We start from the raw sequence: 60948 nt of genomic DNA on the forward strand, positions 1-60948 counted from the left end.
GAGAAAATGACTCGCTTAAGCAAGCCTTCCATGTGATGTTTAGGGAGCTCTTTGTCTATCTCTCTTAGGTAACAAAGTGGTTCGCTCAAAGTAAGGTTCCCAAAAATTAGTCATTCTTCACTTCTTAAATATCTTGGTTCTTTTCATTAATTTATTTTTTCTCATGCTTTTCTTGTATCTAAAAGCATTAAAAACATCAATAATATCTAAAAATGAAATTAATGCATATAAAATTACTTATTCTAACTTTTGTTAATTATTTTAGGTAAAACACGATTCAGAAACATATATAAGACATGTTCAATAAGGGCCTAATATAACTTAGAACTATATACAAATCACAACCAATTTACCAATATAAGATACTTTCAAAGGTCAAATAAGCCCAAAATAATATACAAAAGAATTATTAAATATGCTCAACCACACACATCACATGCTAAAAGTTTTTTTTTCTTCCAACAGCTCAAGGAATCATATTGCACATCATGGTGTCCATATTAGATTCATAGTCAAGGTGTAAAAAGAAATTTCACAGAAGCTAACAAACATGGCAATCAAAATATATGAATTTCTAATAGACTTTCTTTCCTCACCAATTAACATAATTTCAAGCATAAATAAGGATAAGTGTTTCACTTAGATACATATATACATTAAAATCATTCAATTTATCCATGTTCTTTATCTTTACTTGATTGAACAGTCATACAATCACAAAAGTATGTAAGGATCATTAAGGACTTTTAGGCTTGTAATGTGGTTAAAATCAAGGAATTCATTATTTTTTTGGATTTTCGAAAGACATCTAAGACTAAGAGAGTAATTTATCATGACATTATGACATCATTTTCTTCACATACTCATACTCACAAATGCTAAGGAGTAAAAGAATACAATTTGAATAAAAAGTTATTTGAAATAAATAATAATTCATAAAATGTGCTAAGGATAGATGATTCACATTTGATTCATAACAACCAAGTTCAAAATATAAATATTTCCAAAATAGTTACTAGACCATAATGGTCTTCCAAAATCAATACATAGAACCAAAGACTAACAATGTTCCAAAACAAGATAAAATAAACCAAATAAACAAAATAACAAATCCTAAGCTATGAATCCCAATGTCACATCCTATATCAATGCATATCCTAACCATAGCCAAGGCATCATGCTTCATCATCGACATCATCATAACCCTCATCTACAAAACACACAACAAAGATGATGGAGGAAGCCCATGGGCCAAGGGCCCAACTACTAGGGCTATGGCAAGAAGGATTCATGAAGAGTGGGCCCAAGCCCAAGGGAAGCCCATTACTTTGTTTTGTTGGGCTTTGGCTCAAGCCCAAGTAGATTAGGGTTAGTGTAAGATTGAGCCTTGGTGCCTTGTAATTCTTTTTGGGCCTTGTATTTCCGGCCATGTAGCTTAGGATTTACATTTAAAGGTCATTTGCATTTAGGGTTATTTAGGTTACATGTTAGATTTCATTAGCATGTAATTAAAATCACATTTGATGTGCATTTCGGCCATGTGCAACACATGCACATGGTGTGATCCGAAATGCAACTCAAATGGATTGCTAATTACATGCCAAATGAATAAGCACATGGGTGGTCCGGGTTTTAGGCACCAAAATTTGAATTTGAATTCAAATTTTGGGCGCCTAAGGTTAAGTGAACCTTACCTTGGTTCCACTTAACCTTAGGCTAACCCAAGGTCACCTTAACCTAATGTATTCCTATAAATCCTTGTGGCCGAGACTTGTAAGCTCACTTTGGATTATATTGATGAGTTCTATTCTCTCTAGAATTCATCCCTCCGAAGTCACCAATTTCCTAACTCTACCCTCCTTGAGTGCTTCTCTTTGTAGAGCTAGGAACCCTAATCTTCTTTGGACTTAGCTTGTATGCAAGCTTAGGTCACATTGAGTCTTCGTGGAACCTCCATACTTGAAGCTTCTTCCAAGGACATCCGTGAAGACTTGAAGCATCCATGTGCATTCCAAGTGGAAGCACATCAAGTGGTATCAAGATCATCCAATTTTCTTCAAGAGATAAGTCTTGATCCTTGTCTTTTGATGTTGTGATTCGTGGTTCATTGTTCAATTTTTGTTCATCTTGTTTTGAGTTCTTGTCACATGAGAGTTTCTTCATTCCTAGATCTAATTTTAGCCTTAAAATTTGATGGATCTAGTTTCTTGTTTGCTTGAATGATTCATTATGCTTTTAAGATAATATGCTTCCATGAATCATGCTCAACTCTTGTGCCTTTTAGGAATTTTCTGCCTATGAACTTTTTAATTTCTTTGAGTCATATTTGAAATCTTTTTCGGTCATTAATTGTTTGAGTCTTGTTGCTTTATTTTTGAATCCATGTCTAGTAGGTTTGTGTAGCTCTTTGTATGTTCATCATTCTTAGCATGGCTTGTTGATCCGTTTGAATTTTTTTTTAGTAAAACTTGAATCATTTTCTGGATTTGGCCGAGATCCATAATCATTTGGTATAAGCTCATAATTTTGTTTTGATTGAGTTCATGAACTACTATTAGATCATTAGTAGTTTTCTTAGAAAATTTTGTAGGTTTCCAAAATTTGAAAATGTCTTAAAATTTTTCTTCAATCCGTGAGTGTTTTGATCTTGAATTCTTAAAGGAGTGCTGAAAATTGTGTTTTTGATTCAAATTTGAATTTGAATTTTGGAGCCTAAAACCGTGCATGTGCCATATAAATTTACAAGCATAAAAAGCATGACTCATTTGACTTGAATTTGAAACTTATTTGCTTGTCATTTGGCACTTCATTTTTGAATTCGGTTTTAGTGTTCCTAAGGTGACCGAGACTCATATGATTCATCAATTTTGGACAGTAAAAGGCAACTCCTAAAGATTAAAAAAAAAATTAGAAGAAAAAAAAATCAAAAAGAAAATTCAAAACAAATTGATTAAAAAAAATGCTAAACCTAATTTGAAAAGCAAAAGCCAATTAAGGAGTTTGGTTAATCCTTTGTTTCTTCTCGGTTTATACTTGTTCTTGAATTATAATATTTTCAGCTCACATATATTTGAGTGTTTTTTGGTTTTGTGCATCCATTCTAGAACTATTCTTAGGTCAACTCCTTCTTGTTCTAGTCAACTACTTGATTGTGTCATCTAAAATTGTCATCTCCTACTCTATTCTTATGTTCCTTAATTCTTCAATTCTCTTTGCTGTTATTATCCTTGATTAAACTCAAGTGTGGCCTAAGTTTGACCTAGCCTATCTTCCTATAAGCTAGTTCTACAAGGGTCATCAAAAGAAGCCTAAGGAAAGAAGGAGGAAAGGACATAGGTGGCTCTCGGATTTGGCTACTTCAAAAACAAACACCATAAACACTCTTGGCTGAAAACTGTGATTTTTGGACTGGATCAGTCGTGAAGACTAGTGGAGATTTAAATTTGAATTGTACTTGAATTCTAATATATATATATATATATATATATATATATATATATATATATATATATATATATATATATAAGTATTAGTGACGGATTTTAGAGACCAAATTTTTCCTTACTAGTTTGAAAATTTTGTTGCCAATTTGGTCACTAGTCCATCACTAATTCTTGGTGGCTGTTTTCCTAACTCTTTTAAGCCACTTGTTCTTTGTTGTTTACCTTTGTATCAACCTTGTAATTGGCCATTTAAAGGAGTGTCTTGGGTGTGTCATTGGTACACAACCATCTCTCCTTAGGTTTTCAATTTTCGTTAGTACTTGGTGGGAGTGGTCCTTGATTGATCTTTGGTATCTCTCAAGCTCTCACCCTAGGACATGTTTAGGTAGTTTAAATTCTTGCTTAATACTTGTCTTTAATTGCTTTCATACGTCTAGTATAACATAGTTCATAAAACATCAAAAATAATTTTCATTGAAAAGAATTTGGTAGAGATTAACTACAAAGGGGATTAGTAATTTTTACTTGAAGAGGCTTGGTTTTTAAGTGGCTCTTAGTAGCTCACCTCCCTCCAAAGTTCAATTTGTATACATAATCCTCCAAGTACTTAGTCTTAACCTTGCATTAAAAAAATTGCTTTTCAAACTTCTTTCTTCAAAAAGAATCTTTCACCTATAATGGAAGAATTTTCTACTCCTCATAGTGATACTAATTCAAGTGATAACAATGATCTTGCTAAGTTATCACGTGAATTAAGATCACTAAAGCTATGGAAAGAGCAAGAATCACAACAAAGAATTCGAGAAAAAATTGAAAGAGAAGCTCAAATTGCTCTTATAGAGGAGGAAATTCGTCTATTAAAGGAAAAAGAAAAAAAGAAACATCATAGTAGACATAGTTCATACGCCAATAGTTCCATCTTAGGAGAGTCAATGCATGATAATAGCCTAGCTTTAGGAGATCATTATCAACAACCTCCTAGAAGAGTCCATAGGATCCCCAAGTCAAGGGAACCTAGGGTAGATCTCCCTTATTTTCATGGCAAGGATGATGTGGAGGGGTACCTAGATTGGGAGATGAAGGTGGAACAAATCTTCACTTGCCACCAAGTGAGTGAAGAAAGAAAAGTCTCTTTAGCCACTCTAAGCTTCCAAGGCCACGCCATGTATTGGTGGACTTCTCTTGTGAGAGATAGGCGTCTCCATAATGATCCTCCAATTCAATATTGGAATGAATTAAGGAGTGCCTTGAGGAGGAGGCATATTCCCTCTTATTACACTAGGGATCTTATCAACAAGCTCCAAAGACTCCATCAAAAAAATATGACTGTGGAAGAATATAGGCAAACGATGGAGTTATATTTGATGAGGGCTGGTATTAGGGAAGAAGAAAACCATTGCTAGGTTTTTGAGTGGTTTAACTTTTGAGATAAGAGATAAGGTTAAGCTTCTCCCTTATAGGGATTTGAATGATTTGGTTCAACTTTGCATCAAGGTTGAACAACAAAATTTGAGAAAAGGTTTTAAAACAAGCTCATACTCATCTTCTTACTCTAAGGTTGACTACAAGAGGGAGGGTAAGAAAAATGATTTTGAAAAGAAAAATACTTTCCCCTCCAAAAATCTAGACAAAGGTAAAGACAAAGAAAAAGATAAAAAAACAAACACCTCACACACTAGCACTAAGTCTAGTGATATAAAATGCTTCAAGTGTCTTGGGAGAGGCCACATTGCTTCTTAGTGCCCTAACAAGAAAGTAATGATTTTAAGGGGCCAAGACATTTATAGTAGCCATGATGAAGTTACTACTTCTTCATCTTCAAGTGAGGATGAAGAAGAAGCAAGTGAGGGAGAGTCATGTGAGGTCACTTATCCTTACAATGGGGAACTTCTTATGATGAGAAGGGTCCTCAACAACCAACCTAGTGATACACAATCCCAAAGAGAGAACATCTTTCATACAAGATGTAACATTTCAAACAAAACATGTTCTCTCATAGTGGATAGTGGATCTTGGTGCAATTGTTGTAGCACTAGGATGGTTGAAAAGTTGGGCTTGACTACCACACCCCACCCTAAACCTTATCAACTTCATTGGCTTAATGATGATGGGGATATGGTGGTCAACCAACAAGTGGAAGTAGAGTTTTCTATTGGGAACTATCAAGATAAAGTTAAATGTGATGTAGTTCCCATGGAGGCTTGTCATATTTTCTTAGGTAGGCCATGGCAATTTGATAAACAAACTCATCATGATGGCCTAACTAATAAAATAACTTTCACTCATAAGGGTAAGAAGTTTGTGCTTCATCCTCTATCACCTTCACAAGTGATGGAAGATCAAGTACAAATGAAGACCAAACGTGAGCAAGAAAAAGAAAAGAAAAAAAAATTGAAAAAAAAAAGTTCTAAAAATTAGTGAAAAAGAGGATTCTAGAGAGACTAGTGTTCCCTCTCTAGAGAAAGTTCAAGAAGAGACTCTTGTTTCAAAACCTTTACACAAAACTTCTCTCTTTCTTGAACCATCATCTCATCTCCTCATATGTAGAGGAACACTAACTTGCACTGCCACATCTTCTTTAGAAACTTCTCTACCTCTTGAGGTGAAAAATCTTTTGAAAGACTTTGGTGATGTATTCCCTAGTGAAGGCCCAATTGGACTTCCACCTTTTAGGGGAATAGAGCATCAAATAGATCTTGTGCCTAGGGCTAGTCTTCCAAATAGGCCAGCCTATAGGACTAATCCACAAGAGACTAAAGAGATAGAGAAGCAAGTACAAGAGTTGTTGGATAAAGGTTGAATTCAAAAGAGTCTAAGCCCTTGTGCTGTACCAGTAATTTTGGTGCCAAAAAAAGATGGAAAATGGAGGATGTGTTGTGACTGTAGAGCCATCAACAACATCACCATAAAATATAGGCACCCAATCCCTAGGCTTGATGACATGCTTGATGAATTGTATGGGTCATCCATATTTTCCAAAATAGATCTTAAAAGTGGATATCACCAAATTAGAATCAAGGAAGGTGATGAGTGGAAAACTGCTTTTAAGACTAAGTTTGGTCTATATGAATGGTTGGTAATGCCTTTTGGACTTACTAATGCACCTAGTACATTCATGAGGCTAATGAATCATACTCTTAGGGATTGCATTGGTAGGTTTGTAGTTGTTTATTTTGACGATATTTTAATCTATAGCAAAAGTCTAAGTGATCATGTGGATCACCTAAGACAAGTCTTACTTGTTCTTAGAGACAATCACTTGTTTGCTAATGTAGACAAGTGCACTTTTTGTGTGGATAATGTTATTTTTTTAGGATTTGTGGTAAGCAAAAATGGGGTTCATGTGGACCCCGAGAAAATCAAAGCCATCCAAGAATGGCCTATTCCTACTAATGTTAGTGAAGTTAGGAGCTTCCATGGTTTGTCAAGCTTTTATAGAAGATTTGTTCCTAACTTCTCTACATTAGGCTAACCCAAGGTCACCTTAACCTAATGTATTCCTATAAATCCTTGTGGCCGAGACTTGTAAGCTCACTTTAGATTATATTGATGAGTTCTATTCTCTCTAGAATTCATCCCTCCGAAGTCACCAATTTCCTAACTCTACCCTCCTTGAGTGCTTCTCTTTGTAGAGCTAGGAACCCTAATCTTCTTTGGACTTAGCTTGTATGCAAGCTTAGGTCACATTGAGTCTTCGTGGAACCTCCATCCTTGAAGCTTCTTCCAAGGACATCCGTGAAGACTTGAAGCATCCATGTGCATTCCAAGTGGAAGCACATCAAAAAATAGTCACCACAAAACAAGGGAGTTAGATACGTCTCACTCTAACTCTCGGTGTTAGATGAGTCCAAACAACTACACACATAAACACATACTAAGGGATATAATATCAATTACGTAATTAAAGCAACAATATTTTAAACAATACTCACTCATATATCAAGCACATTCATTCACATTCACATGTCATACAACATACACAAATGATTTTAAGAATGTAAGCAACACAACAAAATTATAAACAATCACAACTCATACACTTGATGCAATAGACATAAACTTATCTAGATCTACATACATGTGATGCCAGTAAAACTCATGTATAATTGTTTGAAGGCTAATACTTATGTACAATTGCCTAAAGGCCAATTGTTTAAGGTAAAATCTCTTCATTTTTTTCTTCAATATTGACCATTTCCAAAGCACATTAGATTCATGAAAAAGTAAAATATTTTTCTAACATATTTTTATTGTTATTTTTTTGCACACTTTCAAATCAAAAAATGATTCTAAAAGAGACATCTCTCTTGATGTATCCATTTTTTAATCCTTAATAATTACATTACCGACAACAGGGCTCAAACCTAGGACCCCATGTATATTACCCCAACCCTCAATGTATCTTTGAATACCAATTTAATGAACAAATAAAAGGAAACACACAAGAACAGGTTTAATTGTGTGTTTTAAAAACAAACAACTTTTTAAAAAATACTTAAAGATCATCTAAAGAAAAACATAATTAAAAAAATAGATAGTACACAAAGCTTTTATATTGGTTCAATCTATAACTTAGAACAATGTTTATTTTCTTCACCTCTAAAGGATTTTTCACTAATTCAACAATAGTACTCAAATGTATACTTATATTTTAAATATCATATTATACGTTAAAATAAAGTGATGTGATGAACTCCAAATAATTATGGAATTGTATGAATTTTGTATACTTGATCTAGTGATTAAATTTATATTCTATAAAAACTCATTGAAGGTATAATTTCACTAATTTTGACAACTCAAATGCTGTCAACGAATCTTAACCTTTTAATTTTTTATCCATTAAAATAATTACAATGATGACACTAGGATTCAAACCTAAGACCTTTTGCTTTTAATTTTTTAATTCATTGAAAATACAATGATGACACTAAGATTCGAATCTAAGACTTTGTGCATTAATTCTATTCTAAACTCCTCCCCTCCCCCCCTTCACCACTAGGTTGACCTTAGTGGTTCAGCCTAACCCTTTATTGATAATATATATATATAATCTTTTATTTAATAATAAATAATATATGTACTTTAATTCCATTTAAAGTCTATATATTATAATTAAGGGTGAAAATAGGTTAGATAGCTTATCAAGAGCAGACAATTATCTTATTTATTAAAAATATCAAGCTTAGAATTTTTAACTTAAAAAAAGTTAAGGCTTTAGTTTCTTAAAACTAGTCATTTTTCAACCTAATTGTAACTTTTATTTATTTATGAAAGAAACCATTACATCACTAGTTTAGTGTTGTTGGGATCTGGGGTTAGTTTTTCAACTCCACCAAATTCGTTGCATATTGAAATAATGTTTTGAACTCTCACCTGTTAATGTATGGACTTCACCTTTTAAAATTTTAAAGTGAGAAGTAAAAATTTAAAAATATTTCCAAAATTCTCAAAAATTATAGATAGAAGGAGGAAAACATTAAAATATTAGTCCAAATAATAACAAATTATATATTAACATTTATGGCTCACAAAGATGAGAATATAATTTTTTTTTTTAAAAAAAAGGGAGGTAGTATAATTCAAACATCTCAAACAAGTTAATAAAGATATATATGATTATTCAACTATTAAATTTGAAATAAACATATGTGTGGAAGATTGTATGTAAAGGATTTTGATGATGCCAAAGAAGTTGTAGAAAACAAGAAGTCAAGTTAAAGAAAGGTGATCAAGAAACAAAAATCTCAAAGGGTTTTAGATAAGTCTTGTCAACCTAGCTTAATATGTAAAAAGAAATCTTTAGAAATATTGCATAAGATTCTTGGCCATTTAAAATAAAGAATTTCAAAGAAAACCCAAATATAATTTTTTATATATAAATAAGGTTTTGAAAATAGAAGTTTTCTATATTAAGTTTTAAATGAGGTAATTATTGTTTTAAGAGTCTGGTAATTGATTACCATTACATGTAATCGATTACCAGAGGATGAAACTCATATATTCAAATTTTGCTTTATTAAAACTTGCTCTAGTAATCGATTACCCATCCTTGTAATCGATTACCAGAAGATAAAAAATTAAAATTTGAATTTAAACTTTACAACGTTCCAATCATTTTGAAATTAAACCGTTGTAATCGATTACCAAGTCTTGTAATCGATTACTAGAGCCTATTTTCTAAAAAAATTTAGAAAGACACAACTCTTCATGAAAAGTCATGACCTATGAAACAATCATCTATAAATACCAATAATTTTTCAGAAAAAGGTTACGAACTCAATTGTGAAAAATTATCTTTACAATCACTTGGCCAAAATCATTTGCAAATATTATCTAAAGAGTTCTACTAGATCAACAAGTGTAAAATCCACTCTTCAAAGAGAGTTGTTCTACTTCATTCATCTCATCTATTGATTTGTAAAGGAGAAAGTGTTGTTCTCCTTGGTGGTCTGTGATTCTCAACACGAGGAAAGGGAATTCCTAGGTGTTGGAGAATTTGAGTCTTGTAAAGGTTACAAGCATAGTGAAAAATCTCAAGTGGGAGACTTGAGGACTGGATGTAGGCAAGGTTGGCCGAACCAGTATAAAATCAAGTTTGCAATTCTCTTTCCCTATACTTTTAATTTTGTTGTGAAGTTTTTGCATCATTACATACAATTTGTTTATGATATTGCTTTTATAAGAAAGAAGTTAGAAAAACTTATAAAGAGAAGAAAAATTAGATAACTTAATTCACTCCCCCTCTTAAGTTACACGAGGCTACTTGACTAACAATATGAAATGAATGTTAATGCAAATTTTTTTTAAATTGATAATATAACAAAAGTTTTATTATTTATAAGCACATTAAACTGTTGAATAGAATAAAAACAAAAGTTCATGTTGATTGATAAACCATTGGCACAAAAGGAATATAGTTTATGCATCTTTATCCTTCCTTAATGGTATTTGATACATTTGCATACTAAGTTACAAAATATAACTAACTTCCCACATGATAGGGGCCAAAACTATATGTAGTAACACCTTCTGATATCCTTTTCCTTTCCATCCTTTGTATCATCGTTAGCATTGGATGGACAAATTTTAACCTAACTAGCAGCTTTGTAACTCTCAAAAATTAGGTTGCTAAAATCCTTTATGATTCAAATGGCTTACATCACCCCACATTTTTAAGGTCCATTGATCCTCACCATACAAATGAAAAATAGCGATGGATGCATTGTCTATTTTCCCTGCATAACTTCCATTTGCACCTGCCCACTTGTAAAGTGTTTCAATGGATGCCCCATGAGTCACAACAACAACTCGCTCCCCTAACCAATGCAAATAAAATACAAAATGGTTTAAATAACAAAATTTTAAAAAAATATTACTTATTTTGTTAAAAAGAAATTTTAAAACAAACTTAACAAACATGCATTTTACACGTTTTGTTAAAAAAATCTTAAATTATGAGTGTAAGCTTAACTTAATCTTATAGAATTAACTTATAATATGATAATTGTTTCCACTTATATACTCTATCTTTACTTCATCTCTAATTGGTATAAGATCTCCAACAAAAATAAAAATGAACTTATTTTTTTAGGACAAATAGAAAGGCAGTACTAGAAGGATATCTTAATTCATATGGAAGGCATGTTACTAATAGCCTTTATATACCTTTATGTTTTCTTCCGATTCTCAACAATGCAGATTTGCAACGTTCAAATAGTTGAACGAAACTTTCTCCACCACCCTGCATGTATGAATAATCAAGTTCTAAATGACATGTAATGCAAACTCAAAGATTTGCTAGATTTGTCTAACAAATCATTCTTAGCATTTTAGTGTTCTCCAAATGGGTCATGATTATTTAATTGATCTTAAAAAAACATAGTTTTGAATTATCTAATCAAACATATCTCATTTCATATTTTAATAAAATAATATACTAATACGAACTAGGGGTTTTATATGTTAGCCATATCTATTGTACTTACAGGGAGTTCTTGATCACCATTATTAGACACCAAAGCCTCATAACCCATGGGATTAGTCTTTGCTAATTCATGATAAACAAGTCCTTGAAGATTCCCCATGTGTCTTTCTCGTAGGTCCAAATCCTTGACAACCTATAATTTCAATCAAAGAAAAATATTAATAAAACATAGATAGGTGGTAGCTAGAACACTCAAAATATCATCAAACTAGAATTAAAATAAACCAAATTATTGTAAACATAACATTAACGAGGAAGATATGCTTTAAATTAATTTTGCAAAAAAAATGGCTCTAAATATTCTCAAGAGAAATTGACAATGTTTTGTTACCATCCAAGGGAAAAAAAGATTCATCAGTGCCTGTTTTATAAGTATTTAGAAACAAAAAGATTACAATATGCATGGCCAAGTGTAATCCATTCAAGATCAAAAGGCCATAAGTGTTGGAATATCAACAAATTGAATAACTCAAGCATTAACATTAAAATGGAAATCATGAATGATTAAGATATTATCAATATGACAATTAAATAAATAAAATGCTACATTTGAATGATTGATTATTTGTACAAACCTTTAGCCCTCCACATTTGGTTGCAATTATTTGTGCTGTTTCAAAAGCTCGCTGCAAGTCTGAAGAATATATAATAGAGATCTTTGGTTCATTGTATAGTCTATTAGCCACCTATATTGTAAAATTTACATTAATTAGGATCACAAAGTCATAAGAAAACAAAGACATAAGTTAAGTTCTATTTTTGGTTTTTGTATGAAGAAATGAAAGAATCCATAAAGACGACTTACTGCAATTGCTTGTTGTCTTCCGGTTTCATTTAATTCAACATCCACTTGTCCCTATTTACATATACAAGTATTGGTGTTAAATTTTAACTTTGTCAAAGCAAGGAAACTAAAAGGTTCAACAAAAAATAATGAACAAGAAGAGAAATATTTTCAAATGCAAACACATAGGTTTTACGTTTCATGTTGTAGTACAAGGACCGGAAAAAAAAAAAAAAAAGTTAAGACTTGTAGAAAGCATTTTTTCATGAGCATGCATGAACAAAATAAACAATATTACTAATCCCGTATAATATTAATCGATAAAATATTTGTATCTTTATATATCACACTCAAAATTTGTCAAAAGTTGCAAAATATTGATGTTTACATTAAACTATTTGTAAAAATATTTTTAAAAGTGCATAAATTTCCTTGTTACTTTCAAAAGAAAAAAATTGTAACTTTTGGAGATAACAATATTAAGTTTGTTCTTATGAGGAAGTAACAAAAGTTAAATACCTTTCAAATAAAAAAATAACACAACTTTTGTACGAAACATCAAAACTTGTTTAGTGAATGTTGTAAATGATATACCAATATACCATTTCACAGTAATGGTTTAATTTGGATTTGTTGTGTCCATATTGTAGATACTCACAATAGGAAAAGTGTTTGGACTTGTTTGATTTGCTAGGATTTGGCTACCAATAAGAAACAAGAGGTTAAAAACTTGTATAATTGTTCTCCTAATATTGGCTTTTTGGCCATTATAAATTAAAAAAAATTAAAATTACTAAAATAAATTAATAAAAAACAATTTATCAAAATAAATACTTTCGGCCATGTAGGAAAGAGAGAGAGAGAGAAGAAAACGTGAGTACTGGAGATGAATTTCAAAAAATGTCAACAAAAGTAACAAAAACTTCAACAATTGTGACGTTTTCCAATTTAACAAAAACGTCAATGTTGGAGACATTTTCCAATTCAACCAAAACGTCAACACTTGAGATGTTTTCCAAACACTTGGGCCATTTTCCAATTCAAGGTCACATGAAGACACATTTCGTCCCATGTGCCACGTTGCCAAGTCTTGATGAAGACACGGGTAAGATGAAGGTGTCACACAATGTGACGAGAATTGTTTCAAAGCTGAAGACGTCAGCCTTTTGGACAACTTGCTCGCTCCCTTTTCACGCATAATAATTTTAATTGTGTGTATTATTCATGTAAAATTACCATTTTCCTAATATTATACTACCAATGACAGCATTATCATATTTTTAATTAATGTATTAAATATAACTAGTTATGTTTAATATATTAATTAAAAGTATCATAAATTACAAAATCTATTATTTATCAATATTTATTACTAATACATAATTAATTTCTATTTTTATTAAAAAAAATAAATATATTGAAGTATAAATTGAATATAATATGAATAATAGGTAGTTTGAATAATAATAAAATATAATTTATAATGTTCAGATTGATAATTGTTTGTGTTTGGAAAGTTTTTACAAGTACAAATAGAGAAAATGGCAAAAAATTTAAATAGATTTACTTATTTAAAAAAATCAAATTATAATAATAACAACAATATATCTTAAAGTAATAGAAAACTATTCTTTCATAATATAAATAATAATAATAATAATAATAATAAATGAAATTAGAGCCTGGCTGAGGAGTTGTCCAAGGATGGATTTAATTAATTTCAGGTCAAATTTTTTTAGGTTATCTCATGTTCGGAGTTTTTTACATCAGGCAAGTAAATTTTTCCAAAACTTTTTGAAATGGATAATTTTTCCAAAACTTTTTGAGATGGATAATTTTTCCATTCATTATAGCTTCTACATAAAATGTCAATGCACTTGATGTTTTCTAGCCAATACGGGTTCTACAAAAAACGTCAATACCCTTGACGTTTTCCATTCATTATGGCTTCTATAGAAAACGTCAATACCCTTGACGTTTCCCATTCATTCTGCACAAAACGTCACTGAGGATGACGTTGTGTTCCCACGTATGCATGTGTGTTTCTCTCTCCTATCTTACGTGGCTAAAAGTGTTTATTTTGATAAAATTTTTTTATTAATTTATTTTAGCAATTTTAATTTTTTTTTAATTTATAATGGGCAAAAAACCCTTGATATTTATAGCTAGAAGCTTATAAAGTTGAGCCCAAATCACAAATCTAAATTGGTTCATGATATATACACTTTTTTTTTAAGTACACCTCCTTTTTAAAAAAAATAATTAAAATTTAAAAATATTCTTAATTTTTTATTTGTAAGTTTTTTAATTTTACACCCACAATATTTAATTTAGTACTTTTTTTTCACATATCTTCTCTCTTTTTTTTTTTTTTTTTTCAATTTTCACATGCATCCCCTTAGCTTTCCTTCACTCCCACCTATTTTGGTAGGTAACTTTAATTTTTTTAGTTTTACATTACTTTCTTCCCCTCTCCTCTTTCAATTTCCTTACTATTATCTCCTCTTTCCTCGCTTTTAGTTTTCACACATACAAAATGTAGAACTAATTTTCAAAAATATTATAGGAGTGTGTGTGGCTTTCTCCACAATGACAATTGTGTTTTTTTACATATTATTTTGGAAAGTACTTTCTAAAAATATGTAAAAAATACAATAGGAAGATTTTTCTAGAACACTAATTTCAATATCTCGCACAGTACTCTGTAATAGTAAAAATATTTTTTTCATAACGCTAAACTCAATATTAAGGTTTTTAGAAGAGTGAAAGAAGAGGAAGTGTTGGAAGAAAAAAAATGTGTCTAGTTCGGTAAAATCTGTCGAGGAAGTCGCATATACTTACAATGTTGTCACGTACCAATTCTACGGTCTGGGTACATATCAAAAAGTGAAAGAGGTGAGGTAGGAATAAAATAATGTAAAAATTAATAGAGCTAAAATTACCTACTAAAATAGGTGAGAAATTGGGAAGAAAAAAAAACAAGATAATGCATGTGAAAATTGAAAGAGAAAAAAAAGGTGTGAAAAAGAAAAAGAAAGTAGCAAATTAAAAGTTGGAGGTGTAAAATTAAAAAATTAAAAAAAGAACTACAAATATTTTATAATTTTTTTTTTTTTAAAAAAAGAGGTGTACTTAAAAAAAAAAAAAAAAAGAGGTATATATAATGAGCCTCTAAATTTTATCTAACAGTGAGGCATTGCAACACATATAGATCCAAGGCCCATGGGCTTGCCCATGCCATGAACCCAAGCATGCCCAAAAAGATACAAAGTGGGGGTCTTTTGGGGCTTAAGGTAAACTAGGAGGGAAAGCAAGACCATCAAATACATTAAACAATCAATTTGAATCCTTAACATTGAAACTTCCTTGAACTTCTGTCACTATTCAACTTCAATCCTTGTCATGCAATTCAATAATTAATAAATTAATTAATTTACAGCAAATCAATGAAAAATTCTTAATACAATGTTATTTTATTTTTAAAAATAAAATAAACCTAAAGTGTTTGTCATTTTCTTTTCTATTATTAATGTAAAGCTATTATTATCAATAAATGTTAATGAGTATTGTTGAAACTTAGACTATTATAATAAATTTAATTTAAACTAGTGTATATACTTTAAATGTTAAAAATAATAAATTTATTTTTATTTTTGGTTTTATTATATAAAATTTGATGATATTGTATTTTTTAATATTATTTTTTGTATTATTATTTTATTAATATATATGAATTCAACTACAATTAAATTATTAGACTTTATATGGGTATTTTGATCGCTTCAACAATCAATTTGATTTTAAAAACATCGAATATAACACTGGACCAATTCCACAACCAATCAACCCTATCATGGCTGGAGAATAGTTCCACACTTTATCATTAAAATTCAACAATTCGGTTTAATTTATCGAGAACCTAAAATTTTAGCCTTTTCTTTTAAAAAAATCAAATAGCAAACACTTTTTTAAGTTAAAATATCATTTGATCCTTGAAAGTGTATGTGAGCGATACTTTGGTTCTGGAAAGCAAATATATTTTAAATGAATTCTCAAAAAGTTTCTGTTAAACTTAAAGGGCAGGCTTTTGTTTCCCTTAAAAGTAAAAAAAGGCTTAGATGTAGTTCTTTGAATATTCTTATGTTATTTTGAATTAAAAATAATTTTTTCACATTGATCATTCGTGTCATGTTTTTATTAGGTGAATTATTAATATAAAATTTAATTCTGATTAAATAACAATATACATATAAATATATATATATATATATATATATATATATATATATATATATAAATTTAAGTTTTGTGAAATCTATAATTCTTTTAAAATTCATATATGGATGGATTTTAATTTTATATAAAATATAATTTAGTAAATTACTAATTTAATTTTAAAAATATATTTTGTTATACTAAATCTAAATATCTTATATAACTTTCAAGAGTTAATTAAATATTTTTCTCCATATAATCTTTTTCGGTGTATGTTATCACTTATCTAGCATCTCCATTTTTTTTATTTTATCGAATACCATTTATTAAATTTTGTCAACCCACAGCAATTTTTTTTTTCACAACGTGACACACATTTTATAATGATATTACTTATCACTAAAAATTACTTTTACTTATAATATATGCTGATATATTATTAAAATAATATAAATATAATTTATAGTAACACATAATATATGTTAAATTTTATTTAAAATTAATACTAAAATTGTGTGTAATTATATGTTAAATAGATTTATTCTTACACATATTATATTTATAATGACATTTCTTATATGTCACTGTATGTAACATTTTTTTGTAGTGATTATAATTTATCTAATTGTTAATACTAACAAATTTCTTTATGTATAAATTTTCAATTCATAATTTTAAATTTTGACACAGTATATTAATTTAGTAGTTGATTGACATAATTCATTTTAAAAAATTGTTGTTCAAATTTAAAGTTTTTATTTTAATTTAATGTATTTTTACACTATAAAATAAAGTATTCCTTATTAACAATGAGGACAGATCTTATTATGTTTCATTCTTTAATGATTCAAAAATGGTGATATTCTTAAAAAAATATTTTATATGTTATTTTATAAGTCCAATGAAATTATTAATTCTAGAAACAAACTTAGCACAAGCCATGCCAAAGTTAAATAACAATGAATGCATAATAAATGCAATTTTAATTTTATTTTTTAATTTTAAGTTTAATTAATTTAAAAATACCTAAAAAATTCACAAAAAAATGTTCATGCATATTAAAATTTTTATTCAATTATTGACTCCTTTTTCAACTCCTCCACTTATAATTTCATGTTAGTTCAAAATTTGAGTAAAGGCTAAGGATTGTGTTAGACAGTCAAAAGTCAGCATAAAACTTATATATATATATATATATATATATATTAGTATCTTAGTGTAATGTATAAACTAAATATTTATTAAATGAAATTAAAATTTGTAATAAATTATTTATAAATATAAATATTATGTTTGAATATGTTATAATCATATTTAAAAATTTTATAAATAAATATTTTTAAACATATAAATTATATTTTAAATTTATGATAAATAATTTATATTATAGTACAATATTATTTTGATTTACTGATAATTTATTTTAAAATATTAAAATTTAATTTATAAACAATTATGATAAATAAAAGTTGAATTATATAAAAAAGTTAAATATTTATTTAATATATAGGAATAATATGGTCATGCAACGCGTGTAGATGAGTCGTATGATAAGATATAATCAAAACAAATTCATATGGCCGCGACAGAAAAAGAAAACCTGAACTCTTCCCTCAGAATTCCATGATGTTTTCCCATGACGCACCACCACAATCTCAGCATAATCTGCATGAGAATTGCTACAACAGCAACATCTTACCAATTATTATCATGAGCCATATATGATCATGAGGATGACTGATAAGGAAATAGAGGAAAGAGAGAGGGAAGGAACCTGGGAAGGGAATCGGTGATGGAAGACTCGGCCATTAATTCTGAGTCACAAAGCTTTTAAAATTTGAAACACAAAGATAATGGTAACACGAGCAAAAATAATGAGTTATATATGTAACGTTTATGTCATTATTCATTAATGTTCTTCACACTCATACTGTGTTTTCCTCGTTGCTTCGCTTATGCCATTGCTAATACTTTAATTTCCTCGTGTTTCACTGCATATAATATGCTACTTTTCTTGGGTTGACGCCTCACTAATATGACCTGGTTTTTGTTTTCATATCATATTTTCTTTTTCAGTTCCTCGTTGTTTCGCTTCAGTTGTTGCTTAGTGTTCCACTTATTTCTCTGTAATATACTATTATTTTTTAGTTGACGTTCCTTCCACTATAATCTATATACAGATATTATACAACAATTCTTGGGGTTAGTTAGTTGGAGTAGGTAGTTCGATGAATATTATTTCTTGATTGGTCATTACTCATTAGATATAATTAAAACTCATTTATTTCTTCGTACCAGTGTTATGCTAATTTTTATGAGAGAGAAAATGTTGTTGTATATATTGAGATATTTTAAAAAGGTTAATTTATTTGTGAAATTATTTTAAATTTAAAATAATTATTTTAATTAATATTAATTTCAATGAGATATTATAACCATAGTTTTAAAAACCGGACCGGTCATCGAACCGGTTAAGGTACTGGGTCAGTGGGTCAAAGGTTGAACCGGTGGGTCACTAGTTGAACCGCATGACTCGATTTTTATTTATTTTTATTAAAAAAATATTCATATTAAATATATTTTATACTTATAAATTTTAATAAATTCATATCTTATTTTAAATTTCAATTTTTCTATCTTATTTAAAATTATTTTTATTTTTATTTTGTAAAAAAATACATAAAAAAATTACATGTTAAACGGTATATTAATACAAATTAAAAATATAAATAATATGTACATATATAATATACTTGCAATTAATATCACAAAATAATATATGTAATATTTACATAGATATTGCATTATTAAATATATAATTTAAAATTAATAATATACTATAAAAGTTATTTAAGTTGTATATATTGCAAACAAATATATTAGAACAAGTAGTCATTGTTATATTTAATAAGACTCCTTGCTTTTTCATTAAGAGATTCAATTTTCATTATTATTTTTGTGATTTATGGTCCCTTAAAAAAAATTTTAAAAAAAAAAGAAAAAAAAGTGGTTGAACCGGTTTGACCCACCGGTTCACCGGTTGAACCGGAAAATTGACCGGTTCAATCCGGTTTGAAATGGGTCGACTGCATAACCGATCCAACTTCAGATTCGGACCGGCTGGACCACCGGTTCCCGGTCCAACCGGTCCGACCGGCCGGGTCGGTCCGGGTTTTAAAACACTGATTATAACTTAATCATTATAGTTTTAATTAATTTTAATTATCAAACACTTTAAAAATTAATTAATTTTAATTATTAAATATTTTAAAAATTAATTAATTTTAATTATTATGATTAATTATAATACATCCGTCAATATCATCTTTTATAAATAGTGTCCTTATCCATTATTTCCATTTAAACAAGAATCTTAGGATATGTTTAAGATTTTAAACAAGAAAACAACATTTTTATTTTTAAATGCAAGTGTATAAATCTATGCAAACAAGTAAAATATTAAGACAATAAATTTATAAAAACAATACTACCACGCAACGTGACTGCCACAACCTTCCTTAACCTACGTTAAATCTTGAAGTATCTTTTCTTGTGTAAAACTGCTCTTGGCTAGAAAGACACTCACGCCGAACTTATTCAGACAGCATAATAAATAACCAAGTATGTACAAACATTCAAGGCCAAGGAAAGCCGTCCGTTATAAACAACATATTTCATAGTTATCTCACATGAACATGCAACGTACCAACATTCGTCTTAGGAAATCTCAAATGACTGCTGTTTCAACACGTAATTGTCGCCGCATTATATCTAAACACTCACTAGTCACTACACCACACTATATCTAAATGGATAACGCAGAAAGTTTGAACAACATGCCTATCCAAGGCATCATCAAACTGAACGAGGAAACATTAGAAAGGGTCATGTACAAAGAAACAGAAGTGGAAGGGGACGACAGAGTTATTCTGGAAGCTGCAAAAGCAGAACTAGCCAAGGTAAAGGAAGAGATCAATAGAGCTAGAGAGAGTTCCATGCAATCCTGGCTTGACTCCGAGCCTCTCATAGATGAACTTGAAAAGAAGAAATCCAATCTTGCCAATGCTCAACAAAGTTCAAATGCATCAAATTCCATTGCAGAGTTGGAATCCCTGCTAGAGATCATCCACAAGAACATCAAAGACAAAAGAGACAACCAACTCGAGACAGAATCGATGATCAACAGAATCCAACAAGATTTGGATCAAACACGCAGTGACATGGAAAGACTCGAACTTGAGAAAACAAAAGAAAAGCAAACACTAGCAAAATTGAGGCAAACCCTGCATCTAAGGAAGCTGACAGGTCAAACCTTGCAGCTCACTCTTCAAGCTGTACTTCTGGAATCAGATGCTGTGGAAGAATCTTCTGCCAAAGCTCTTCAACAGATCAAGCTTTCAGAAAATTACAGAGATGCTGTCCAGCTTACTCATGAAAAGTACCATGTCCTAACAAGAAGAGCCAGAGAAAAGATTTCACAGGCAAATTCACGTGTTTCTGTTTCAATGGAGCAAAAACTTGCAGCTGAGGCTACGCGTGAGTTGGCCTTATCAAGATTGAACAAGATTTACTCCAGTGATTCATGGAGTATGAACAAGAGAAACATAATGGGGCAACGGTACACAGATAGGAATGCAAGCAGTCAAGACACGATTGTTGAAGAGGAAGTGGCAGCTAAAATAAAAAGTGCTTCGCCCAAATCCTCTGCTGAAGAATCATTACCCAAGTCCAAACGGGGAAAACTACAACAGTCCAGAAAATCAGGCACCAATATGAAAGCCAAAAAGGAAAAGTCGTCCATTTTGCATAAAATGAGACACTGTTTTTATTGAAGTAAAGGAAATCAGGTGGAAAACTCCAAATGAATCATTAAAGAAACAATCGTGTTGCAGACAGCAGGATGCAGTGTTTAAATTTTAATAAAACTTGTATCAATTAAATTCACATAAACAAAAGTTTAAGTTTTACTGATTTGTTCTGTCTTGACTGACTTACTGTTAGAAATACTTCTGATTGACCAAATACCATTGGAGAATAAAAGCAAAGAAAAACAAGACAAACGAGTTGTGAAGTCTCATTCCATGATATGTCTCAATCTGCCTATCTCTTTTACAAAAAATCACCGGTTAACGGTTGATGCTCAAAGAGTTTGACAGGAGAAAAAAGTATGATGATATGAATAGCTCTATCACAACTTCACAATCTAGAAAGCATAAATTCAAAAACATACACTATATCTGATATTTTGACCAAGAAAAATCAGACATTGTTGACTATGTATGTAATTGACATGGCCCCCACAAATATCTGACTTTTCAGCCACAAGCACCATTACTGCAAGAGCTCTATTTGAACATTTTAGAATAAGCTTTTTTCTCTTGATCACGTCTATCAGCAACCTGTATCAAAAAAAAAAAAAAGCAATCAGAAAAATTATTTTGTCATGATGAAATAAATGGCTGGAAAATGATAGAAGAGAACAGAAGACAAAATGACTAACCTTCCTCCTGGCAGTGGCATACTCTTTTTTAATCCCTCCTGAAGAACAGAGCAGTAAGTGGGTTAAGCTTAAGAAATATCATTGGTTAACTTTTCAACACCAATAAAATTTAAACATCAAAGAGTCATGGTCTAATGATTAATAGGATATCTATATACCTACTTCTGTTTCAAACTGTAAAACACCATGGATAATCATATTTTTTTTAAAAGCTAACATTAAACATTAATTCATTCACACCAATAAGATATTGTTACTTTCCTTTCAAGAGGTTTCAGAATTCAGACTCATGTTATTGCAGAAAGCATGTGATTTGGAGGATTCATTTGTCAAACAGGACAACTTTATAATACTAAAAACTAGAAGGGATTAAAGACGAGCGTCATGAAATGGAAAGAGAATTTTCTTAGCCAGAATATAAGTTACACCATGGTGTCATTTCAGCATTTTGTCTATCATGGACTACTTCAGCCCAGGTAAGACAAGAACCCAGGACGTTCACTCCTCAACAACACCTTCCCCCATTAAGAAAAAGATAGCCATTTATTAAAGAAAAGTAATTTCTAAAAGCATGCATGACATGAATGCAAGCCATGAATGAAATAAAAACTTAGAATTAAAATAGCCAAATACCATCATTCGGCTCCAACTCCAATGCTTTCTTGAAGCTTTCAACAGCAGAATCTAGGTCGTTGAGAAACATATATGCCTGAGATTAAGAAGACCAAAACATAAACAACAAATTACCAGATAAGATACATGACAATGGTAGCATAAAAATTAGAATTTTAGGAAGTGGGAAGCACTATCCTAAATTCAAAGGCACAAACACAATGATATTACAACAGCTATCCAGTATCAAGCACTTTCATCATTATCCTACTTTCTTCATCGAAAGATGCTAACCTGGCCTTTGCGAAACAGAGCTTTTGCATTATCTCCATCATGCATTGCAAAGTCTGAATCCAGTAAGGCTCCTTGTAGATCGCCTAATTTCAATTTACAAGCCTAAAAATTCAAACAACAGTATTCGGGTCATTAGATACCTGATCAAAGAAACTGAAGAATGTAAGTATATCTGTATATGACATGACATATAACACAAAAGTCCTCCAAATTGATTTTATCCCACCCAGTCATAGGAGGACAATAATTAAAACAGTTTAATGGTCATATCTCGCATCTCCATTCCCGTTATCATCCCCACTCTAAACCTGGCCATGAGCATAAGTTTTCAAGTAGAACTCATGCAAGCCATAATAAAAATGACCATTCACAACGTGGTGGCCTGATGCTGAAGTTCACAATCAATCATCATGTCAGCTTGTTATAAAGGAACCTACATCATGAACGATTCTCTAAAAGATGTATAATCACCCAAATCCTAGAGAAATAAAATTACAACCATTCCGGGCCTCTACCTATACAATTCAAGCTCCTTGACAATAAATAACAATGTTTAGCCTTAGTAACACATGGCAAAAGTATTGGTTACTCACAGAACTGTTGGTAAAGATTTGAGATTTCGTCTTCCTCAAAGCAGCACTCTTCTCTGCTAACTCAAAAAGTAAAACCAGAAGATATGAGATAGTAAATAAGAAGCAAAGCAGTAAGAAATAAAGATAGAAAGTAAAGAGGTTGACCTTGGTCAATGTCGTCCTTCTCCCAACAAACATCCAAATAGCGCAACGCTTTGCGATACTTTCTGAGAGCCATCTTATAATCTTGCTTCTGTTTCATAGAAAACAGACAAACAAATAAGAGTAAAACACACCCTACAATACCATATATGACAAAAATTACAAGCTTAATAAAAATGAGTGTAATTATCTTATCTTTTTAATCTTTATAATTTCATAAATTTTATCTTTTAATCTTTATAAATAAATAAAAATATTACATTTTAATCTTTTTTAGTTCGAGTATTTTATTTGAGATAAAGTTTATGAAATTAAATTATTAAAAATAAAAAAGAATTATATATATATATAAAAACTAAACAAAATATTTTTAATTAAATTAAATATATTTTTATTCTCTCAAATTTATCTGATAAATGTTGTCCACAAATTTAAAATTGATACTTTTTAGTGTCTAAAGTTTCAAAAATTCTTATTTTATTCTCTTGGGATCACGCGTCAACATAACTGTTTGAGATGATTTTGTGATAAATTTGGTAATTTACCTATATACTAAAAACATATTTAAAGTTTCTTAAGCCAATAGGCAAAAGGGTAATTAAACAAATAAAAATAAAAAAAGGTTGAACCTTATACTGTTCATTTCCGAGGGCTTTGATGGCGTCGACAGCACTCATCCACCAAGAAAGTTCATCGGGTTTGACATCAAGATCCATGGGCCAATCAGGATAGGTGTCACCATCCTTAAAGAAGTTAACAACGCCATCGTCCTCCCCTTCGGGAATTTCGCCGCAATCCACAACGAGGACGTCTTGAATAGGACGGTCGTTATCTCCCGTAACGACGTGTTCGACGGAGCGAACGACGCCCATGCCCTTGAGGACTCTCCCGAAGACGACGTGCTTGCCGTCGAGGTGAGGCGTGCGCGTGGTGGTGATAAAGAACTGGGAGGAGTTGGTGTTGGGGCCCGCATTGGCCATGGAGAGCATGCCCTTGCGCTCGTGCTTCAGGTCGAGGCTCTCGTCGTCGAAGGCGGGGCCGTAGATGGACTCGCCGCCGGTGCCGTCGCCGGCGGTGATGTCGCCGCCCTGGATCATGAAGCCCTTGATGACGCGGTGGAAGCGGACGCCCTTGAAGTGGAGGGGGACGGCGGAGGTGGCGGAGAGGCCCTTTTCGCCGGTGCAGAGGGCGCGGAAATTCTCTGCTGTCTTGGGGACGACGTCGCGGAAGAGCTCGACGAAGATCCTGCCTTCGAGGTCGCCGGCGATGGAGACGTCGAGGAAGCACTTTGGGTTTGCCATTTGGGGAAGGCGAAGAGAAGAGAGAAGGAGAGTTGAGTGCGAAACCCTAATCCCGCTTTTTAATTTCAAACAAACTCCTTTGCGACAAAACTTCTACGGTTACCCACCACACGTGTCACTCACTAATCCCGCCAATAAATGATGCTCTCGCTCAACTTAACAAATCATGCTCACTGTTCTAAACTCTTCCACTCCCAAATTCAGTTCAGTAGGTAGTATAATTCCTTATGTATTGTGTTCCACCAAATCAATAATTCACTACCTGTTTGTATTCTTCTGTTTTAATAATTAATTATTAATTCTGAGTTTAACGATGAGAAAAATACTAGCTGATGCTGGAACCTAATATGATTATCAATTTGTTCTAATCAATTTTTAAATTCTAACTTAGTTTTACATTAGTAAGAACTCGATAATTTATTCATTAAATAAGATTTTAGCTTATTTAAATCATATGATTTCATCAATGGAAATTAAGTTTCATGATCACAAATTAATTTTTTAATAATAACTTCAATTAGATTTGATAGATTTAGAGGAAAGAAATAATAACTTAAAAGGTTAACAATTTTTTTTAATTATGAGTTATTTAAGGGATGTTTAAAATAATTTTTACAAAATTTATTTAATATTATAAAAATAACCTCTAATTTAATAAAATTTTAAATTTATTTTAATCAAATTTATATAAAATTGTCAGATATTTTTATATATTATTCTTTTAATCAATTCCTTATATATTAAACATAAATAACTATATTATATAAGAATATTTTTAAGGATTTTCTTTCAACAAAAAAGTTTTTAAAGATTTTTTAATTTTTATTTAATTTAATTTTTTGTTTATCATATTATTTATGAATTAATTGTTAATATTTTAAAATAAATTATTAATAAATAAAAATAATTTTATTCTACAATATAAATTATTTATCATAAGTACAAGTATAATTTATATGTTCAAAAATTATATTTGTATAAATTTAAAATATAATTTATAAATTCAAATATAATATTTATTTTTATATAATTTATTATAAATTATAATTATATAATAATATTTAACTTGTACATTACACGAACTAAAATGTTAATAAATATTTAATTTAAATGTTTATCAAAACATATCTTTCAGTTATAAAATAAAAACACAATATATACTAATTATATAAAAAAAATTACATGGACATTTAATTACAAATTATCATATATATAATAAATTTATTATCTCATATCTCGTATAATTATAATTCGAAAATTCATATCAGAATTAATTTCTAATTAATTAGTAACATGTAACTTTTTACATATTTTTTTATATAATATTTTATATTAATAGTGTATATCCGTATAAAATAAATTAATATTTCCTTATAAAAAAAATAAAGGGGATATTTTAAACTCAAATTTTCCTATCTAGAGATTTGTCAGATTTTCTGTGGACTGTGGCCACTCCACTGACCAGCATAGCTGTTCCACGAGTCTAAGTCTGATTGAGTGAATAGGAACAGACTTATCTTAGAACCATTGAATGCAATCAATGACATAACATATTATCTACTGTACTAACTACTTGCTTTAAATGTTATCAAAAACATAATTATTTGCTTTAAAATGGGTGATATATAGGATCCATCATTTCATTTTCATGTTTCATCAACTGTCCTTTTATTTCAGACTTTTTAAAAATAAAAAAAAAATAGTTCTTATCTCTGTTTATATTAGAACTAAAATTAGAATGAATAATTTTTTTTATCAGAATTAGTTTTGATGTTTTAATGCAAAAATTATTATTATTTTTATTTCATTCTAATAAATATATAAAATACCTAAAAATTACAGAAAATCATATAGCTAAAATACTGTTAATTAATATCATTTTAAAATTTAAATAAATGTATTTTCCAATAAAAAGATTATTTTTAACTTTTTATTATGTGTCTTTAGATATACAATAAAAACTTCTTTAAAAATTTCATTTAAAAATACTTGTTAACAGAATTATTTTAAATAATTAAATTTAAAAAGGATAGTTTATGTTAAAAATTGATATATTATACTAAGTTTAGAATAATTTATTTTAGGTTTAAATTTTTTTCATAATATAATATATCATTTTTTTTTCGTTTTGGTTTCTTTTACTTTTTATCTCTATTATTTTTCTTTTTGTTTCAACTTTTGTTGTCAAGATTTTTTGTCAAGTAAGTACATGTCAACGATTGGAATAAGTTTAATAGGATCATGTGGAGGAGGGTTAGTGTTGATTAAATGAGAGGGACTTGTATCAATACTAGGAAGTAACTCAAACGATGAATCATAAGAAAATACTCTCAATTCACAAAATGTTGAAACTTAGATAATGAAGATAACAAGGTATGTTCCCAATAGATAACAAGGCTTGTTTGAAATGGAATGCCAACAACAATATTCTTTTTGTTGAATGCCATTACCAAGAAAACGCAAGCCAAAATGAGGTTCTAATTTGTGTGCTCATGAGGTTGTAAAAGAATAAAATAAGCACACTCAAAGAGTTATTAAGAGGTTTACCAAACACTTTTTCAAAAGGAGACAAATTTTGAAGAACCAAGGTGGGAAGATGATTGATAGTGTAGACAACATTAAGAACAACTTTCCCCAAAAATATTTCTAGATATGAGGTAGATAAGAGAAGAGCATGGATAAAGTCAAGGATATGACCATGTTTTCATTCAACTTGGCCATTCTATTAAGAGGTGCAAGGATAAGAACATTGATCAATAGTACCTTTTGTGACAATGTTGATTTCGTGTAATTTCTTTACCAATGTTATTCTCTTCCAAATCAAGAAGTGATGAGAACTTCTTTCTAGGACCATATCTTTTGTGACATTGAGTTAATTGAATGTGTCTTGAGCAATTATTACAACAATGAATAAGTTGTCTCCAAACCTTAAAAGTCATTTGTTTCATGTAGATCAATTGCTTCTAATTCTTGTGATATGGAGGACAAGGTTCTTATCTAGCAAAGAAAGATGTGTTACAGTTGAAGCGAGACTCAAGCTGGGATCGACAATTTTCTAGTACCATGTGTAGCAAAACCCAATAGTGACTGAAAATATGAAATTTCGATGATGAATGTGTTGAGGAGTCAATCTTTAGAGAGCAAATGACCATAATTGGTACCTGGAGAGATTGTTGCTTACGGCGTGATCATCCTTGAGAGTATAGGCATTGGGTTGTGATAGCAACTTTCATATAGTCAATCGAGCAACCTCGATAGAGTATGAACAATCATCAATTGGTGGGAGCCTACTATTGTACTATGGTGCTAGGTGTACTCCCAATAGTCATCTAATCTAAACTTGTGTAAGACCATTGAGTTCGTGGAGTTCTAGTGGCAACTAACCAGCAGAAAAGAATTTAGTGGTTTTGTAATGAAAATGCGTGGAAATCCAGAGTGAATCAACTAAATTGTTAGCTTGTGTGTAAGACTTTGATTAAAGTCATTGTTTGCTTGACGAAGTAAGGAGACTCACATTTATATTTTATTTTCAGGATCAGATGGCAATACCGATAAGGGGTGACAAAACAGGTCAACCTGACCTATTTAGACTCGACCCTCCAGATCAATTCAAGCTCCTAAAATTGAAAATGCATACTGTATATTTGCTCAACAAATATAGATTACAAACTTACAAATCACAACTTACAAGCAAATCAAATACAAATTAGAAATTACTAATAGTCCTTCACAAATCAAGCACAAACACAATTACTCTTTAACATCTACTCCAAGAACATTAGATTTTTCCTTGGAAGAAGTTGTCTCCACTATTCCATCTTTGACTTTGTCATCCTCCTCCTAATCTTCTACATCAAATTAAATTAAAGATAAGAAAATTTTCAAAATGAGAAAGTTAAAATGGATATCAATTTATATAAATAATTATATTTAGAAATTAGAATTAGATTAAATGAATTACCTTCATTAAAACCATACTTCCAACTAGAAACACAAATAATTGCTTCCACAAATATTTGTGTTTTAGGCATTTGGCTGCAACCCCTCTCTTGGTCTTGGGCCAATACTAAATGCAAGGTTTGGGCAGCCCAATACAAGGAGACTCCCATTATACAAAAAAAAAAGTTGGTGGGCTAATGGGTCAGCTTGCCCTGCCTTGCCATTTGGTCCGACAGGCTAGGCAAGGCGGACCAAGCGGGCTGGTGGGCCACAATGCTTAACCCAACCCCCTATTTTTTGGTCAGCCCATAGACCGTGGCACATTTTTCCATCCCTAATACCAATGGACATCATAGGGATATTTCTTCTTTACCTTCGTCATCATTGTATTTATTTCTTTTCTTCAAAGGTCTAGTTTGACATGCACGATTTGGTTTAGAGATGTTTGCTTTGAGTTTAGGACCCTTTTCTTCATGTATTTGATTTGGATAGACCTAGGCTTTAGAACTTTTGGCATATGTATATGCAACCATCTTGCCTTTTACTATATTTTTTGGTTACACTTAGGGGTTGTACATATCACTTAGCTTAGGAAGAATAATTGTATTATGACACTCTGTATTTTATGAATATGTATAGGTGTTGTAATAAAAATATTTCATTTATCTTGTCTTAATCTCTTTTTTTAAACAAATTCTTGAAAACAAGATGTTACATTTTCCTTTTTGAAATTTTAAAACAAAATGCTTCATTTAAGCAATCAAAAGACTTTGACTTTGTAGATCCTAACAGACCACAACAAATTAAATGATGAATGTACCTAGTTGAGACATAACCAAGTGAAATAGGTCATTGGTAAATTGTAGAAGGGATAATAGTAGCATAAGCACATTGTTGAGAAAGATGCAAAGATTGATGCTCAAATAGCTGACACACCTTGAAACCCCTCCCATGACTTTGTTTTGTTTGAGGATTTTGTACTTGTACACCAAAAGGAGAAAAGAGAACATTTAGTCCCTTTTCACATAGATGAGCAACAAAGATAGGATTGAATGTGAAGTTGGAAATGTAATACATGTTAGGGAGATTGAGATTTGAGGTAGATACATGGGTAGTATGAGTGATGTTTATTTTAGTAGCATTTGTTGTGTGGATTGGTAGAAGGGAAGAAACAGCTGTTGTAGAAGGCAAGGAAGAAACAAGTATTGTAAAAGGCAAAAATGTAATATTTGTAGTTATATGGTTACAACATGCATAATCAAATATCCAATGAGAATTACCTAAAGTAGTAGGCATGGCAATAAAGGTATTGGAAGAGATAAAATGTTTGAGTAAAGCCTCAAGATCACTCATAGTGATGACAATATATCTCTCAGTGGCAACACTAGTGATGGAGGAGAATCCAACCTTTGGGACAATCTTGGATTTTGAGTATTGTCCATCTTTTGCTCTTGAAGGGCGTGTGGGACAATGTTCAAGGATGTAGTGTAAGCCATGACAATATTTGCATCCAGCTGTAGGATAGATAGAAAAAATATGACCACTTGACTACAATATATGCAAAATTGAATTTTGTTCTTTGGATGTGGGGGTGAGGTTGTTGCAAGAGTTGTATCAAGATGAGGAGTTTTATCCATATCAAGTTGAGTTTCTTCAAAAATAATTTATTGAATACTTTTTTAGTTCTTATAGTTTCATTTAATTTACCTTTTAATCTCTATATTTTCATTTACTTTACCTTTTAATCTTTATAACTTAAAATAGACATTTTTAGCTCCTATATTTTATTTTTTTAATCCATTTTAGTCATTATTGTTAATTTCTTTGTAATGTCATTTTCGTGTGAGTGACATAAGTTTATTAAATCCATGTGGTGTTGATATATTTAATTTTGTAAATGATGATGTGTCACTTAATAGTTTAGAAAGAAAAAAAAAATGAGGAGTATTTGGCCTTCTCTTTTTGTCAAACATGCTCTTGAAGCAAATGGAAAAAAATCTTATTATTGTCTTTCTCGTAGTGGAATATGATGGGTTGGGCCAGAATTCTTGTGTGAAGGATGTATTATTGTTGTGGCCTTCTTGTGAATAATGAGTATCTTAACAATGAATGTGCATATGAAGGTAAAATAAGAGACACGAAACATATAAAAATCTAATTTAAGCAAAATAATTTCAACATAAAAAACATAGAGTTAAAGACTTCTATCACATTAACAAAAACAGATAATATTATAAAGAAATTAATTGGAAGGATAAAATAATATAAATATATGAACTAAAAACTTTATTTTAAATTATAAAATTTTAAAAATAAAGTAAGTGAAAGTATAAAGAGAAAAAAAATATTTTAAACCTTTTCCAATTAACCAAACACCCCTTAAAACCAGGCCGATTGCGAGAGTTAGCCATTTAAGGATAAGATCAAAATCCAGTAAAGTTCGAGAGTGATCAGTTCAGAATTTATTCTGCAAAATGCAAATGCTTCTGAATAAGGTAACCTTGAAACTGAAATAATATTAATTATTGCATGGAGAAAGTGTCACATTTATTTTTATTTTCCAGAAAAATAAAAAAAGTTTCCAAACTTCTAGTTGTTTTACAAACTTAGGATGATTCTTGATATATGAAGTCTACAATAATTCCTCTTCTATCTATAATGCATTCACACGTATCTGTATTTGATAAAGGATTGAAACACATGCAAATAGGTTTCTAGTTGACCACCCTGCAGTTTTTCCTTATCTCCCCGAATTGTCCTGTAAGTACACCTATGAGGCTCATTTTCTCAAGAGACGCATCAAAGTCCTTGTAAAAGCATAACTCACCACTTGGCCTCTTGCTATACTTGATCACCAATGAAGCAGTTATGTTATGACTCATAAGTGCCTCATCTGTGTGAAGTAGCCCTAATTTATTCACAATGTTTTTGTAATACGTGTTGTCAAACAAGTTTGTAGTGATTGCATCCAATGGAGCCAAATTGCTGTCAGAACTATTATCTGGACATAGTCTCTGTAAATTCTGTAAAAGTGAAGGATCTAGTGATGGATCGGGTTTGCCAGTGCCACTAAAGTTGAAGAGCCTTTGCTTGAATGTAGAGCAATGAGCAAAGCCTATGGTGTGAGCTCCTGAATTCATCACATACACATGACATAACGTGAGTTCTGTACACTTGATCTCATAAAAAAAATATTGTAAAAATTTTAAAAATATTACTGCATCATTTTCTACATTAATTGTTAAATAACCAACATAGAATTGTGACATTGCATAATATTTTTCCTCTAGTGAGCTAGCAAGTACATAACAAACAACTAAGGCCTCATCATACATATTTTATTTGCTTTGAACAAAATTATGTTTCGCTTTTCCCATGCAACAATGATATATTAATATAGGAACGCTTCAACAATATAAAGACTCGATTAACACCTCTTATTTCTCTCTTTCTCCCATTATATCACATATCACTATTCCCTCTCTCATGGTGAAAACTATAGCACATGGTGTCCCCAAAATATGATTCTCTCATTCAAGTTTGAGAGGGGGAAATTAAGGACAGGACAAGGCTCTGGCACAATCTATTGCTTTACAAGATATTATTGTACCATGATCTGACAGCAGCTGCATGAATGCCGAACCCTCCTTGGAACAAAGCTGTTGTACCATGTATCCATTTAAATCTAATGGTACATCAATTAATATCTACATTTCGTGAGGTTTGCTATTGTACAATTTTTGGAAAATAGAAATACATGAAGTGGTTAATATTAGACAAAACGTACCAATATTAATAACTTCTTAATGCAGTGAAGTACCAAATATACTTACCCTACTCTTCGTGGTAATTAAATCGAAGTCACCTGTGAAATTGATAACTACTAAATTATGAAAACTGATAAGTGAAGGAAGAAAACCTGAGAGCACTACTAAATCCTTAATGTCAAGACCCTTGGAAATGAACTTGTTGGTATTGTTTTGAAGGGTGTCAAAGGGTGAAGGCAACTCACTAGCCTCGTTAAAGCTTGCTGTTGTGCCATCTCTACGACCAAGAAGTGCTGGCTGCCAATATGGTCCTATACTCTGACAGAATTACACACGTATAAATATCTTTGCTTAACAATATTAACACGTTTGAATATAAGATTAGAAGAACTTCTGAGATATTATCTCTTAAAAAATAATAACGTTCTTTGGTAAAGAAATTTTCAAAAACTCTTATAAGTTTATATCCACTAAACATATTCTATGTTGTGTACTTTAGACCTTAATTAATTATAATGCTGATTATTATTAATAACAAGGTAAAGGGGTAAATTTCTTACAAGATTAACAGCTTCTCTCGCTACTAGAGCTAGTATATCAGCACATGACACGGTGGATGGACATTCACGCTCTATTTTATACTTGATTACGTCAATGACCTCAAATCCTCTGATTGAATTTCGATTAGGCACTGCAGTTTTCTCCCCTGTAAAATTGCCGGTATCATCAAGTAGAACGGATCCATCACATCCCTGTGGTAACAAAAATTGAAAGAAAGAAAGAAGTAAACAGAAACTCATGCCATTAGTCTTATTATAAAATTTGATCAAAGGATACTGTGTTGTACATGGCGCACATACATACGTATATGGAAGTAATAATTGACCAAGGTCAAACAAGGACTTAAATAAAATAAGGTAGGTTAATTATTTTACATTGGCAAAACAATCATGGAAATGAAGGCGCAAGAGAGAAGCTGCAATTCTTGGTTCTTGGAACATAGCTAAAACGAGTGTGCTTCGAACAACATGTGTGAGGGTTGGACAAGTTGCCAAATAGAAGTCATAACTTAGTTGGCAGCGTACTAGAGGACAAAGGAGTATTAGCAAAATGAAGGGAACAGAAGAATGCTTATTGGAAATGCACTCCATAATATGAGTTGAAAATTTGAAAGCCAAATTAAAAGGTAACAATTGCTGTGAGATAATACGTTGTAAAATGAAGGGTTTTATAGAAGAAAAAAGGCACCAGTTTCTTTTGCTTTTGTAGAGGGTGCTAGAGCTACTATTCAATATATCACTTGCATTTGGTTAGTCCACATTTTCGTTAGGTGATGTGTATAATGATATACTTCTAATTTTTATTTTTTTGGTTATAATATCTTTTTTAATGCAAAATTCTTTGTGAATTGGACATCGGAGATCGAGATTGAAGGCTCTATGAATATTAGGGTATTTATAGATTATCTATCAACAAAACCTTCATATTACCTTTATCTTTTAGTTTCTATATAGTTTAAAATCTACAGTTTTATTCTTTATATTAATATTTTTTAGTCACTATATTTTAATATAGATCTTTTAATTTTAATTTATATACTTGTAAGTATCTTTTGTTAATGTGATCAGAAATATTAATTCAATTTTATGTGTCTTATTTTATAAAATTATTCTAAATCAAGTCTCTCGACGTATAATATCTCTTTTGTAATCTAATTTATGATGAGACACATTTTTTTCATTCTCACAAAATTTATCATTTCACAATATTAACACAAAATAAACAACGTTATAAAAAATAATTAACGATAAAAAATTAATTTTTTTTTGTAAGTATATGAACTAAAAAGATCTATATTAAAATATAATGAATAAATAAAATTGAAAAAGATATATAAAAAGCTTAAAACTGAATATTTTGAATTATAACAATTAAAAAGTAAAGTAAGTAAAAAGTAAAATAAGTAAAATTATAGGAATGGAAAAGAACTTTAACCTATTTTATATTAGTAAAGTAAGATATTTCCTTATCAAAAGGTAAATTAATTTTTCAAAATAGCATATTAACTTAAGAGGTTAACTTATTTTAATAAATGATTTTACATATATATGGACCAGGGGGTTAATCTCATAAAACTTGAGAGGCAGTTATCTATTAACTATGACACAGATAACTATGACACACTTTGTTGGTACATGATATATTTCTAATAATAAAGATTAAGTTACGTTGGGATTTTCTTTATTACTCTATAGATTAGTGTATTTAATTACTAGAGTTATTATGAATTATTAAATAATATTGATAGTAGAAATTAATATTATTATGCTACTTTAATTGTAATATTAATAATATATATTTGTAATTAGAATTTTTGATGTGAATGACCTTTAATTAATATATATATATATATATATATATATATATATATATATATATATATATATATATATATATATATAAAGTGTTTGGTCTTGTATTAAAATGACACATCCATCACACATGTTCTAATAATAGAATTAATTAGGAGTGTGTTTGGATTAAAAATTTAATGAATTTGAAACTTTTAGAATTTGAATTATTTTAATTTTAATTTTTATTATTTTTTAAATATTTTTTTGTTTAGATAAATCATAAATTTTAAAATTTTAATTTGAATACAATGATTTGGTTTCAATCATGGATAAAATTGATTATATATATATATATATATATATATATTTATTTATTGAGAAAACATTAGTCAATAAATTTTTTTAAATATTCAATTATTAAAATAATTACTAATATTTTTTATGTTAATTTTGGAAGAGAGATGAGGGAGTTGGGGAAAAAAAAAAAGGAGAAAAGACAAAATAGAAAGGGGGGAGAGAGAGAGAGGGAATACAGGATAAAGAAAATAGAGGGAAGAAAGAAAAATATGGGGAGAAAAAAAGGAAAGAAAGACAAGGAGAACGGGGGGGGGGGGGGGACAAAAAATATAGAGTATAAGAAATAAAATAGAGATAGGCAAAAATATCGGTGAAATAAGAAAGAAAATATACAAAGAATTTTAAATTCTTACCTTTTTTTTTTAAGAATATGAAATTTTATTATTTTAAAGAACTTTACAAATGCTTAGATTTTAAATTTTTTGTAAATTATTTATCCAAACAAATCTTTCACTTCAAGATATTTAAATTTTTTTAAAAAGTTATTCCATTTAAATTTCTCATCCAAATAAATTTATGAGTTAATCACCTATACAATGTCAGTGTAAAGTTTTTTTACACTGACAACCAATTAGATCTTTTAATTGTGTCATGTCACTATAAGTAAATGTGTTTATAGTGACATGACACAATTAAAAAATCTAATTGGTTACTAGTGTAAAAAAACTTTACACTAGCAGTGTATAAGTGATTAACTCTAAATTTATTGACTATAAATGCTACAATTGCATTAATGTGTGGTTGGAATAAGAATTTTATTATTTAATTTTTTTATAACACTTTCCTAAAATATATGTTTGAGTTTAATTTAACTCTACAAAATTAACTTATAAGGTAAGATATATACTCTTTAATTGTTTTATCTTTAGTCGATATAGAACTTGAATTTTTCTAATACACCCCCTCAATTTATAGTGATATTAACTTGATACGTAAATAAATAATGAATGATCATTTTTAATAATTTAGGATAGGCGAGACTCAAACTTTTTTCAATATACTCTCTTACCTTCAACACTATTGAATTAGGTGTAGATATCAATGATAGGTAACTCATTTAAAATAGATCTAAATATTTTTAATATCATCATATAGAATGTGAGTTTGAGTAATTAACTCAACTTTACAAAACTAACTTATAAAATAAGAATTACTTTCAACTTATATACTCTTTAATTATTTTATCCCTCATCGATATAAAACTTATATTTTTCCTCATGAGCTAGGAGAGGTCAAAGCAGAAACCTCTAAATGTGAGTACCATTCAGTTCTATGGACCTATCCTATATTGACTATGTGTTATATATATTCATGTAACAGCTACTAATGCAAGAGATAATTAATAAGCATCGAATTTTGGGCAACAACAAGATCTTGTGAATGAAGAGGTGGAACTTGGGTGTACAAAACAAGCCGATCTAGTTCGAAAACTGGAAAAAAAGAATCGATGAAAAATTTACAGTTTTGTTCAATTTTTTTTTAATTTTCTTAAATCACATGATTTAATTTGATTTACAAATTAAAATGTGAAATCCAAATTGTACTTATATGTAAATATTTTTTTTCTTCTAAAATGTATAATGTATACAATATTAACACATAACATAAAAGATGTTTTTATAAAATTACAAGCTATTACTAAATTGTAAGATGTTAAGTTTTTTTTTTCTTTTCCAAATGTATGTTATAATATATTTGATTTAAAAGGTATTTTTTTATAAAGTTGTTAATTACTAAACTGAATTATAAAATAAGAAATTATGAATCATTTATAATATTTAAAAATAATTTAATTTTAAGTGACAAATTATATATGTGTGTGAAAAAATAGTTAATATGATAACTGAAATTGTATTAAATTTTTTTATTAAAATAATAAGATAAGAATTTGTGTTAAATATATTGGGTGACAATTTTTTTTAATATTTGTATATTTTTAATTTTATTTCTACCTTACACAACTTATAATTGTAACGACCTGTTAGGTCTCACACAGTCTATAATATCAGGGAAAATATTATCATGTATTTTCATTATCATACACAATGCATAAAATAACACATCATAATTAAACAGTTATATACATACTAGGAAATATCAACTAATGTCCCATATACATATATATGACTGATAATGTAATGTAATATTCTATACAAAATGATTGGCAGCCTATAACAAAATTTTCACAACAAAAAGCCTTAGCTCTCCTACTGAGTTTCATCGGAGTCTACTAACCCATCACAACACCACCATTCCTGATCTGCTCGCATACAATGTATGGTCATGGTAGTCCCAATCCACAAGGGAAAACATGTTAGGGTAAGCTCACAACAATAATCATCATAAAATAACATCAACATATAATGAACAACAATAAAATTCAACTTTCAACTTTAAAACAACAACATAGACAACAATAGATATACAACATCAACTAATGCGTCTTCACGCATATACAACTAGGAGATCTACAACAACTAAAATTAAGCAGTCTAGGTGGTATAAATCCTATTGAATCCAGCGTTAGACCTATCTCAACTAGGTCAAGTATAGGGCATCGTTAAGAACTCCGAAGAGAACCAAGTATAGATAACAATAGTTGATTGCTCAGGTGTGTCACTCATACTCGGAGGCCTAGTACTACTATTAGGATAGAAAGGTTTAGGTGTGGGCCTACCACAACCTTGGCTTGCATCACCAATCCACATATAGAGTTAGCCCACCCATTGTCTTCCAAGTACCATGTACCATCCAGTACCTAGTCAAAGACTACATCTTGAACTAAATACCTTACTCAAATTGGTCATTCAACCATGACATGGATCGACTACTTCCAAGCCGCCCACACAGTACTAAGAGATTCAACTTTTAAAAAACAACTTTCAACTTATCACCTTAGTACTATGTATCTCAACATAGGACATATATCTTCACCATATGTCCCCAACTTTACAATAATAGACATCTTTATACAACTTTACAACGATAGACATCATAGTATCAATTTGAATAAACAACTTGATCAACTATAGTCATCGTAATATCAACTTTAACGACTTCACAACTATAAACATCATTCATGCAACTTTACAACAATAATCATCAACTTTAAAACAACTTAATGCAATTTTAAATCAGCTTTCATATAGATTTCAAATTAATCAAATTGACAACTAAAATCAACTTACACAACATAAACAACATAAATCAACTTAAGTACCCAAAGCAACTTTCAACTTAACCAAATCACTTATTATGAAACGGCAACCTTCACATAAAATAACACATATGAAATTATACTACTCTTATCATGCCCATCCTTATCTTATATGAAAGATAATAAGATTTCCTACAACTCTCATGAAGATATCGAGTCCTAATCCTATCATCTACCTTGTAAAAAAATGTAAAAACCACAACAATTAGCCTAAATCTTGACAGCTTGACCTTTTCTCATTAAAAAGGTCATAATTAGAGTTCTAGACCTCCTTTTTAGGTGATTCTAGTGCCATTGAAAAGCTAACATCCAACACTACAACTTTTATGAAGGCCACAAAGTCAGATTCAAAAATAACCAAACTGCTCAGAACCTCACAAAGCGCTCAATGCTTTACCTCCAGGGATTTTCCTTGTCACGCAACGGGCTCAACCCTTCCAAAAGTGCTTAGCTATTTTCAATGGCTTAGCCCTTTGCCTCCAGGGATCCTCCGCTGTCACGCGGCCCCCAAAGGGCTCAGCCCTTTCAAACAACTCATCCGTTTGATGACAGAGGGCACTTAGGTTCTTTAGGTTTTCAAAAATTTCATCAATCACCTGAAAATCAAAGACAACCAACACATGCAACTACAAGAATGCAACAATACCATCAATAAATAACACATAACAACAAGAACAACTACATGCAACCACCCATTCAACTCAATCATCTCTTTTTTTTTTCTTCCAAACAACAAAAACCTAACTTTTCCAACTCAAATTCTCAAGTTAATCCACACACATAGCCACATTTCAAAAAAACTAAGTTTAACACTTCATTCTACTCGAAATTGATCCAAACTAACAAGATGAGAAGCTTCCCTAACCTGTAAAGTTTTGAATGTTCCGGGGTTTTCGAGCTCCGTGAAAGAAGGACGTGGAGCCTCCAAACAATCGCGAAAGAGAAGAAGATGAAGCTGGGGAATGAAACAGCCAAGCACTCCACTCCTAGAATCCACCCACTTCGTGCTTTAGTCTTGAGAAATTGGAAGATAGTTCAATAAAGAAAAGAAAGGAATAAGGAAACGTGAGTGAGGAAAGGAAGAAAGATAGGGACAGCACGGGTATTACAATAATAATTGTACTCAACTTGAATATAATTGTCTTTAACAAAAGATATACATGTTTTACATAAAGAAAATTGGCTTAGTCTTAAGAAGTGGATTTAGATCAACTCAAACTTATAAAACTAACTTGTAAGGTAAGAATTGTCTCTCACTTATATATATTTTTTGTTTATCTTATCTCTATTTGATGAGAGACTTGAATATTTTCTAATACACTCCTTCACGCCGAATATTATTAATTTTTGTGTGTAGATAAATGTTAAATGACCTTTTTAAATTATTTAGAATAGACGACAAAATTGACTTGTAAAATGAAAATTAATTTCTTATATATTTTTTATTAAACTTATTTTTAATCTATATATATGCAACTTGATTTTTTTTATACACTTCCTCACATATAATAATATTGGACTTATTCTTTGGAAAAAAAAACTGATGAATCACTCTTTTTAATCATCTATCTGAATATTATTTAATTAGGTCAGAAAATTATCTACTTCACCATTAGCTACTACTATTAATGGTCCTTGATTGCCCTTGACTCCAACCGTATGATGACTTTTAACATTGCACATGTATCATATTTATTACAATATAAAGAGTTATATTATTAAAATGTGAACATGTAAAAATAACATAAACCAAACAGAACATTACTACTTATTGCTTGATATAGCACGTGATGGAAATTTCCATCGTTCGTTCATTCAGTGGGTGTTTCCTTCTCTGGAGGAAGAATATGACAGCAAAATAGTGGAAATGGAATAGAAGTAAATGGCATCATTAATTTCATATATTTTCTGATTCCCAAAACGTACTCATCATCATTTATGATAGCACAAATACAGTATCCTTTTTGTTGCCGCAAAATGAAACGAGAGTGCTAGTTTTCACCACGACTTTGATTTTTAACATGCACAATCTGCTCAAAAAGTTGCGTATCTATTTGCCAACTCAAACTGACTCAGAGTCCGACAGGTCCATGTTTAACGTGTTGTTTGTTTCAAACAAAAATTAAGAGCTAAATGAGCAAGAGGTTGCAAAAGAAAATAAATTTTTTAGTTGTTTAGTAAAGTAGAGACATGTGAGAAGAGGGGAAAAAAGTGATATATTGATAATGTAAAATAATTTTACATTAGTTCATGGACAAAAAATTACATTATCATGTCACAAATCACCTCTTATAATAAATTATGACTTTAAAAAAGTTTATGTTTTCATTCAATCACGAACTACAATTTATGTAAGTTTGTTAACTTTACAATATCTATCTTAAAAATCACATAAATTAAAAAAAATATTAATTAATTGTGTAAAACTTTTTATATTGATATAATGTATGAACATTAAATTTTTATAATGAATCAGTAAAAAGTTGGAGTAAGAGTTATATTTATTTCATTCGCAACATAAAATTACTATTAAATTAAAAAAAAATAATGGTGAAACCGCATAATTAAAAAAACTCTTCACGGATAAAGAGGTTTTCTAACAAATTTGTAAAATTTATTCGACCCATTAAAAAAAAATTCTCTAACCTACTTTTCCTTACTTTCCTTCTTGCTTCTATTTCTCTCTAACTTTTTAATCTCAATATTCAAAAAATATCTATCTATTATCTACTCATTTTCTTCTCTCATACTTCCTTTTATACTCTTTCGTTCATATTTTACTATTTATCTATAAAAAAATCATAAGTGTTGGACCAATTATCTCAGTTCACACCTTGTATTATTATGTATATATTTAGATAAAAGTTGAGTTCAATTTACTTTCATTTTAAAGTAATAATTTTGCTATTTTTACATTTCAAGCTTTGAGAAGTAAAAAGGCACGTTTCAATATTTTTAAACAAGTAACCAAACACACCTATATTATTGTCAATCGTTGGATCAACCATGTCAATTGTCCAAAAGATTTGTTTAACAGGGAAACAATGATATTTTGAACATGTAATTTATTTTTATACAAATTATCTGAAGCCCACAATAATAGTTCAATCCTAACTGGTTAAATAAAATTCTTTATGCATATGCTTTCTCGTTTTATGCTGTAAATGGAAGATTGGTATACGATTTAAAATGAACAAAAATCTGTATTTGAATAGAAAACACGGAATTTTTTTTATTTATGAATTTCTTGTCTACATTTTATTAGCTCGATATATTTCTTCAAAATTAAAGATAAACAAAAATAATTTATTTATAAACTTTCATATTTTACAATATGTTTTTTCAATGCATTCATATTTTACTATATGATGATGCATATAAATTAATTTTCCATTTTCTATGTTCACTTTCTGGATTGGGCGATAATTTGGACTTGGATATTTTGGAGGCCCGACCCAAAAATCTTATTCAATAATTCTGGTTACCATAATTTTTTGTAACGAGTAATTTTGTTAAGCCCATAGTCATTTCAGTATGTCGAACAAATTCACCGAAATTATTTCTGGGGTGATCATTTGTTGGAAGTTGAGTTTTTTTTTCAACAATTATAATAAAATATTTTAAAGTATGTAATTTTCTATGTTACCCGCTAGTCTAATTAAAAGTTACTTATATGAAAAAAAAATTGTAACTCCAGATAAATGATGTTTTCTAGTTAGTTTAATCATGATTTTTTTTAACTTTATCTAATCATAATTAATTAACTATAATATTTAAACACTTGTTGTAACACATTCATGTGTAAAATTGAATTTATAATCTACATATACCATATCAATTTCTTTCCCCTTTTTATCTTTGAGTTATTAATTTCTTTCAAAAGATTTGTTCTAGAAAGTCAGATACTATTGTTTTTATATTTAGTTTCTTAACATGGTATGAAAAACGTATTTGATCTTTAAGGGTCTATAATAAGAGAGAAATAAAAAAAAAAAAACAGAAGTTATAAGGGGAAGAAAACCAATTAGAAAACCTTTAAACACAAAGATGACACCTAGTAGCGTAACTTTATCTCCACTTCCTATATTTATAGGTAAAAACTATTATTTGTGAACTATAAAAACAAAGATTTATCTTAGAACTTAAAGTTAGTACAATATTGTGAAAAATGGAAATAATCTACCTCCATTACCATACAACTCAATAATAGACCAAGTAAGAGCACACTCAGTAGGGGTGTTCATGGATCGGTTTTTTGAAAAAACCGATCTAAACCGAACCGAACCGTTTTATAAAAGTGGATCGGTTAACTGATCCATTTTTTATAAAGTGGATCGGTTTGGTTTTTCTAAAATATGGATCGGTTTTTTTGAAATTGGATCGGTTCGGTGCGGTGCAGTTATCCACTTTTTTACTCACATATGGATCGGTTTTTTTTAGAAAACCAAACCGAACCGAACTGATCCACTTTGTAAAAATGGATCGGATAACTGAACCGGTTTTATAAAGTGGTTCGGTTCGGATTTTTTTTCAAAATGGATCGGATTTTTCAATATGGATCGGTTCGGATCAATTTGGATTTTTTGCACACCCCTAACACTCAGGAAGTGGCAAAAAAAATAAGGTTAGAACAATTGTCATTATACAAGTAACATTACATGATAATGTATTATAACTCTTTAGACTACAAAAGAAGCGCGTGATAAGCTAAAGTAGGAGTTCTAAGAAAGTGAAAGAACAAAAAAATGTAGGTGTTGAACCTAAGGAGATAATTTGAAGCATAGAAAATGAAAAGAAAAAAAAATGAATCTATCAAAAAGTTTACTGGTAGATTTTTGAACACAGTTACACAAATCAAATTGCTTGGAAGTGCTTAGTGATCAAAAAGTTGGGGAGAAAGTTTTAATTGTATATAAGGGCATTTCCCTTTTTAATTTTTGGTTTTTCATTGTATTCGATTGTTGGGTTTTTTTTTTGTTTGTATTTTGGGACTTTGAGCCTAGTTGTGTAATTGGACCTTGAGGACCCAAATTAGCTTGTTGAGCCTTTAATGACCAAGCAAATGATGGCTAGCTTGGTCCAATGAAGGTGGTGCCATTTTTTTTTTTTTTTTTAATTTTGTTTAGTTTTAAGTTAATTTTGACCTTGTTGGATTGACTTTTAAATTCTCGTAGGTATAACATATAAATAGTTATTTGTCGACTAGTGAAGTAAGATTTCCCTCATTTATGAAAACACTTGTTTGTAGGAGAAGTTTTCTATCGTTGTTCTTGATAGTACTTTGTTTCTTATCAATTAATTTCTATGTTCTTAGTGGCAAATCTTTCTTAACTCATTAATTCTTCATGAATTGTGACGTTCTTTTTCCATTTCTTGTTTCATTCCACCTTTTAGTTTTTATTCTATCCAAATTGAGGAACCATAAAGTTTTCTTGTTTTTAATTGAATTTTGTATTTATGATGTTGAATTGGATGCAAACCATGGAGAAAAGGCATCATTTTGGGTACAACAAACTTGAGAAGATAGAAAAAAATATTAAAATTTTTGGGAATTATGTATGAGTTATGAAAACTGCAGTATACATGGTCATGACTTTAGTTAATGGAAAAGATAAACTTTTTGAGTGATAAACACTACTATTAAAGTACTATTTTACGATATTTCTACATCAGTTGTTTACCAATCCATGTAGAATGTGTAGTGTCAACATTTTTGTAAATACTTTCAAATTGTTTATATCAGTTGATTAATAAATGATATAGAAGGTCAATTACTACACTAGTTAATATGAGAATTGATGTAGTATTAAGATTAAACCCCCATGCTAATAATCTAATGCGAAAGAAGACCTTTCTCCCAAACCCTATTTGCTCTCAATCCCTCTTCTCATCATTGTCTTGCTTTGCCTCCATTATTCCTTCTTCTCTCTATCACCATATTTTCTCATCTCTATAATTTTTAGCGTTTCCTATTTTCGCATATGCATGCCTTTTGCCATTAGTCTTTGTCGTTGTTCACAACCATACTTGTGACCTTCACTCTTTCGATTGTAAATCTTGCTTGTGACCTTCATCGTCTCGTTTGTAACCCCCACTCGCATTTGCACTCTCACACACAACGACAACAACATTGTCACAATTGAGCATGGGATCGCACTCTTTGTTGCCATGGCGACGAACTTTGCTCAAGCTGATGTGTCCATCAAAGATGGTGAGTTGCTCTTTCAATAGCATTTAGATTTGGATCCATTATTGTACTATGCTTTATTTGAAACAAAATTTATTTTCTTAATATATTAATTTGTATGTGACTAATAGATATTATATTTTAGTATTAGACTTGCAAAAAAGGAAAGGGTCAAGCCCCATCTTAAAACAAGCTAGAGAAGATGACACCTCAAATTAAATTCAAGGGCCCTTGAGGGTCTCATCATTCATCTAGCTCATGACTCTAAAGAAGCGCTATCTGGGAGGTAACCTAGTTTCTAAACTTTAATTTATCATTTAAATTTTTGTTTTTACGTAAGTTCCATGCTAACATTTATGCTTAAAGTGAATTTATTGGTTTCTTAAGCGGGAATGTCACATATCAAGACAATGACCTTTCTAAGGTCACTCACTTAAGCAAGCCTTACTCTCGCTTAAGTAAGAAAATCAAAAAGCCCTTGTGTCCATTTGCTTAATGCAAGCTTTGTTCTTGCTTAAGTGGGAAAGTTTCTTGCTCAGAGTGACCCCTAATGTCACTTTGAGCGACCACACGAGGATTTAAAAAATATATTAAAAAAAATAGAAAAATGAAAAAAATTATTGATTCATTTTCTAAAACTATGCATCTTAGGTAGCATGACTAATAAGCTTTAGGAACTAGCAAGTTTCTAGTCATGGAAAAGGCAAAGCTACATACTTGTTAGAGGACACTTCGAATGAGTAGGAGGAGTCAAGAAAGGAGGATGATACTTAGGGCATATATGAAAAGCCAAGTTTTTCTTTCTTTTTTATTTAGCATTTTTAGTTTATTTTATCTATCTTTATTTTGAGTATTTTTGTAGTGTTCTCTTTTCTTGACTATCAAACTATGTGAGAATATCATATGAACAAAACTTTAATTGTTAATTAGTAATTGAATTTTCTATTCGATAAAAGCAAAGATTTATGTGGTAATGGTGAAGGTGAAACTACTTTTAATGTCTGTGTTGATTTCTCTAAGATTGAAAATTGTGGCATGAATTTTTGTGTTTTTCATAAAACCTAGCAAGAGAGTTGAGAGACCCACACATAACATGATTGAGTGCCCACATTCTATTATGTTCAATTGGTTTTGCTTTAGTCGTGCAATTGTGTGATTTTATATGTGTGTTGGGCTAGGCCTTTTTAAAGATGAGAGAGTGACAAGAAAATCAACAGTCACTCATAAAAAAAGGAACTTTCAGTAAAAAATTACAATACTAGGATTGAACCCTAATTCTTACAATGTTAGGCTTAGACAATGACCAACAAACCAAAGTTAGTACTGATACAATTGATTCATTAAGTTCTACAAGTAAAAAAAATTATTTTAAGGGCCTAAACTAGGGCTTGGACAACCTTATGCATGGGTCGACCCTGGTGTTAGGACATGAACAATGCATATTTAATATTCTTAGCCACTAGCCAAAAAACCAACCTAATTTTTTTTAACACTTGTTACCCCTTTGAGCCAAACAATGATATTCTTATTTCATTAGAAATTGAGCCTATCAAAAAATTAAATTGTTAGCCTACACCTTTAGGGTTAAGGAAAACAATTTTAGTCATAATAAGAAAGAAAGATTCTAGGTTTGGTGCGGGTATGTATTATACCCACAACAAAAGTAAGGATTCCAAGTTTGGTGTGGGTATGTTACACCCACAAAATTTCAAGAAGGTTAAGATGACTCAAGCACCTATAAATGTCAAGTATTGAAGTGTCCCTTTACTATATATATAAATAAACTCTTTAAGAATACAATAGAGGAAATGTGCAATCTAAAGGAGCTTTGAGGAATCTAGAAACGAATTGTAAAAATAAATAAATAAAATAACACAACTAGTGTTCTCCTAAGCCTTAGGTGTTTTTGATTTTAAAAAAAATAATGAATTCCTTGGTAGCCTGACTACATTATTACAAGTTTAAAAAGTCCTTAGTGATCTTTGCACACTTATAATTCTCACATAATTGTTTTGGAAAGGAAAGTTGAAGAGTAAAACTAAATTGGATGGTATTGAATGTGTGAATTAGGAGAAGCACTAATCATATGATTACACTTGAATTGCAATTGGTGAAGTGAACAAGTGTTTTGAAATGCATAATTGTGAGCGTTAATGAGGGCTAGTATCTTTGAAATTTCTTCCTGCATTTTTAGAATAGATTTGATGTTGTTATGATGGTGGATAATGTGATTGCTTGAATAATTAAGAAAAGAACTTTCGAATGATAAAATTTGTTCACATTGAGTGTTCTTGACACATTTTAGGTGTTTAGAATAGAGGTAGTGCTTGATTTATATTTGTTGAGAACAAACAAGATTATGAGTTTGGTGTGTTTTGACAATTGGCAAATATGTCTACATTTTTATTCAATTTAAACAATTATTAAATATATCTTATGCTTCATAATCTTGTTTTTGGCCTTAAATACATAGTATTAATTTTATTTTAAAGGATAAAATAGTTGAATCTTAAGTATTTTTAATAGTTTCTTTATTGAATTTTGAGAAACAATGAATAAGGTAACTAGAAGCTATAAAAGTCTCATCAAAATCAACCTAGGATCATTCCAAGATAATCAACTAGGCACTCTAAGAGAGCCTAATTGAAAGAATTTGCTTAAAGCGACATAAATGCTCACTCTGAGCAAGTCCACACAGAGACTGTCCTTGAAGACACATGTTAGCTCACTAACACTTAAAACAAATGAGCTAATTGTCCTAAGCGAGCCAAAATTTGCTTAGAGTGACCACTGCAAGAGCTTCGAGTGACTCTACGCAGAGATTATCCTTGGAATCAAATAGTAGTTCGCTTAAGTGAATGATCTACTCGCTTTGAGTGAATTAGAATTTGCTTAGAGTGACCATGATGAGCGCTTTGAGTAAGGCAAGTTAAAGACAAACCTATGGAAGTACATGCTAGCTTGCTTAAGCGAATCATTTGGATGTTCTAAACGAGAATGTACTAATAAAAGTCCATATAAATTATTATAAATTAGGATTTCATAAAAAACATGGCATTTGGACTTTTACGATAAGAATTTTGAGAGGTTAGAGAGAGTTTTTGTGAGAGTAGTATTGTAATCACATATCACTCAAAGATTTCCTATTTTCTTATGTAAAATCCTTAGTCATGAGTGGCTAAATCTCCATTGTTAGAGATTAATAAATGTTTGTATTCAATTAATCATTTTTTAATTTTACTTAATGCTTATTGTGGCCTGATCAATCATCGCATTTTATAATTTTATCCGAGGTTGAAAAACCATTTTAGAATTATGATCTAGATAAAATTTTGCTAATAAAACTTATTACTAAGAATTAGATAAGCCTTACTAATTGATTTTTAGTTCCTTGACCTTAATTCGGATTGTTAAACAAACTTTACAAAAAAAAAAATTGAGATTTTTTTTAAATAACTCAATTTTTTGTCTAAAGAATTAAGGTTTAAATATATTTGAGAGTTATTAAATTAATTGTTTAAATTCTAAAATTGAATGAAAATTTAGATAGATTTACATTAGAAAAATTAGTGAAATCAATATTTGACTGTCTTTATCATATAAATTTAAATTCTTAATTAATTTGGTGCATGTTTCTTGATTTTCATAATTTTATAAATTTTATGCATTATCTTAAACAAATTAAATCTCTTTAAATCATCTATTTAGTAGTAAAATTAAATTAAACAATTGTTACACAAATGAAATATTTATCAAATGCATAACACCCCGTAAATGAAAGAAGAGAACCTTATTTACACTTGTATTGTATTAGCATTGTCTGGCCTTCTTGACTAAATGTAGCAGGAAAGAGGAGCATCAGATACACAAAGAAAATGCCTCAACAATTTATTCTTCCATCCTATGGGCACATGTGGCAGTTCCTGTTGGAGTACAACTTTTTAAAGTGCAAAATTGAATATTTTGATAGTGTTATTACTATTAACAAATCTAACATAACTTAAGCAGCCAAGTCAGAATCCCCATGAAACCGAGACGGCTGCACACTAATGTCTACATAATATTGTTTTTCATCCTAATATAGATGGAGGCATAAATATGCACCTTAGAAGGTTAATTGCTTCAGCGCTCTAAGTAAAATAATATTATTCTAAAACTGCTGCTATATTATCGGTGCAGCATAATTTACAGTCACAGACTGGAGAAGCTCTTCACTTTAATCAATGATAAACTAAGCAAAAGAACCTATGACGGCAGCAGCTGCAAGTCACTGCATGAGCGTCCCTGTATACTATAGTACTACAATGGAGCCTTGTCATTGGCATAAATAAAGATAACTTCCCTCAGCGCAGAATTTGAAAAGAACCTTTTTTTTTTTTTTTTTCAATCTTTTGACATGACAGACTCACAGACAATCAATCAATGCTACTGGACCGTGTGTGTTGTACCTTAAAAGCCAATGTACAGTGAAGGAACTGCTTCAAGAGTAGAGGGAAGAAAAAAAACACTGAAACCACTGCTATGTGCAAGTTATTGTCAGATGATTCCCGACTTCAGCAGAGAAAAAGAAAGGCGCATAAAGGGTGGGGCAATAGACTGAGAACAGAATTACGTTATTGGTGACAATATGCAGGGAGAATATCTAACGAAGTAATGAGAAATCCTCGCCTCTCAGCTGCTTTCTCCTTTGCAATCTTTGCACATGGGATTAACGACTGATCATATTTATTCTCAGATTGTCCACTGGGACTATGTGGTTTGTCCTGCCAACAAACGAAAACTTTAAAACCAAATAGCATGGTTTGACAAATATAAAAGTGGCACAACGGTTGTATTTACCATGAAGCTTGTTCCATGGTACAGCTGAGTGGAAGATAAAACATCCGGCTGTTGTGAGTTTTTCAAAAAACGATGTTCTAGTAAAACTGCAGCTGTTGGTCGCTCTGCTGGATTTCTTTTAAAGCAGCACCTCAAAAAATCTTTACCCTCAGACGACAATGTTTCAGGTATAGGGGGGGTTTCCTTCATAACCTTAAACAGAGCTGCGGCCTGCATAATTAGATAAGAAATTTATTTAGCAAGCTAAAAGGATAAAGGACCCTGTATACATACAGCATCTCTGCCAAATCCACAAGCTGCAAACATAAAAAAGTTGGCTCAAAGATGCCTAAGCTGGTTGCTAAATTGAGGTTCGCAAAAATAAGTAAAAAGTTGCCGCATTATCCTCCATATTGAAGTAGCCTGAGAATAACAAAGTTGAAAAGAGACAATCGAGATTTTATTCAGGTGCTTACTCCTTCATATTCACTCCAAGGAGGCTTCCCTGTGAACATTTCAATGATGGTACAACCCAAACTCCAAATATCAATAGCAAAAGCAAGATCAGGGCTGCTATCCTTTTGCATCACTGCCTGCAGAAGCTGTATGACAATTTAAGTGTTAGTAAGGAATGTATGAGAGACATTACAAGGTAATGTAGAGTAAGAATATACCTCTGGAGCCATCCAGTATGGACTTCCCTTCAAAGAAAGAGTAGCTTCGATCCCAGTTAGCTGTGCAACATGAAGATCCCAACTTATAACTTAATGAAACACCTCATGTACAAAGTAAGCTAACACCTCATGTACAAAGTAAGCTTAATGAAACACCTCAATTCAACAGCACAAATAAGCACCAAAGCCTGAAGATACATATTCAAGCAATGAAATTGAAAAAGAATGCTTGAAGCACCTGATTATTACGCAAGAAGTTTATTCAGAAACAACTGAAACTGCTTTAAGGGGTGATAAAATTGCTTATCTCAATCAAGAGAAAGGAATTTTGAAAGCCATTAGTTTGAGTTTTTTAACTTATGGCCTGTCTTTCTAATGCCAATTTCTTCTTTGGGAATTTTTCAACAATAAATATATAATGATATTAACAAGTAGAAATACAAAGAGTCATTGGAATAAGAAAACCACTCTCTGCATGACAACAGGATTGAGACCAGAAAAAGTAAATCAAAGGGAGGGGGGAGACTTGGAACTCACATGCTTAGCCATCCCAAAATCAGCAAGCTTAACAACTCCAGCAGAGTCAACAAGCAAGTTAGCTCCTTTGATGTCCCTATATGCATACATGAAAAATATAAATAAATAAACATGTGACCTAAAGGTTCAAATCTAAAATGAATTAAAAATTCTGGAAAACAATCATTTTTCCACCAAAAACAAAGTATTTGCCTATGTATCAATCTTCTAAATGTTTTGAGTTCATGCCATTGCGAAGCACTTAAAACTTGTGAATATAATGTACCTATGAATTGTTTTTTTGCTATGTAAATAAGCCAACCCTGACAGAATGTGGCGAGTGAAATTCCGAATGACAGATTCTGTTATGGCACCACAATGTTCACGGACGTATTTATTTATTGAACCAGGATGAATATATTCCAGATAAATATAAAATCGGTCCTCAGCCTGCAAATGCATAACCCAAAGATGTTAGAAGATTTTAAGGCTGTTACTGGATAATGATTAATCTCGAGCAGCTAATTATGAAGTAGGAGATTGCTTACTATTTCACTGCCATAATACTGCACAATGTTTGAATGTTTAAGATGGCTAAGAACTTTAATTTCCTGGAGAAAATAAATAATTAATTAAGGAAGGATAGAACATATATAACCAAGCCATTAAAAATACAAAGCAACCTCATCAATTATTCAAGTATAATGGACATTACCACAAAAATTAGGAGCATCACTGCAAAATGTATGATATGAACCAAGGCATAGAAAAAAGAATAAAGGTATTATAAGCTGAGGGTCTTAGCTGTTCAACAAGAAAAAAAAATATTTTCAATTCCAATTACAACTATAAAGCAACTGCATTAGTTATTGTAAGTTTCAGGATAAAACATTTCAGAAGCAAATTTGCTAAGCGTAACTATAAGATGTTCATAATCACGCAGCCATCAGTTCCTAGATGGTTCAAGTTAATAAGAGAATTCAAACCGACTGAAAATGTGTTTCTCAATCAGGATTGGAAAGAGCATTAGTGAATTACTATTCGAAAGAAATTGGCGGGCATTCGTCATATTAACTTCTACAGTAAAATCCCTCCAAGTCATAATAACATACATATATACGAACACGAAAAGCACAAGACACAACACTCTTACTCTACGCAGTTTGTACATCTTAACAATTGACAAATAGACAGTTGTAAGAAACAATCAAACATGTAATGTACAACCAACCTGCTCCAACTGTTTTATACACTCTGCACATTTCGGATCATCAGGAAGTAGTTCTACTTCCTTCATTGCACATAATGCTCCGGTTTCCCTGCGAGGAAGCAACATCAGTTTGAAAGCCTTAGAAAAGAGACAACAGAAGAGCTTAAAATACTGACGAAACATCTGGTACCTATTGGTCGCAACATAGACACTTCCAAACGTGCCACGGCCAATAAGTTTCCCCTTCTGCCATTGGCTTTTCATTGGCAACGATTCTGACTTAGCCAGGGCATGGGAAAAGGCGGTGGCAGCAGAAGGCGAAGGCAGGGCAGCCCCAGGAGGCAGGGGCAAGGGGTGAACACTGACAGGAGGAGCATTACTTTCGCGGCGTGCCGTTGAGGTCTCGGGCGATAACATGGAATGGATGGGGGATGCAGGTCCACTCAAGGTTCTCATGTGTTGCCGCCGAGGACTTCTTCTCTGTGGACTTTGATGGGAGGTTGGAGAAGATTCAGATAAATCAAAGAATGCAGGAGGTGGCAACCCTGCTTCACAGGTAGCCATTTCTGGTGCAGACCAGTGCTGATTTCCTTTGGGACTCACGTAATAATATGGCACAAAATCACCATTCTTTGTTTTCTGTGGACTCATTGAAGGACTACCTGAAATACTCCTCCTACCAGGTATACTCAACAAGTTATTATTATTATTATTACTATTATTACTATTATCTCGAGCACTCTCGCAACAACCACTTGCATCATGGTTCCCCATCCTTGATGACCTAGTTTCAGCCTGCTCCATATTCCTTCTTGTCTCTTGGCTAGCAAAAACACTGTTACAATACAAGATTCATCCAAATACTTTAACAAAAGCACCATGGCAGCTATTAAACTAAACTGAAATCTCTTCCTCAAACACATGACAAGATATAGGTCAAAACCACAAATGCATAATCAACATAGGTCTATTTCGCATAAACTTTCCTATAAACACGAGCTTGAGAAATTGCACTTTGCTCGTAAATTAAAATTATTTAATTTAAGAAGATCCAACTTTTCCGTAAAACTAAGGTGCATAATTTACTTTTAACTCATGATAACTTATGGCACGGAAAATGCCCTAGACGTTTTTCGCAAGCACGAATATTTGCATCTCATGATCCAATCTGGAGCAATAAAAAAAATCAAGGAATGACGATAATTATTAATTAGTGATAATTGAATGGATTAAGCAACTAGTCTAGCAGAATCAAAACAGCATTAAAAAAACAACAAGTTGAATAAAAGAAAGGAAAAATGGACCTGCGCATCCGAAATCCGGAGGTGGAGGTGGAGGCGGGCGCAGCATCCTTGGGCGAGGGAAGGCGGCACTCGGCGTCTCTCTGGCGGAGAACAACGGCGGCGGCGGCGAGCTCCGGCAGGGGCAACGGCAGAGGCGTGACGGAGGAGGAGGAGGAGGAGTCGTCGCAGGCGCGCTTCTTGGAGGAATTCCCCAATAGGCAGGCCTTCTTGCGGTGGTCGGCGGAAGGAGAGAAGGGTAACCAGCGCATGGCTGTTGCGTGCGAGCGTGCGTGCGGAATCAGAAGGTGGCGCAATGCAAATGGCGGAAGATGGTTGGAAAGACAAAGTCAAAGGTTGGAGGGTTGATGTTTGTGTAACTGAGTCAAGCTCTCTCTCTCATCTCTCTCTCATCTCTCTCTCATCTCTCTCTCTGTCTCGGAACAGAGGAAAAAGAGAGAATATAAAGTTGAAGCACGTTTTGGTGTATTGGAATAAAACAGTTATTTTAGCAACAGAAAGAGTGTGAAATTTCCTATTTTAGAGACGGTAGTTATGTGCTTAGCTTCCCGCCACCCTTAATTAACATCCACACTCCTGTCTTTTCACTTTCTTTTCTTACGCTCTCTATTCTAAGATTTCTTTTTTTCTTTTTTTCTTTTTTTAATTTAACAAATGCAAATAAATAAATAAATAAATAAATAAAATTAAAATATTATTATTGCTTTATTATGGATCATTGCCTTCTAGATAGATTGACAATAATATAAAAATTATTTCTCAATTCCTGTGTTTGCTTTGACTCCAGGCGACAATGTTTAATAAATCAAATTCTGTTAGATGCGTCCTGTCACAACATGTGCTTTACTAATACTATATTTATTTCATCTGTTCTTTCTTGTACGTTGTCTCTTCTCAGCCTCAGATCGATTTAATTTGAATGAATATAATTATTTCATTAATCCTTTCGAATTATACTATGATTTAGTTTTGATATATTGTGGGGTAAATTTTACATCATTAACTAATTAAAATAATAAATAAATTATATTTTAGAGTTATAATGAATAATTTATGTTATAATTTAATGGTATTTTTTATTTTTGATTTTTTTAAAAAAATATTGAAATTCAATATAAAATTAAAAGTGATAAAAAAAGGTTGAAAAAATATATTTAAAATTTTATTGTTAAAAAAATTTAACTAAAATGTACAAAAATAACTATTTTAATTTATATGGAAAGAAATAATTCTGAATGTAATTTTTGAAGCAATTATAACAAAATTAAATTATTTCCAATTATATTAAAACTCGTGATGGAATGAAAATGTAAAAAAAAAATTCAATGTATTTCAATTAAATACTTAATTTTAATTTTAAATATGATTCAATCCAGTTTAAATGATATTGGTTTGAATAAGTTATTATTATTTTTAGGGTCTCTTCAAGACAGTTGCAAGTTTTCAATTTTAAATAAATAATTAAAAAAAAAAACTTATTTAACTAAAATGGTATTGAAAATTCTTTTTAACTCAATTTTAAAATATTTTTAGCTTGATTTTTTAATAGTAGTTTTAGTTTATTTTTTTTCTTTTACAATAAATACAAATTATTTAATTATTTCACATCTATAAAAAAAAATAACAACCATTATTATCATAATCATTACTATTGTTACTATTAATATTTTCTTAATTAATAATTAAGCTTAAATATATTTTTAGTTCCTCAAATTTAAGATAAATTTATTTTTGGTCCTTCAAATTTAAAATAGTTATTTTTAGTCTTTGTAATTTTAAAAAATCTTATTTTAGTCCTTATATTCAAATTTTGTTAATAAATTTATCAAATATTATTGCATAAACTTTACTTATTAGTGTCTCTATTAGTGCAAATATCACACTAAATCCAATTGATATTGTTTAACCGTCTTAATTTGTCACTTTTAGATATGTTATTGGCAATCTAAGGAACTAAAACAAAACTTTTAAAAATTTCAAAGACTAAAAACAACAGTTTCAAATTTGAGGGATCAAAATTAAATTTATCTTAAATTTGATGGACTAAAAATATATTTAATTTTTTTTATATTACTATAATGCACTAAACAACATTTTATAATAGTTTTATTTTTTAAAATTGAACTTAAAATATAGTTTGGTTTGGTTTTTATAAATAATAGTTAAATTTTTTATAATTAAGTTTAGTTTAATTTTCAAAATAGTTTAATTCAACAGTTATATGAAAACCTCTATTATATAAACACTTCTGATCTCAAATATATTTATAACTAAAAAAAAAATCTTGTTTTGTAATGGTTATTCAAATAGGAAATATTAGAATAAGATTGACCACCCTATTCACAAAAGGTTAAGTTCCATTTTTTTCTAGGTTTTAACCACAATGGCATAGATCATGAATAGTTTTTATATTCCAAATTTGAGAAGTTGCCTCTCATGATTAAAGTGATTAAATTGCACTCATAATTGTATCATTTTAATTATTTGGTAAAATTTATCGATTATTGATAAATTTTATCAATTTTGAATGATATGTGCATCTCTCCTTAATTTAAAATCGTACCGAAAATGAATTAGTTATTATATTGTTGTAATTGAATTTGCCATTCAACTCCAACAATGTCCATTACAAAATTAAAAACATTGTCCTTTTGTTGATGACAAACCTCCTCATCTTGTGACATGAGGAACACTAAAATCTTATGAGAGTGTATTTACTAATTTGCAAAGAAATTTTACATTTATAACCCGTTTATCTCATCCATCATTACTCAATTTTTAAATAAATGACTTAGTAGATAAAAATAATATATTGCATTTAAAATATATTGACATTGGAGCTGTAAAGTTCGATAAAACTCATTAGAAATCTACAAAATATTTCTCATGAGATGTAGAATAAATATAAATCTAGAACAAGCTAACATCTCTTGCATCATATCACCTAATTGCTGTTCCATCATAAATAATATTTAACAAAATCTCACATGTTGTACTAAATATATTCATCAAGCTAAAAATAAATTCAAGTGAAAACACCGATCAATATCACTTGGCTATTTTGATTATGCCATTTCAACTTTTAAATTCATCATTAAAAATACTGATAATGAAGTTCAACTTGATAAAAAAAAAAATTAATAGATAGGAATATAACTTCATGTAACAACTAATGTCAATTGTAAATTATGTGTAGAACAATGAACAAAATAACCACGGGTATGGATCCTCTCCTGTTTTGGTGGCAACTCCATGTGTTAAAAAAAAATTCAACCGTTAGATCATAAAAAAACTTGGATCTTGCCATGGTCGTGCATTAAATATTTATTCTCTCCATAGTTGGCACTTATCAAACAAATAATTAAACAATTTTTTCTCTCCCTCTGTAATGCAGTCATCAAAAATTTTAGAACGATTGCTCATGAATAGGAATGACGCATTAATATTGAAGACACAAGAATCTTAAACGTTTCGCAACCAAAATAAAAAATGGGTTAAAGGATTATGTAAAAACTAATAAAAAATAAGTTATTAAAAGTTTAATACCAAGAATGAGTAATGGGGGTTGTCAGTGGTAGTTGTTAGCTGAGGACAAGTTTGACAACCTATATTATAGTTGTAACGACCCGACTGGTCACTACACTCAGCACTGCACACTAGAAACACCAAACAGATAGAACAAGTATATAAATATAGTATCTAGAATATATAAATATACAAAGTTCCGGTCTGACTAGAGTTAAAGTGTATCAAGGGAATTACAACCAAATGCTACTATTCCAAGTAGCAACAAGCAAAAACCACACAACAAAACAGCTCCACGGGTCTGCCGGAGACTCACTACTAGACGCCCACCTATTCCTGTTCTGCTCCCATACATAGTATGATCATCGCAGTCCAACCGCATGGAAAACAGCAAAAGGGTAAGCTAGTGCAATTAAAAATCAACATACAAACAGATACACAGTAACATAATAAAATTTCATCATTTTAAGTATCAACTCATCCGCACAGTCTATGCCACTCATCAATACCAACACCACGATGCGGCTACATCAACACTGCATAATAGAAAACAACAACACCACCTCAAGTGGCTATAACAGCACTGCTTAGCAGCAATAACGGCACCACCTCAAGTGGCTATAACAGCACCGCATAGTGGCCACCTCAATACCGTCTTAGCGGCAATTTCAGCACCATGTGTGTGGCTGACAACAGCACCGTCTCACGGCTACAGCATCACACTATTTAGTATAGTACGACATATCACAACTCATTACAGCACAGCACAACACAACACAGTGATTTAACAAGTTTACGAATTGCATTCATTTCAGCCAATAGTATACATCTAGTACAGCTAAACACTATTTTCTCAGCTTTATCCCCTAGTCATCACAACATATCTTATCTACACAATTTAATTCAGCATAGGACAACATTGATTTGCAACCTCAGCACGATTCAACAGCCATCATCATATGTAACATCACCTCCTTTCGCGCCCAGCGCGCTCAAGGGCGCGCCCAGCGTGGCCTATCCTGAGAGCACCAGGGGCTAGCGCGCCCAGCGCACCTAACTCCGCACTCAGCGCGGGTAAGGCAGAGACCACCCCTTAGTCTCGCGCTCAGCACAATTCGAAATTGCGCTTAGCGCCCACGAGGCAGAGACTCCCCAGGAGTCTCGCGCCCAGCGCGATAAGGGCCGCGCTCAGCTAGCCTCAAAAGTCCACAAATCATATTACAGAGGGTATCGCGCTTAGCGCCGTTCCAGCCGCGCTCAGCGAGGGCCAACCAGAGACCCACATTCCCAAGAGCGCCCAGCGCACTCATCAAGGCACTAAGCGAGCTTGGCTAATGAAGTCCCCTGGCGGCCATGCGCTTAGCGCGATGAACCGCGCTCAGCACGAAGCTCATCTACAACCATTCCCAGTTCGAAAAATTATTCAAAACCTGCAGATCTTAACAGAAAACCAACATGCAAACGGATCAAAGCGTTACATTTCCATCAGGGAGTTCAAAGATACCAACTTTATCCGCATGCAACGACAAATCAAAGAAAATCCAAGCTTTGGACCCAAGACCACAACACTCTCACAACCCCCAAATTTTTAGCAACTCAGCCAAACGAAAACGTTCATCATCAGCCATAAGAGAATTCATAGAACTCGTTTTCAGCTAAAACAACCAAGAGACTAGCTTCCCTTACCTTGAATCCAGAAATTCGAGCTCCGGGCACTTGAATGAAGAAGGAGAACGAAAGAGAGCTTGAGCAAAGAGGAAGAACAAGCTTGGGGACTCAGCTCTTGGACAAGGAATCAGTTCTCCTATCACTTGCACCTAGGGTCACCAAGATTCACCACAAGGAATTTGAGAGAAAAGAAATGAGTAAGGGTTGAGGAAAAGAAAAAATGAGTGAAGGAGGAGGTGAGTGAGAGAGAAAACGGGGGTCTCACAATAGTGAAAGAGAAGTGTTTTTGGTTTTGTTTTAAAGTGTCATCCGCGAAGAGAAAGAAAGCCACCAAGTGAAAAACAAAGAAATACGATTTTAAATTATATTATGGTGTCAAACTTACTTATATGATTCATTTACTATTCATTATGTGAGTGTTATATGATTCATTTACTATTCATTATGTGAGTGTTTCATGATGTTTAAGCTTTCCTAACTCAATAATGGTATTAGAGCTGATGATTCGATCAAGTAACTGATGATCGACTCATACGAGTATTGATCAATAGAATTGGTAGTGGATGGTTCAAAAGTATGATCTTGAATAATAATATTGGTAAGAGATCCATGAATGTGATCTTGAATAATGAACTTGGTAGGAAATGCAAGAGTGGGAAAAGTCTCCCTAGAAGTGTAGAGGACATGTGAGTGGGATCTTGAATAATGAAATTGGCAAGAAATTTAAAGTGACATTATCCTTTATACCGAAAGTTTCCATAGAAGTGTGTAGGAAGAAAAAATTTTCGCTTGAAGGGGAGCGTAACTATGTGGAAGAGATTCACATTTGAAGGGGAGTGTGAAGTGAAGTCTCATATCGATTAGAGTTGGACATGTTAAATAGTATATAAAAATGTGAAAAATCCACCTACCTAATATCTTACAATTTTAGATTATGTTGTAGTGTCAAACTTTCTTGACCCAACAATAAACTATAAAGGCCTATTGTAGACCTACACACGTAATATATGGGTTGTTGATTTTTTTATTTATTATTTTTTATATATATATATATATATCATAGAAATATGATGGATTGGGCACATCTCTCTCACACACTCATATCTCTTTATTTATTTATTTATATCTTTTATAGATTTTGTGACTTATCAAATATGAATCATTAGTAAGACATCCTTATTTTATCATGGATGACGTGTGCGATATTGAATTTCAATTCTTAATTAAAAAAATTAAGTACTAAATCACTTTTAATATGCGACTTTTTTTTTTCTACATAACTTTGTGTTTATTTCTTTCTTTTAATTTATTTTTATATGATTCAAATTACACAAAAAAAATTATGAAACAATAGTTATTTTTTTGGGTTAAGATCAATAATATGACTTAAATTTCTATTTCTTTCTAAACTATCCCTAAACTAACGAGATACTTAATATATATTTTCAAAAATTTTGCATTCCAAAAATAAAATAAAAAAGATGAGACTATTTGTATTTTAAGAGATATAAACTAATTACTCTCTTAAAATCATTTTACCCCAAAATACTTTTAGTTCACCAAGAAAAAATAATCACTTTCTTAAAATCTCACATCCAAAAAAAAAAATTGTTTACTTGATGAAGTTAAAAAAAAAAAGAGAGAGAAACATTTTATAAATATATTTTTGTAAAAAAAACATTAATGTTTAAGCTCCCTCCGATCCATAATTCTTTATATATATATATATATATATATATATATATATGGAATGGTAATATACTTCCATCTATTTTTTTAGTGGAAGTATGTTAGCAACCTAAAGCAAAATTTTATGACAAAAAAACTACTCATTTCTTTTGATTTGGTTAATTCGTACAAAGAATATTATAGTAATTTAATTTAATTTTAAATAAAAAAAATATTTTTTCTCTTTTGAATTGGAAAATGAAATTAATAAGAGAGAGAAAATATTTTATTTTCATTTAAAGTTAAATTAAATTATTATAATATCTTTTGTACGAATTAACCAAATAAAAAAAATGAGTGGTTTTTTTATCATAAAATTTTGGCATAAGTTGCTAACATACTCCCACTAAAAAATAGGTGGGAAGATATTAGCATTCTTTATTTATATATATATATATTAGACTTTCTCCTTTATTCAATTTATTTTATTTTATTTTATGTTCTATGCATTTTAAGTGATATCAATTAGTTTTTTACACCATCTAACAACTGTTATTCCGATCCTATAATTGTTTTTGTCAAAAATATTAAATGAGAATATTTGGACTTAATATATTAATATTAAATATTTTTAAAAAGTATAAAAACTTTAAACATAAAATAATACAAACCAAAGAGAATAATAGATTGAATCTTGTAAAGCCGACCAAATTAATTTAAAATTTAAATATTATAATACAGTAAATTTCAATTCTTAATTTTTTAAAGGATAATTTCAGCTTTTAGTTAAGAAATATAGAAACAATTTTAATACATTACTGTGTTATATGCTTGTATTTTTTCCAGCTGACTTTGTGTTTACCTGTTTGTTTGAAGT

The 60948-nt window shown here is 30.8% G+C and overlaps 4 protein-coding genes across 6 annotated transcripts; all 4 read right to left on the reverse strand.

Annotated features, from left to right (window-relative positions):
* Positions 1–10307: 10307 nt before the first annotated feature.
* Positions 10308–18458, reverse strand: LOC109803817 (phosphoglycerate mutase-like protein 4). Its single transcript, XM_020365491.3, has 7 exons — positions 18204–18458; positions 18030–18108; positions 12236–12286; positions 12006–12116; positions 11432–11563; positions 11112–11187; positions 10308–10762 (listed from the first exon to the last, which is right to left on the reverse strand). Exons 1-7 carry the CDS (start codon positions 18236–18238, stop codon positions 10575–10577), a joined length of 672 nt encoding a protein of 223 aa, XP_020221080.1. The 5' UTR covers positions 18239–18458; the 3' UTR covers positions 10308–10574.
* A 3018-nt stretch (positions 18459–21476) lies between these two features.
* On the reverse strand, positions 21477–25070 carry LOC109803930 (peptidyl-prolyl cis-trans isomerase CYP40). The gene is made up of 7 exons (XM_020365610.3): positions 24199–25070; positions 23573–23660; positions 23429–23481; positions 22836–22937; positions 22563–22638; positions 21930–21967; positions 21477–21828 (listed from the first exon to the last, which is right to left on the reverse strand). Exons 1-7 carry the CDS (start codon positions 24868–24870, stop codon positions 21775–21777), a joined length of 1083 nt encoding a protein of 360 aa, XP_020221199.1. The 5' UTR covers positions 24871–25070; the 3' UTR covers positions 21477–21774.
* A 6240-nt stretch (positions 25071–31310) lies between these two features.
* LOC109804093 (peroxidase 10) lies at positions 31311–33811 on the reverse strand. Of its 2 annotated transcripts, none has more exons than XM_083068364.1 (4): positions 33512–33811; positions 33137–33328; positions 32822–32894; positions 31311–31939 (listed from the first exon to the last, which is right to left on the reverse strand). In XM_083068364.1, the coding sequence occupies exons 1-4, from the start codon at positions 33725–33727 to the stop codon at positions 31524–31526; spliced, it is 897 nt and encodes a 298-aa protein (XP_082924490.1). In that variant the 5' UTR covers positions 33728–33811; the 3' UTR covers positions 31311–31523. The 2 variants fall into 2 exon arrangements, with proteins under 2 accessions (XP_082924490.1, XP_020221453.1); XM_020365864.3 differs by having other exon boundaries at positions 32729–32894; positions 33512–33805.
* Positions 33812–48554: 14743 nt separating this feature from the next.
* On the reverse strand, positions 48555–53710 carry LOC109804010 (mitogen-activated protein kinase kinase kinase 5). 2 transcript variants are annotated; one of them, XM_020365738.3, is made up of 10 exons: positions 53214–53705; positions 52100–52744; positions 51931–52018; positions 51248–51310; positions 50986–51149; positions 50721–50796; positions 50184–50243; positions 49986–50111; positions 49531–49740; positions 48555–49454 (listed from the first exon to the last, which is right to left on the reverse strand). In XM_020365738.3, exons 1-10 carry the CDS (start codon positions 53459–53461, stop codon positions 49305–49307), a joined length of 1830 nt encoding a protein of 609 aa, XP_020221327.1. In that variant the 5' UTR covers positions 53462–53705; the 3' UTR covers positions 48555–49304. The 2 variants fall into 2 exon arrangements, with proteins under 2 accessions (XP_020221327.1, XP_020221328.1); XM_020365739.3 differs by lacking the exon at positions 48555–49454 and having other exon boundaries at positions 49474–49740; positions 53214–53710.
* Positions 53711–60948: the final 7238 nt, after the last annotated feature.

Source organism: Cajanus cajan, chromosome 2 (assembly GCF_000230855.2).
Source record: "Cajanus cajan strain Asha chromosome 2, NIPB_CcT2T_4, whole genome shotgun sequence".
NCBI classification, from domain to species: domain Eukaryota; kingdom Viridiplantae; phylum Streptophyta; class Magnoliopsida; order Fabales; family Fabaceae; genus Cajanus; species Cajanus cajan.

Coding starts and splice junctions, on each gene's coding strand:
- LOC109803817 (XM_020365491.3), bottom strand. CDS start 18,238: ATGGCCGAGTCTTCCATCACCGATTCCCTTCCCAG. Junction 12,287..18,029: donor ATTCTGAGGGAAGAGTTCAG/GTTTTCTTTTTC, acceptor ATATGTAAATAG/GGACAAGTGGATGTTGAATT. Junction 12,117..12,235: donor GAAGACAACAAGCAATTGCA/GTAAGTCGTCTT, acceptor TTTACAATATAG/GTGGCTAATAGACTATACAA.
- LOC109803930 (XM_020365610.3), bottom strand. CDS start 24,870: ATGGCAAACCCAAAGTGCTTCCTCGACGTCTCCATCGCCGGCGACCTC. Junction 23,661..24,198: donor TCGGAAATGAACAGTATAAG/GTTCAACCTTTT, acceptor TCTATGAAACAG/AAGCAAGATTATAAGATGGC. Junction 21,829..21,929: donor ATGCCACTGCCAGGAGGAAG/GTTAGTCATTTT, acceptor TTTTTGATACAG/GTTGCTGATAGACGTGATCA.
- LOC109804093 (XM_020365864.3), bottom strand. CDS start 33,727: ATGGAGTGCATTTCCAATAAGCATTCTTCTGTTCCCTTCATTTTGCTA. Junction 33,329..33,511: donor TCCATGATTGTTTTGCCAAT/GTAAAATAATTA, acceptor TTGTTACCACAG/GGATGTGATGGATCCGTTCT. Junction 32,895..33,136: donor CGAGAGAAGCTGTTAATCTT/GTAAGAAATTTA, acceptor TAATTCTGTCAG/AGTATAGGACCATATTGGCA.
- LOC109804010 (XM_020365738.3), bottom strand. CDS start 53,461: ATGCGCTGGTTACCCTTCTCTCCTTCCGCCGACCACCGCAAGAAGGCC. Junction 51,311..51,930: donor GTATAAAACAGTTGGAGCAG/GTTGGTTGTACA, acceptor TATTTTCTCCAG/GAAATTAAAGTTCTTAGCCA. Junction 50,244..50,720: donor ATTTTGGGATGGCTAAGCAT/GTGAGTTCCAAG, acceptor CATGTTGCACAG/CTAACTGGGATCGAAGCTAC.